General features: G+C 32.8%; 1 protein-coding gene and 3 pseudogenes across 2 annotated transcripts; all 4 read left to right on the forward strand.

Annotated features, from left to right (window-relative positions):
• The first annotated feature begins 31,467 nt into the window (after window positions 1–31,467).
• On the forward strand, window positions 31,468–33,796 carry LOC140861199 (transcription factor bHLH25-like; annotated as a pseudogene).
• A 6,501-nt stretch (window positions 33,797–40,297) lies between these two features.
• LOC140861200 (transcription factor bHLH25-like) lies at window positions 40,298–42,613 on the forward strand (annotated as a pseudogene).
• A 6,514-nt stretch (window positions 42,614–49,127) lies between these two features.
• LOC140861201 (transcription factor bHLH25-like) lies at window positions 49,128–51,445 on the forward strand (annotated as a pseudogene).
• Window positions 51,446–62,792: 11,347 nt separating this feature from the next.
• Window positions 62,793–66,809, forward strand: LOC140866784 (transcription factor bHLH25-like). 2 transcript variants are annotated; one of them, XM_073271831.1, is made up of 4 exons: window positions 62,793–62,930; window positions 63,057–63,566; window positions 63,978–64,322; window positions 66,361–66,809. In XM_073271831.1, exons 1-4 carry the CDS (start codon window positions 62,892–62,894, stop codon window positions 66,436–66,438), a joined length of 972 nt encoding a protein of 323 aa, XP_073127932.1. In that variant the 5' UTR covers window positions 62,793–62,891; the 3' UTR covers window positions 66,439–66,809. The 2 variants fall into 2 exon arrangements, with proteins under 2 accessions (XP_073127932.1, XP_073127931.1); XM_073271830.1 differs by lacking the exon at window positions 66,361–66,809 and having other exon boundaries at window positions 63,978–64,899.
• Window positions 66,810–72,089: the final 5,280 nt, after the last annotated feature.

Genomic DNA, 72,089 nt, shown 5'->3' on the forward strand with positions numbered 1-72,089 from the left:
AGCTTTTGCTTCCTATAAATATTTAGGAGTATGCAATAGCTTAGTTAAGGCTTTTAGAGCACTTTAATGATAGTAGTATCATTTGGCAGTGTAGAGCAGACTATAGGCGTGGACCTAGAGTTGGTAGAGCTTGCACTGTTTTGAGGTACGAAAGTACTGTTCGAGATATCCTGACTGAGTATGCATGTATTATGTGACTGCATGATTTATATGCCATGATATTATGCTGCATTCATTTGCATCTTGCTGTATCTCTTTCGAGATGTCTGTTAGTAGGGTTGTACCCTATCCTGTTAGTGGATGGACTTCCATCGATTTGGGTCCGGCGTATCCACGGTTATCTCGGTATGGGAGCCACCTCCTGAAGCGACGGCACAATGTGCTACATACCAGGGCCCGATCTGTCTCTGTTATCTGATCCTTGACCTCGAGTCTATAGGGAGTTCACTTTGCATGCATTTTTACTCATACTCTCGCACTGAGCGTTTTATGCTCATGTCTCGTACTCTGTATTTTTTGGACACCCTATTTCATGGGGCAGCTTTGCGATTGGACGAGGAGGGTGGATCCAGGAGGGGCTAGTCAGTGGTTGGCCAGCTGGAGCTTCGCTTAAGTTTTATTACTGTTGTTTTGGGTTTATACAGCTATTCGATTTGGTTGTATATTATTGGATAATTACAGATTCCTTTACTTGGGGTTGTAAACTATTTATGGTTTCCACAGTTTTATTCTGATATCTATTTAATTAAGTTAGTTGCATGCATAAGTTCTGTTTAGTAGGTGATCCGGGTAAGGGTCACTACATTTATGGTATCATAGCATGCAAAAGAATTCTTGGGATTTAGTCTCATCTTGAGGTATTTTTGTAGATGTCAAATCGTGACGACCGGAGTTCTCATGGCAGTGTTGGTGGGCATTGGGGTGATGCCGACCGGGAGACTCGTCGAGAACGGCGTCATCGTCATCATGACGACGAGCGTTTCAATGTGCGTCGATTCTTAGCTATGGGTCCTAATCCCTTAGTTGAAGGTGAGTCTCCGGAGGATGCGGAGAACTGGTTAGACCGCATGGAGACGACTTTTCAGACTTTCCAATGCACCGAGGAGCAGAAGGTGGAGACCCGTTGCTATCTTCTGGATGGGCGTGCGCGCAGGTGGTGGAGGTTTACTTCTGCACCTTTTGTTGCGGCGAGAGGAGTGGCCACCTGGGCCGAGTTCCGCACAGCTTTCCAAAAGCGGTATTTTCCTCCTGCACTCCGATAGTCGAAGGCAGGAGAGCTACTGAGTCTGCGACAGGGAGCCATGTCTATCGATGAGTATCAGCAGAGGTTCTTTGATCTGCTATCCTATTGCCCCGAGATTGCTGATAGCTCAGAGAAGAAGTATAATCTGTTCCTTCAGGGCCTTAACCCTGAGATCCATGACCGTGTGGCGGTTGGCGACGACATGTCCTACGAGGGTTTGGTGAGCCGTTGTCACCAGGCGGAGGACAGCATTCGGCGGAACAAGTCTTTCTCTCAATCGAGACCTGCTAGTTCTTTGGGTCCCCGTGCCCAAACTTTCAAGAAGTCTGGATCTTCTTCTTCCTCTGGTTCTGGAGGTGTTGTTCGTTACGGTAAGAAAAACAAGTGTGATCACTATGGGAAGAACCATCCATCCGACAAGTGCCGTAGAGCTTCTGGAGCTTGTTTCCGTTGTGGAGAGACTGGTCATATCCGGAGGGATTGTCCACTGTCTGGGGGAGGCGGTTCTGGTTCTGGTTCAGGATCGGGTTCTCAGGCCACCGTACAGCAGAGGTCGCAGGGACAATCTGCTGGGAGTTCTCATTTGAGGCCACGAGCTTCTGGCCAGGTGTTTTTCCTAAGACATGATCAGGCTGTGGAGGAGAATGAGAAAGTCATCGCAGGTACATTTCTGATTTATGGTATACCTGCTCTTGTACTTATTGACACTGGTGCATCTCATTCCTTCATTTTTGCACGTTTTGTTAAGAGGCATAAGTTACCATGCATTGCACTAGACGTAGTGATGTCTGTTTCTACTCAGACGGGCCAATCTGCTTTGGCTAAGCGTCTAGTGATGGGTTGCCCTTTAGAGTTCGAAGGGAACATTCTGTTAGCGAATCTCATGGTCCTGGCGATGGACGACTTTGATTGCATTCTGGGAATAGATATGTTGACTACCTATCGAGCTTCAGTGGACTGCTATCAGAGATTAGTACGCTTTCATCCGGAGGGGAGTGAGAGCTGGTTTTTCTATGGTGAGGGAGCGCGACCCCCGATGCCTTTGGTATCAGCTTTGAGAGCCTGTCGAGCTCTAGAGTCTGGCGGGGAAGGCTACCTTATCTATGCAGTTGATTTGTCCGCTGAGAGTATTAGGATAGAGAGCATTCCTGTTGTGGATGAATTTCCAGATGTGTTTCCTGATGAGATTCCGGGTTTTTCTCCTGCTAGGGAAGTCGAGTTTGGCATAGAGTTGATGCCGAGTACTTCGCCTATTTCTAGAGCACCGTATCGTCTGGCTCCGTCAAAGATGCGTGAGTTGAAGAATCAGCTACAGGATCTTTTGGACAAGGGGTACATTCGTCCTAGTGTATCTCCTTGGGGAGCTCCTGTTCTCTTCGTGAAGAAGAAGGATGGGTCGATGCGGCTGTGCATTGACTATCGGCAGCTGAATCGAGTCACTGTGAAGAACAAGTATCCGTTGCCTCGTATTGATGACTTGTTTGATCAGCTGCAGGGCACGTCAGTTTACTCCAAGATTGATTTGAGATCTGGGTATCATCAGTTAAGAGTCCGTGATCAGGACGTAGCCAAGACTGCATTCCGTACTCGTTATGGGCATTACGAGTTCCTAGTGATGCCATTTGGTTTGACTAATGCGCCGGCTATATTCATGGATTTGATGAACCGTGTCTTCAGGGAGTACTTGAACAAGTTTGTCGTGGTCTTCATTGACGACATCTTGGTGTATTCACGTAATACGGAAGAGCATGTTTCTCACTTGCGGTTGGTACTGCAAACTCTTCGAGATGAGCAGTTGTACGCCAAGCTGATCAAGTGTGAGTTCTGGATGGATAGAGTGGTCTTTCTTGGCCATATCATATCCAGGGAAGGGATTTCTGTTGATCCAAGCAAGATTGAAGCGGTACTTAATTGGTCGCATCCGACGACAGTTGCTGAGATCCGTAGTTTTCTGGGTCTAGCAGGGTATTATCGTCGCTTCATTCTGAACTTCTCTCAGTTAGCTCGACCGTTGACGCAGCTTACCCGCAAGGGTGTGGATTTCGAGTGGTCCTCCGAGTGCGAGGAGAATTTCCGTGAGCTTCGACGGCGGTTGACTTCTGCGCCGGTGTTGGCATTACCGTCAGGATCTGGAGGGTATGTAGTTTACACGGATGCTTCTCTTCATGGGTTAGGCTGTGTCCTGACTCAGAATGGGCATGTGATCGCATACGCTTCTAGATAGCTGAAGCTTCACGAGGACAAATACCCAGTCCATTATTTGGAGTTAGCAGCCATTGTGTTCGCTTTGAAAATATGGCGTCATTATCTGTATGGCGAGAAATTTGAGATCTTCACCGACCATAAGAGTCTCAAGTATTTGTTCACTCAGGCGGAGTTGAACATGAGGCAGAGACGTTGGATGGACTTGCTTAAGGACTATGATTGCGAGATTAAGTACCATCCGGGAGCTGCTAATCTCACCGCTGATGCTTTGAGTTGCAAGGTGCGACTATTCGCACTTCAGACTTGTTCGATGTCTAGTGCGATCAGTGACTGTTGTACTTCAGGTTATACCTTCAAGCATAAGAAATGTATGCAGAGTATCCAGATGTTTGCGATATTATTTGAGCCAGCCTTGTATTCGCGGATCCGAGATGCTCAGATGTCTGATTCGAAGACCCAGCGTTTAGCTCGTCTAGCTAACGAGGGTAGCTCGTCTGGATTTCATTATCAGTCAGATGGCTTTCTGTGTTTGTCTGGTAGGCTTGTGATTCCGCAGGATGAAGAGTTGCGAGAGGAGATTTTGTCTCAGGCACATCGCACTAAGTTGAGTATTCATCCTGGGAGCAACAAGATGTACAAGGATCTACGTACTCGTTTCTGGTGGAAGGGAATGAAACGCAATGTTTATCAGTTTGTTTCGAGATGTTTGGTGTGTCAACAGATCAAGGCAGAGCACCGATGACCTGGAGGATTGCTTCACAGTCTGCCTATTCCTGAATGGAAATGGGAATTTATCACAATGGACTTTGTGACCCATTTGCCGGTATCCCCGAAGAACTGTGATGCTATCTGGGTTGTGGTGGACCGACTCACCAAGTCAGCGCATTTCATTGCCTATAGCCGAGAGTAATCTGTGGATCGCATGGCATGGATGTACATTCAGGAGATCGTCCGACTTCATGGAGTGCCTGTGAGCATTGTCAGCGATCGGGACCCCAGGTTTACTTCTAGATTCTGGGGGAGTGTTCAGCGTGCGATGGGTACTACTCTCAGTTTGAATACAGCCTATCATCCGGAGACTGATGGTCAGTCAGAGCGCACTATCCGTACCCTAGAGGATATGCTTAGAGCATGCGTCATGGATTTTGGTTCAGCCTGGCAGGATCATTTGCCGTTGATCGAGTTCGCTTACAACAACAACTATCATACTAGTATTGGGATGGCACCTTTTGAGGCTTTGTATGGGCGACGTTGTCGTACTCCACTCTTCTGGGAAGAAGTGGGGGAGAGACAGGCTGAGGGACCGGAGTTTATCCAACAGGCGATAGATATTGTTGATCAAATCAAGAAACGGATTAAGACTGCACAGGATCGTCAGGCCAGCTATGCTAATATCAAGCGTAGGCCCTTGCAGTTCGAGGTCGGGGAGAAAGTGTTTCTGAGAGTGTCACCTTTCCGCAAGATTCTCAGATTTGGCCTTAAGGGCAAGTTGTCTCCCAGATTTATCGGTCCGTTTGAGATCTTGGAGAGCATTGGCGATTTGGCTTATCGACTAGCTTTGCCACCGCATCTATCCAGTATTCAGGTGTTCCACGTATCTCTGTTGCGACGGTATGTGGCGGATGAATCTCATATTTTGCAGCGGTCTGAGGTTCAGGTAGACAAGGATTTGACTTATGTTGAGAAACCTCTTCGTATCCTGGATTATAAGGATAAGGTTTTACGGAACAAAGTCATTCCTTTGGTTTTAGTTCAGTGGCAGCGCCGAGGCACTGAAGAAGCTACTTGGGAGCTTGAGGACAGGATGCGTAAAGACCATCCTGAGTTGTTTTGATTTCATTCTTTAAGTTGTATTCAGTTGCAAACCCTGTAAACGTTTGATTTGAATAAAGAATGTTTCTGATTTCTGTATTTTGCATTCGGTACTTAAGATCTGATTTCGAGGACGAAATATCTTAAGTGGGGGAGAATGTAGTAGCCCGTAACCAAAATCAGTAATTAAGGAATTAATCATAATTACTTGGGTAGAGTTCGGAAGCTCCGAAGGTGAGATCGGAAGTTCCAAACAGGATCGGAAGCTCCGATCATATTACGTCATCCATGACGATTGGCTAGATCGGAAGCTCCGATCACCCCTATCCGGAGTCAACAAGTGATATTTTGACACGTGGCAGATCAAGATCTTCGGAAGCTCCGATAGCAGGATCGGACGTTCCGATCGAGGTTCGGACGTTCCGATCAAGGATCAGAAGTTCCGATCGTTGTCTATAAATAGAAGGTCGAGGCTTCACTTTCATTTGCCAATTCCGAGTTCTCCTTTCCATTCTAGTCCTTTTGGAGCTGTTCTAGTCTTCTTAGGCTTGGTCCGGAGGTCGGCAAGGCGTTCGGTAGTCGTAGCGGAGTTGTGCCCAAGTTCTGGAAGCATCGACATCAAAGGGCTAACGACGGACGAAGGTATAGTTTTTGCTTCCTATAAATATTTAGGAGTATGCAATAGCTTAGTTAAGGCTTTTAGAGCACTTTAATGATAGTAGTATCATTTGGCAGTGTAGAGCAGACTATAGGCGTGGACCTAGAGTTGGTAGAGCTTGCACTGTTTTGATGTACAAAAGTACTGTTCGAGATATCCTGACTGAGTATGCATGTATTATGTGACTGCATGATTTATATGCCATGATATTATGCTGCATTCATTTGCATCTTGCTGTATCTCTTTCGAGATGTCTGTTAGTAGGGTTGTACCCTATCCTGTTAGTGGATGGACTTCCATCGATTTGGGTCCGGCGTATCCACGGTTATCTCGGTATGGGAGCCACCTCCTAAAGCGACGGCACAACGTGCTACATACCAGGGCCCGGTCTGTCTCTGTTATCTGATCCTTGACCTCGAGTCTATAGGGAGTTCACTTTGCATGCATGTATACTCATACTCTCGCACTGAGCGTTTTATGCTCACGTCTCGTACTCTGTATTTTCTGGACACCCTATTCCATGGGGCAGGTTTGCGATTGGACGAGGAGGGTGGATCCAGGAGGGGCTAGTCAGTGGTTGGCCAGCTGGAGCTTCGCTTAAGTTTTATTACTGTTGTTTTGGGTTTATACAGCTATTCGATTTGGTTGTATATTATTGGATAAATTACAGATTCCTTTACTTGGGGTTGTAAACTATTTATGGTTTCCGCAGTTTTATTCTGATATCTGTTTAATTAAGTTAGTTGCATGCATAAGTTCTGTTTAGTAGGTGATCCGGGTAAGGGTCACTACACGTGTAGTATCAGTAGGTGAGGCACCATCATGCAGTTGCAAACAACTACCAACAGCAAGAGGAGTGCTGACGGGTTTGGAGTGCTGCATGTTAAATCGTTCAAGAATATCAAGCATATAATGTTTTTGAGATAAAACGAGGCCACCAGAATGAGAGCCAACTTCAACCCCCAGAAAATAATACAGAGGGCCTAAATCTTTCAGCGAGAAGCGAGAGGCCAGGCGGTGAACAATAGAATCAACCAGAGGGGCATGACTGCCTGTCAGTATCAGATCATCAACATAGAGTAGAAGATATAATAAGTGACCTGAACTCCGCAAAATAAACAAGGAGCTATCGGAACGCGAATTCAAAAACCCAAGATGATGAAGAAAGCTTCGGAGCTCATGAAACCAGGCACGGGGAGCTTGCTTGAGGCCATAGATAGCCTTGTTGAGTTTGCATATATAAGAGGGAAAATTACTATCAGTGAACCCTGGAGGCTGATCCATATACACTTCTTCAGTAAGAGAACCATTTAGAAATGCATTGTTGACATCGAGCTGGCGGAGAGACCAGCCACGGTGTACAACCAAACTGAGAACAGTGCGAACAGTGACTGGTTTAACCACATGACTAAATGTGTCATGAAAATCAATGCCAGGACGTTGATGAAATCATTTGGCAACAAGCCGAGCCTTATATCGTTCAACAAACCCGTCAGCGTGATGTTTCGTGCGGAAAACCCATTTGCAACCAACCAGGTTGTAAGAAGGATGAGGTGGAACAAGATCCCAAGTACCATTACGGAGGAGGGCATCAAATTCTGAAGACATGGCAGATCGCCATCTGGGATCACGAAGAGCTGTAGTTACACAGGTGGGGTCACTGTCATCGGCACCAGAGGTGGCAATAAAGGAGTACTTTTTATTGGGTTTTGTGATTTGATTTTTAGCCTGGGTTACCATGGGGTGTCGGTTGTGCGAACATGATGGAGGTGTGGGTGAAGGTAGAGGCCGTGGAGTGAGTGTCGGGGAAGCAAATGATGAATCCGAACGTGAGTGCTGATGTGGTTCCATGCAAGGTGGTGCAGATGCTGGACGAACTGGGCTGGGGACGGGAATGGCCGAAAGGTCAGGGGAAGGAGATGGTGCGGGTGGGGCGGTGTTGAAGTGCGTGACATAGGGAAAGATTGACTCAATGAAGCGGACATGACGAGAGACAAACATTTTCGAGGAAATGAGATCAAGGCATAGATAGGCACTTTGAGTGAGCGAGTAGCCAAGAAAGACGCACGGAGAGGAGCGATGATCTAACTTGTGTTTGGTATACGGACGCTACCAAGGATAGCATAGACAGCCAAAAACTCGAAGCTTGTCGAGATTTGGGCAACGAAGTAACAGCTTTTCATAGGAAGAGACCATGGACAAATTAGACTTGGGCATGCGATTGATGAGATAGACGGCAGTGGCAAAGGAAAAGGGCCAGAGTGTAGGGGGTAGAGAAGCTTGATGAAGAATGGTGAGACCCGTTTCAACAATATGACGATGGCGTCGTTCAGCAAAGCCATTGTGTTCAAGTGTATGGGGAGGAGTGGTGAGATGAGTGATGCCAGACTGAGTTAGTAGGGGTTTGAGAGCAAGAAACTCACCACCATTATCAGAGTAAAGGCATATGATTTTCCGGGTAAAATATGTTTCAACTAGAGATTTAAAAGCGGAGAAGACATGGAGAACATCAGATTTACGATGCAGGGGATACGGCCAAATATATTTAGAGTAGTGATCGACAATTATTAAGTAATACTTGTAGCCATCGGAAGATAGGACCGGAGAGGTCCAGACATCCGAAAAAAGTAATTCAAGAGGGCCCGAGGAAGTAAGAGTCGTATAAAAAAAAAGTTTATAACTTTTAGAACCTAATTGGGGGGGGGGGGGGATTTAGGTTCTATTGACAACTTTAGCAATTTAAAGCGATTATGCAAGTATGCAAGCGGAAGACTTAAAGCAATAAAAAATAAATGCAGTAAATAAATGCGTAAAAGAAATAAAGCGATAAATGAGATAGGATATGTTTATGGAAGTTCGACGATAAATCGTCTACGTCTCCCCTTCTTGGTTAAGATTGATTAACCAAGGATCCACTAGCACTTCAACTCTTGGTCTTGATGGCTCCAAGGATAGCCGTACAACTCAACACGATCACCGCGTCGATACAACTCGAACACTTGGCCTTGAGGGCTCCAAGGATAGCCTCAACACAACACTTGGCTTCACACTCAATGTCTTACAACGATAGCACAACACACTTGGCTTCACACTCAAGTGTTTACAACAATAGCACAACCAACTCACAAACTATTTTTACAAACACTCTCAAATATATCACACAAACACTTTGATAGTGAGAAATTGCTTGCAAAGGAGAGAAGAGATGAGTTGGGATGTCTCCAAATGAACTTGGATGGCCTCTATTTATAGTTGGCAAAGATTTGAATCTAATTTGAGTGCTTGAAGCGTGTGTTAAGAAGTCAAGGAGAGACAAAAAAGTGTTTGGCGCCGCTGCCATCTTTTTCCTAGCACTGAGCGGATTTTGTGGAAAAATCATATCTTCCAATCTAACCGTTGGATTAATTTGAAATTTGAACTGAAGCTTTAAAACATTCAGATCTTCATTCTGAATGGTGAAGATTTGATTTGAACGGGTCAAACATTTCCAGTAATTTTCTGAAGTCACTTCATTATGTTTTTGAACATGTTCTGTGCAACAAATTTTAAAAATTCATAACTCTTAATCCTTAAGTTGGATTGACCTGAAATTTGGACAGAAGTTTTATAACATCATAATACGAAATCTGATTGGTAGAGATTTTATTTGGATTTTTCAAACATTCCCAGTTATTTTCTAAAGTCGAATCTTCATGGTTTCGTTTCTTGCAGAAGTGGGTACTGTGCAGCACATATGGAAAAATTCATATCTCTCATTCTAGCCGTTGGATTGCTCTCAAATTTGGACAGTACTTGTAAAACTTCTTTATCTAGATTATGATTGGTGGAGATCCGATTTGGAGTCATATAAAAGTTCCAGTAATTTTCGGAAGTTGCTGCTCCATACTTTGGCTTCTTCTTGTCTTTTTCTTCATATCTCTTAACAATGTTCCATCCATTCAATGAGCAATACAAGACTTTATAAATACATGTATAGCTTCAAAATAACTTCCAATAATTTATTTTTCAATAAATCTAATCTGAAAAATCTCACTTTAAATGGTTAGTAACAATTAACCGAGTTTTGTAATCATCAAAACATAATATTATGAGACTTGTTAATGCATTAAAAACATTAATCTCATAACACGAGATTTGTATACATTTAAGGCGTAACAATCTCCCCCTTTTTGATGATCACAAAACTTGGTTAAATAGGAGAAATAAATGTACAATATTAAATAAATAATTTAAATTTGCACAATATAATTGCATGAATAAAACTCCCCCTAAATTAAACAATTAGTGAAGAAGAGTTTGTTTATCAAATAACCGATTTTATTCTTCATGCATTTAACCATACTAACTCTCCCCTTTAGTTAAAGTATTTAACGAAACTAATTCTCCCCCTTTTTGTGATAATCAAAAAGACTGGAAAATTATGCAAAAACATGAGAATTGAAATATGATTTCTAAAATGCAACACATAAATTTCACATAAATAACAAAATATGAACGTATAATATTGAATAAATACAATTAATTTGTATTATCCAAAATCAAGTTGCTCGAATTTTATATTAAGCTCCCCCTTAATATGTCATTATCTTTTGAATATGTCAACAAGTGATTACAACTCAATCATGCCAAGTTCACCACGCAAACGAATAAAAGTATTTTCATCTAGTGGTTTTGTAAAAATATCGGCAATTTGATTTGTCGTGTCAATATATTGAAGTTCAACTTCATTTCGTTCGATGTGGTCACGAATAAAATGATGACGAATGTCAATATGTTTGGTGCGCGAATGTTGAATCGGATTCTTTGTTAGACATATGGCGCTAGTGTTGTCACAGAAAATAGGGATTTTCGAAAAAGAGACGCCATAGTCGAGCAATTGATGCTTCATCCAAAGAATTTGCGCACAACAACTACCAGCAGCCATATATTCGGCTTCGGTCGTTGACAACGCAACACAATTTTGTTTCTTTGAAAACCAAGAAACTAAACAGTTTCCTAAAAAGAAACAAGTTCCACTAGTGCTTTTACGGTCCACCTTATATCCACCAAAGTCGGCATCACAATATGCTTTTAAATCAAAGAAAAAAAAATTCGAATACCACAAGCCAAGATTTGGAGTATTTGAAAGATATTTGAAAATGCGTTTTAAGGCGAACAAATGTGATTCCTTTGGACATGATTGAAATCGTGCACACAGGCAAACACTAAACATAATGTCCGGTCTACTAGCAGTAGCATATAATAAGGAGCCAATCATACTACGAAAGGAAGATTGATCTACAAATTTACCATTTTCATCCTTGTCGAGTCTGATTGTTGTGCTCATCGGTGTAGATTATGATTTTGTGTTCTCCATTCCAAACTTCTTTAGAATCTCCTTGATGTATTTGCTTTGGTTCACAAAGAACCCATCCTTGCACTGTTTGATTTGTAATCCAAGGAAATAGTTAAGTTCCCACATCATACTCATCTCGAAGTGTTCCTGCATCAACTTAGAGAATTCTTGACAAAGAGTTTCATTAGTAGAACCAAAAATTATGTCATCAACATAAATTTGCACAATCAAAAGATCATTTTTGACATTCTTGGTGAATAAAGTAATGTCGATCTTTCCTCTTGAAAAACCATTTGAAAGCAAGAAAGTAGACAATTTATCATACCAAGCTCTAGGAGCTTGTTTCAATCCATACAAAGCTTTGTTTAATCTATACACATGATCAGGCAGTAAAGCATCAACAAAGCCATCAGGTTGTTCAATATAAACTTATTCTTTCAATTCACCATTCAGGAAAGCACTCTTAACATCCATTTGAAATAACTTAAAATTTCTAGAGCAAGCAAAATCAAGTAGCATGCGAATAGATTCTAGTTTAGCAACAGGCGCATAAGTTTCATCATAATCTATGCCTTCTTCTTGACTATATCCTTTAGCTACAAGCCTAGCTTTATTTCTAGTGATAGTACCATGCTCATCAAGTTTATTCCTATAAACCCATTTAGTGTCAATAATAGATCTATCATGCGGCCTAGGAACAAGATTCCAAACATCATTACGTTTAAACTCATTCAATTCATCTTGCATAGCAATAATCCAAGAATCATCTAATAAAGCATCATTAATGCACTTAGGTTCAACATGTGAAACAAAAGCAAGATGATTGCAAATATTATTAAGAGAAGAACGAGTGGTTACATCCTTCGAAGGACTTCCAATAATAAGATCTATAGGATGATCTTTGTGAAGCGTCCAATCCTTCGGAAGTGGTGTTTCCTCAACAGAAACAACTAAATCATTTAGACTTGATGAAGCCAACTCTTCTTCGAGTAATTCTGCATCATCATTGTTAGTGCGAGAGACTATTGACATTGATTCATCAAATACAACATGCATAGATTCTTCAACAAGTAATGTACGTTTATTAAAAACTCTAAAAGCCTTACTTGTTATGGAATACCCAAGAAAAATACATTTGTCGGATTTGGCATCAAATTTGCCAAGGTTGTCCTTACCGTTATTATGTATATAGCATTTGGAACCGAAAGCCCGAAAGTATGAAATGTTAGGCTTTCTCCCTCTCCATAATTCATATGGAGTTTTCTTGAGAATTGACCTTATTGATACACGATTAATGATGTAACAGGCAGTGTTCATTGCTTCAGCCCAAAAATATTTTGGTAGAGAATGCTCAAATATCATGGTCCTCGCAATCTCCACAAGTGTCCTATTTTTCCTCTCAACGACCCCGTTTTGTTGAGGAGTCCTAGGACAAGAAAAATTGTGACCGATGCCTTTCTCTTCACAAAAGTTTGAAAAACTCTCATTTTGAAATTCAGTTCCGTGGTCACTACGGATCTGTTTTATAGAAAGATTTTTCTCATTCTCAACCCGTATGACAAAAGTTTTAAAATAATCAAAGGCATCATTTTTGTGGGCTAAAAACAATGTCTACGTGTAACGTGAAAAATCATCTACAATGACAAATGCATAAAGCTTCCCTCCTAGGCTAGCGTTTCTCGAGGGACCACATAGATCTAGGTGAAAAAGTTCAAGGGGCATAGAAGTAGATATAAAATTTTTGCTTTTAAAAGATTCTCTTGTATGTTTTCCAAGTTAACATGCATCACAAACAGAATCTAATTTTAAATTGAGTTTTGGCATACCAACAACTAAATCAAGTTTAAAAAAAATTTCTATGGTACTAGGACCAACATGACCTAGTCGTCTATGCCAAAGAATGTTGTCATCAACATTCAAAGATACAAGGCTTTTAATATTTGATAAAGATAAATTATTTAAAGAAACCTTGTATACGTTTTCACTTCTATATCCTTTGAAATTTATGGATTTGTCAGATGTGAGTGATATAGTGCAGTGTTGGGGAGTGAATTTGACTTCATAACCTCTATCGCACAATTGACTTATGCTTAGTAGATTATGTTTAAGCCCTTTCACTAGGAGTACATCATCAATCAAGCAAGATTCAGATATACCTATTAAGCCGATTCCTTCAACAACTCCTTTGTTGTTGTCTCCAAAGGTGACAGTTCCCTTCTCCTTTGGTTTGATGGATTGTAGAAGCTCCTTGTTTCCCGTCATATGTCTAGAACATCCACTGTCTAGATACCATATGCTAGGGAGAATATTTTTCCTATTTCCCTACAAAAAATTTATTTTGGTACCCTTTAGTTCTTTTGGGTCCACAGTGTTAGAAAAGAGAGATACAAAATAGACTTCTTAGAGTTCAGTCTCTCATAGCAACATCATCTCCACTTTCTAAGAGTGCTCCTAGTAGTAGGTAGGGCTATGCCTCTTTAAAAACCTATTTTCTTGGACAGAGCAGCGTTCATCAGGAAGACCAGTCGCATCAAGGCAATTTAAACCGGTCTATGATGAACTCTCTTAGATCATGATCTCATAATGCCAACTGATGAGTTGTTAAGTACTCTTAGGCCTCCATTTCATATAGCTCTTTTAATTATATTGAAATCTTAAAGATCTACATTTATGTCTAACATGTCCTATTTTACAACAATAAGAGCATGTAGGGGGTAATCTCATTTTTGCCTTTGCAATTAGGCTAGTAAAATCTATAGATTTCTTACCATACCCTATTCCACCCTTATCAAAACTACATTTTTGCATGCTTAGTAAATTATTCAAGTTATTACTACTTACATTGAATTTATCAAAAGATTTCTCTAAGTGAGCTATGTCATCCTTTAATCTTAGGTTTTCATGCTCCTTAGTTTCTAATTCATGTTTGAGCTTTTTATTTTCTTTTCTAAGAGATTTAGCCATATCAAACATGTTTTTATATGCATGTAGTAGTTCGTCATAGGAAGGTACCTCATCATCGTCGTCGGAGACGATGTCATCACTTTTAGCCATGAGGCAGATGTTGGCTTCCACCTCGTCATCGTCGCTATCGCTCCAAGTGGCTAGAAGTGCTTTCTTCTTTCCCTTGTCAACTTTCTTCTTGAGAGGACACTCATTTGCATAGTGGCCTTGTTGTTGACAGTTGTAGCAAGTAACTTCCTTATCCGGATTCTTTTGGAATTTGTTTCTTCGCATGAATCGTTTGAACTTTCTTGCGAAGAGCGCCATATCATCATCATCATCATCTTCTTTGGATTGGCTAGATAGAGCAATCCCTTTTGCCTTGGTATATTCTTTCTTTAATTCCTTCCTTGTTGATAATTCCAGCTCATGGGTTTTTAGAGTCCCATGTAGTTGATCAAGATCGTAGGATGCGGTGTCGCCTTTGTTTGACTCGATGATGGCCGTCCTCTTGGCATCCCACTCTTTGGGTAAGGCGCGTAGAGCTCTCCTCCACACTTGTTTGGTTGGATATTGTTCCCCGAGTTGGGCTAGCTCATTGATAATTTGAGTAAGCCTTCGGAACATAGTATCTACATCTTCGTTTGATTCCATCTCGAATGTTTCATATTTGAGTTGGAGTAGATCGATCTTCGTCTCTTTGACTTGATTAGTCCCTTCATGGCATATCTCCAACTTGTCCCATATCTCTTTAGCGGATGAGCACATTGAGATCCGGTTGTACTCATTCATATCTAAGGAACAATGAAGAATATTCATGGCTTTAGCATTTTGAGAAATTAATCGCATGTCCTCCTTGGAAAAGTCGTCCATTCCCTTGGGAATTTTGACACCCTCAACCTCTTTAGTAGGTATGTAGGGACCTTTCACAGTAACTTTTCAAAGATCATAATCTACGGATTGGATATATAGGGACATTCGGTTTTTCCAATATCCGTAGTTTATGCCATTGAAAAGAGGAGGACGATTTGTTGATTGCCCTTGAGCATAGTCGCTCGCTAGATTTGCCATAGAGCCTTTTTGAAAATATTTTGTAAAAAAGGTGGCTCTGATACCACTTGTTAGAACCTAATAGGGGGGGGGGGGAGATTTAGGTTCTATTGACAACTTTAGCAATTTAAAGCGATTATGCAAGTATGCAAGCGGAAGACTTAAAGCAATAAAAAATAAATGCGGTAAATAAATGCGTAAAAGAAATAAAGCGATAAATGAGATAGGATATGTTTATGGAAGTTCGACGATAAATCGTCTACGTCTCCCCTTCTTGGTTAAGATTGATTAACCAAGGATCCACTAGCACTTCAACTCTTGGCCTTGATGGCTCAAAGGATAGCCGTACAACTCAACACGATCACCGCGTCGATACAACTCGAACACTTGGCCTTAAGGGCTCCAAGGATAGCCTCAACACAACACTTGACTTCACACTCAAGTGCTTACAACGATAGCACAACACACTTGGCTTCACACTCAAGTGTTTATAACAATAGCACAACCAACTCACAAACTATTTTTACAAACACTCTCAAATATATCACACGAACACTTTGATAGTGAGAAATTGCTTGCAAAGGAGAGAAGAGATGAGTTGAGATGTCTCCAAATGAACTTGGATGGCCTCTATTTATAGTTGGCAAAGATTTGAATCTAATTTGAGTGCTTGGAGCGTGTGTTAAGAAGTCAAGGAGAGACAAAAAAGTATTCGGCGCCGCTGCCATCTTTTTCCCAGCACTGAGCGGATTTTGTGGAAAAATCATATCTTCCAATCTAACCGTTGGATTGATCTGCAATTTGAACTGAAGCTTTAAAGCATCCAGATCTGCATTCTGAACTGTGGAGATGTGATTTTAACGGGTCAAACATTTCCAGTAATTTTTTGAAGTTACTTCATCATGTTTTCGAACCTGTTCTATGCAACAAATTTTAAAAATTCATAACTCTTAATCCTTCTGTTGGATTGACCTGAAATTTGGACAGAAGCTTTATAACATCATAATACGGAATCTGATTGGTAGAGATTTGATTTGGATTTCTCAAACATTCCCAATTATTTTCTAAAGTCGAATCTTCATGGTTTCGTTCCTTGCAGAAGTGGGTACTGTGCAGCATATATGGAAAAATTCATATCTCTCATTATAGCCGTTGGATTGCTCTCAAATTTGGACAGTACTTGTAACACTTCTTTATCTAGATTATGAATGGTGAAGATCCGATTTGGAGTCATATAAAATTTCCAGTAATTTTCGGAAGTTGCTGCTCCATATTTTGGCTTCTTCTTGTCTTTTTCTACATATCTCTTAACAATGTTCCATCCATTCAATGAGCAATACAAGACTTTATAAATACATGTATAGCTTCAAAATAACTTCCAATAATTTATTTTTCAATAAATCTAATCTGCAAAATCTCACTTTAAATGGTTAGTAACAATTAACCGAGTTTTGTAATCATCAAAACATAATATTATGAGACTTGTTAATGCATTAAAAACATTAATCTCATAACACGAGATTTGTATACGTTTAAGGCGTAACAATAACTTTTATTAATATTGCATGAGTTACAATGAAAAGTTGAAAAAGAGCTAGACATGACCGGAATGGCCTTATTAGAAACTAGATGACTGACAACAGCCGAGGTGGAATGACCCAAACGGGAGTGCCAGAGAAACAGAGACTCAGCAGCAGTGGTGAGGGCGACAGGGACAGTAGAGATAGTGGTAGGAGATGGCCAGACATAAACACCATTCTTACATGGACCCGTTTGCAGTAGAGCTCCCGTGTGAAGATCCATCACCTGAAACGACGAGGGAAGGAAGGTAACAGACACATTATTAGTATGACAGAGCTGAGCAACAGAAATAAGATTCTTTTGCATTGAAGGTGAAACATCTACTACTAATAAATGCGGAAAAACTTTTTTTTTAAATAATACTATACATATACGCCCATACATATATGTATATAAAAATAACATACTTTTCTTAAGTAACCTAAAAAAAATATTAAATAAATAAATCCTTAAAAATGTTTCATGCATCAATTTAAAATAATAAACAATACTGCTGAAAAATCTCATACGCGGAAACGATAGTAAAATAAATCATGTTTCAAAACTCAATGCAATAATCTAAATAACTGCGACGGTCACGGGGTCCACTGACATGCTCGCTCATACGTCCTCGCCACCGGTAGGAGCTACATAGACATCATCATACTCACCTGCACCATATAAGCGTAGTGAGCCTAGAGGCTCAACATGTCTAATCCTTGATAACGAGGTTTAAAATAATGCATCACATAATCATACTAATACATATAACTTACGTGGATATGCATGCATGATCTTAAAATAAATGCATCACAAAAATTATTCATCATCAGTCGTACATACATCATAACTAATCATACATAACATAATTGAGCATGTCATAATCATAAAAACTGAGTATGGTCATATCCATGAATGTGACTAATAACTGTGCCGACTGATCAGTCTAAGAACCATCGTACGTGGCGATGGATAAATCCACCTCTATGCTGGTAGTAAACTACCTTTGTGCCAGTGGTAAAACCACTTCTATGCCGGTAGTAAAACTACCTCTGTGCCGGTGGTAAACCACCTCTGTGCTGTCACACCACTTCAATTTCCATAAAAATATTTTTCATGCTCAATTCTTAATCATAAACACATCATAAAATATTTCATGTATGCATGCACTTAAAATATGTCCGTAATATATATTTAATTAATTTTAATAATAAATATACTTATACTTAAAATAAACTTCATGCATAAAAAAAGAATTAAATATATATTCCGGACTTAGTTAATTTTCATGGGTTGGTCCAGACTGCTGACCACTCACTCAAAGCCCATTAAACTTAAATAAAAGCCCTATTATCATATTTTAGCCCAAATAACTTAACTAAACTTAACTGGGCCTAAATAAAAATATTTAAGCCCACTAACTTAATTAAACCCAATAAAACTCTAGACTGGCCCAAAAATCCATTTACTGACCCAAAAATTCCCATGGGCTCCCAACCCATAAAAATCAATGGGCTAACTTAAATAAATATTTAAGGACCAAATAAAATTATTTGGAATCCCAAATAATTTTCTAAACATTAAACTGGCCCAAAAACTAATTAAAACTCTTAATTACTTAAAAATTAAAATACCCGAGCCCGGCCAACCTAACCCGGACCCGGACCCTACTGACCCGATCCATGACAACCCAGACCCGACCCAGACCACCCAGCCCAAGCCCAGCCCGAAATAAAACCCAAAAGTTCAAAACTTAACCCAAGCATATTTCTGCACAGAACCAACTTCGTGCAGCTATACTAATTCCTTTTTTTCTCTCTGATCAGACAATATTTGACCATGAAACCACTTCTAGCACTTAGATAACATCAAGACGTTTCCATCAAGCTAAAAATCAGCCCAAACGGTGGTTTGAGGAAGGAGAACGAAGCCCTGCAACAGGCTGTTCTCCCAGCTCACGTCCAACCCTGAGCGGCTGCCGTAAATCCGATCGTTCTCCCTACTCCGGCCATATTTTTCCGTGAACCCACTTCTCAATCCTAGCCAACATCTATGGGGTTCAAACCCTTCAGACCTCATCCAAAACCATTGCCTTAGGAGTGAGAACGAAGCTCTGCACCAGACGCCTTCCTCCTCCTCGCGTGCAGACTGAGCAGTCGCCAAACTTTCGTTCGTGCGGCTTCCTCCGACAACCAAAGACCGTGAAACCACTTCCAAAACTTAGAAAACATCTAGGAGGTTCTAACCCAACAAGATTTACCCCAAGTCGTGGTCTGAGGAAGGAGGACGAAGCTCTCTTCCCCGAAACCCTAATCTGCGATCCTGGGCAGAAAACTCCATCTTCGATTTTAGCCTACCCCAGCTTCAAATCCCGACTTAGCTCTACCCTAGGGACCCTTAATCACCCTCTGAACCATGGACCAGCAGTTGGTTCGAACCCATACCATAAAAACGTGATGAACATGCATCAAACAAGAGCAAACTCATGAATCAAAGGAAAAACCATTAAATTCTTGCATGAACTCATAAATTCTTATAAAAACGTGAGTAGTAGCTTATATGGTGGTAAAGGAAAGGAATTAAACATGCCTTTTTAATTGATTGACGAAAGTGGATGCGTATACGGGTCCCCGGGACGACGAACGAACCAAAATCTTCAAAACTAGAGCTTGATTGGCTATGGGGGATGAGTTTTCTGCTAAGAGGCGTGAAAAGGGGTTGAAGAAAAGGGTGGAGGCTTCTGATGGGGTTTGGAATAGATTAGGGAGTGTTTTAGGTTTAAATTTTGGGTAGATAATATATTAATAATAGATATTACTCAAAATAAAGATATTATACCTTAAGCAAAATCTTTAAAACTCTTAAAAATAATAATAATCTGATACTAAAAACCATTATCCCGAAATTAAGACTTAAGAGATTTTTAAATATTAATAAAAGTCAATAAAATGACTTATTTTGGCCAAAAATAAATTATTAAATAAATATATAACTAAATACTAAAATTTTCTTGACAAAATACCTTAAAATAATATTTTAAGGCTCATAAAACTCATAAAATATTTTTGGCTCAAAAGTTGGTATATCGTCCGTCCACGGTCCCGTCTACGCGATCAAATAACTTATTTACTCAAAAATATAAAAATACAATAATTACGAGTTAAATGCTAAAATAAATTTTAAATCATGCATATAATTCACATAATAACACATAAATGTCATTTAAACCAAATATAAATTTTTAAATAATTATTTTCCCTAATTATGCATGCGAATTTACGTATTAAAATTTCCGGGTGTTACAGAAGGAACACATAAAGTATCATACAATGATAAGAACGACAAAAATATAGGTAAATTAAGAGTTCCAGTATGTGAGATGGACAAACCAAACCCATTTCCCACAACAATGTTGTCAGGGCCATGGTAGGGCGAGCGCGAGGAGAGATTTGCTAAGTCTGTGGTGACATGATGAGAGGCCCCAGAGTCTAGAATCCATTCGGCAGGAGTTGAATGAGGATAGGGGTGGGATGCGGTATGGGATTGAGGTGGAGCATAGGCAGGACGTGGTTGAGGAGGTGAAGGTTGGTTCGGTTGGGTCCATGGGAGATGTTGATATGTGGTACATCGCCGGGCAGAGTGTCCTGGGGTGCCACAGAGTTGGCAGCGGCCGAGGTAAGGACGTGGAGTGTGGCTGGAGTTGGCGGGGCGTGGCTGCCAAGTGTTTGAGGGACGAGAATCACGACCCCATGGACCACCCGGGGAACGAGTCTGACCAAGGGAGGAGTTGTAGGGCTGCTGGTGTCCGGAACGAGAAGCAGCGAAGGCTGTAGTAGGATGGCCAGAAGGTGGTGCTTTGGCAGAAATTTGAGCCTTGAAGTGGAGAAGCTTTTCGTGCAATTCATCAAATGAAACAGGAACATCACGAGCTTGGATAATTGTCATCAAGACCATGGAGCACTTTCAGGGTGAGGTCTTCAATGTCGATGGGGACATTCATAAGAGCAAGGGTATCAACAGTGGCTTTGATGTCGTGCATATAATCTGTGATAGACTTGGAGCCTTTGACCGGATTAGCAATTTGAGTTTTGAGTTGTAGAATACGACCACGACTAGGGGCCGCATAAGTTTTGGCCAAGGTTTGCCATGCATCATAAGATGTGAGAGAGGTGGCAATAAACGGAATTAAGGTGGGAGTGAGTGCACCAATAATACCGTTGAGCAACAATTGATCTTGGCGAATCCAGAAGGCATGAGCATTATTGGATACCGTAACATCGGCACTGGTGATGGTCCGCGAAGGGCACGGTGTGGAGCCGTCTACATAGCCAAAGAGATCATAACTAATGAGCAAAGATTGAAATTGAAGACGCCATGTCGGGTAGTTTGTAGAGGTGAGTTTCAAAGGAGCTTGAGCCGCCACATTGATGGCAATAAGCGAGGCGGACGGTGGAGGGGAGGTGGTGGTTGTCACAGTGGTGACGGAGGGCGAACTGTCGGCCATGGAAGAAAAAAAAAATTTGGTTTAGTGTCGTTGGCCTAAGGGCTTTGATACCATGTGAAGATTGAGAGAATGATAATATTATTGATTGCATAGAAGCATATTTATACAAACGTAAAACTATCAATCTAGATGGATGGATACAAATCACATCCCAATATAAACTACAATATACAAGGTAACAATATAAATAAGAATATAAGATATAATAAAATCCTAACAACTTATATCTTAACATCTACTGTATGATATAATCTATTTTTATCTTCAATTTAAAATTTAACGTAACTGTTTATCAACTTCCTTTCACTTCATATAGTTTTTAATCTTCCTAAATTTTTTTATTCACGTAGTTTTTATTTATCATGTTGAAAATGTATCGCGTGTGATACGGTGCTTTGACCGTCAGTTATTCTAAAATGTTTGTCTTTAAAATTTTTTAATTCGATTAATGGTTAATTTAAAAATTTTAAAATATAAGACAATTTTTAAAAATAACTTAATCTGAAGCCAAATTTGATTATGATAGTTTGTAAGTGTAATTTGGAAAATATCCCTCAATTTGATTTGTCTTCTCCTGCCCGTTCTCAAAGGTGTCAGAGTTGGTGGAGTAAGTGAGCATCTGGTTAATAATGAAAAGTTCAATTCTTTCTACCAACATATTTTCGAACAAGCCTATTGCACACAACTTGTCAACACGATTTACCTGGATAACGTTATTTACGGACTATTGTGTTAACGTGTGAGTTTACTCTACATGCACCAATAACTATCGAGGATTATAGAAAAAAAATTAGAGTTTTCCTAAATTTAAGCCTTGAAAACGACAAAACTTCTCCATAATGAAAGGGTAAGACATTAATCACGACATTTGATGTTTAATAATTTTTTATTGGTTGGTCTTCCCTCAATGATATTGACATTATTTTATAGCGATAAAATCATGGAAGAAATTCTGTCGTTTATTATTGATATATCATCACAAGTCAGTCGCATTTCATCGTAAATTTTATATTATTAAGGATACATTTCTTTTTTCCTTCTGTTTTTAAAATAATGGTGAATAATTTAAACTATTAATTGTTGAGAACACAAAAGAATTTATTAAATTAAATAGGAAAATTAGTGCAGGTTATTCGGCAAAAAAATTCCGATGAGACGGCGTCACGGGTCAATTTTTGTTAAAAATCTCCTGTTTGGGCCACTAATGAAAATATTATTTATTAAGCTGAAAATATTATTTTTTATTGTAGATATGATCAGGTTGACTCATCTCATAAATAAAAATTCGTAAGACTGTCTCATAAGAGATTTGCTCATTTTTTAGTTATAAGCCATATATGTGTCATTTGATATTTTATTCTTAAAATTTTTTCCGATAGAATCAAATCATTCAATCCAAATACCATCTTAGTAAATTTTTTTCAAGCACAAAATCTTATGTGAAGCGGTATAATGATTAATTTTGTGAGGTGAATCTCCAACTCGACCCGATTAATGAAAAATAATTACTTTTATGTCAATTAATTAATACTTTTAATTATTGATATGAACGAGTTGATACGTCTCACATATATAAATCCATAAAATTGACTCATAGTAAGTGTAACTATTTTATACACTTCCTCCTACAAATTTAAATTATTAAATTAATATGTTATATATATTTACATTTACTCAAATTTACCATTATATCTCTTTCATTATTATCATTTTTTATTTTTATTATTCAATAATATCTAGAATATATGGAGATATTAATTAATATATTATAAAAATTATTTCTTTAGTTAATTTTTTTATTTAAAAACTATTTACACCATAATAATATATATGCTTCTAAAACTATATGTTTATACGTACATACAATATAATAAAAAAGTAAAAAAAAATTGAAATGTTAGATATAAAAAACTACTTTGATATTTGAACTTAATCTTGGAAAAAAATAATAATACAATAAAATATAATAATAATATCTAATTATGGATATCAATATTCCTATTAAGATCATATCATAATAAATTATTAAGCAAAACAAAACAGTATATGCATTTTATTTTCTTCGGTTTACAAAGATCATGTACTTCTTCATCCGTTTTGTTGGGGGTACAATAATTGTCTTTACTGGGCAGAGCGATCGAACCATGACGCTTGGACTACTGTGCGGTTTAAAATATTTGAGTAACACTATTACCACTTAGCTTTTGGTAAAACGACAAGCACTCGGTCTACAATGGGTATCAGAGGCAAGATCACGAGTTCGATTCCCATTGATTGCAACAAGTGCAATTATTGAGAGAAATTGTTGGGGTACAATAATTGTTTTTGCTGGGTAAAACGATCGAACCATGATGTTTGGGATGCTGTGCGATATAAAATATTTAAGTTGAACCATTACCACCATGCGAGAACATCGCCTTCAACCACTCCTCTTTTTTGTTTTTGTTTTTTCTAACGTAAAATCCACATTGCATCAAATAGACATGAAGTCCTTTGTTTCATCACAACAAAACATAGGAATCACATCCAATAACAATAAAGGAGTATTTGCAATCACTAAAAAAAAAGATTGCTAGATTTTACTTAAAAAAATCACTTTTGTGTGTTTCTAGCTTAAACCCAGATTATATGTTATTTTATGCTTAACTTAATTGAAATTCAAAAGCTAGTTATATGGTGATTACGATTATCCAAAAATAATTCTAATAGAAAAGTCAATGTTAAAATAACTCTAATAACTTATTTATCAAACACTATCCAACTTTGATTTTTAGATTTTCATATTTGTTTCCAAACACTACCAACGTTTGATTTTTCTTAACTTTTTTATAATCTATAAATTTAATCCTTCTACAAAAACATAATCTTTTGCAAACACTCACTAAAAGATTTCTCATATGTAAACAATGATGAGCGACCATTCCTCTTAGATAGTGCGCACACATCTTCTATGATTGGAGCATGTTGACCGACCATTCCTCTTAGATAGTGTTTGAGATTGTTTTCAAAAAATGATTTTGAGCTTTTCCTTCACAATTTTTTAAAAAGAAGAAGTAGAAAAGCTCATAAACTGTAGAGACCCGCACCGTGGTCATCTACTAATCAGAAACTTAAGCATACAGTAATCTTAATAAAACAAAATCAGAAGTACTACAGCGGAAACCAACTTAGTTATACAAACCCAAGAAAAAAAATTCGAATACTAAAGTAAATACAACTACATCGAATAAATTCTTAGCATTCACCCACGGAAATACAATAATAAAACCCTTGCTGGGACAGATTCCCCAACTGCTGCCAAACTCTGAGACTAAGTCTGCCCCGATCCTCCTTCTCCATCTAACCTGAGGCCCCACCCACCGAATGGGATGTCCAAGAAACACAAAAACATGGACGTGAGCGAACTATGCTCAGTATGAGAGTATGACTTTACAAATATTATATGAGCATGAATGCAAGTATCCAGAATACCAAGACTCAAGGTCAAGAAACTCTGTTCAGATAGACTCGGTGGCATGGTATGTATCACTCTGTGCCATCGCACCAAGAGGTGGCTCACGCACCGAACAGTGGATATAGGTGACCTGATCATCACGAGTCCATGTGTCCAACCACCTACTAACACATTAGGGTAAACACCCAACTACATGATATCTCAAGGATAAAAACTCAATATGATAATGTATGAAACATAATATCGTGACATAATATATGCAGATAAAATCATGTCATATAAATAATGCAACACATAATACATGCATACTCAGTCAGGATATCTCGAACAGTGCTTCCGTATCTCAATAATATCATAAAAGCTACACCAGCTCAACTGTCCAAGCCTATAATCATAAGATTACTATATTACTAATCAACATCTAAAAGCCTTAACTAAGCTAATAGATAATTCAAAAATATTTATAGGAACTCGGATATACCTCCGTCCGTCTTTAGCCCGTTGATGTTGATGACCTCAGAACTTGGGAACAACTCCGCTAAGACCCAGGAACGCCTAAGGCCCACCCCTCACCAAAGAAGGCTGAAGAAAACCCTTAAAACTACTCAGAAGTCGAGAGAGAAGTTGGTGAATTTGCAAAGAAAATGGGCTCTCGGATGCCCTATTTATAGGCGGAAATCGGACGCTCCGATCTCGAGTTCGGATCGTCCGATGGGGGCATGCGAATCACGTGGCTAAATCCACGCCATCTGTCTCGCCAGCACTTCGGACGCTCCGATCTTGGACTTCGGATGCTCCGATCGTAGCCACGTGTCAATCTCATGTTGACAACACATCGAACACCTAAATGTTAGAGTTCGAATCGTCCGATCTTGGGTTCGGATCGTCCAATTGCACCGTAACCCACTGAACTCCATTCTAGCTTCCGCACACTTCGGATCCTCCGAACTGGGTTCAGACCTTTCGACTCGCCTAAGACAAAAATCCCAAAATTAATATTTTTAATCCAAATTAAGCCCTTAATTTATCTTTAATTATTTTTAACCACTTAATCTTGTTAAATGAGATTGGACTACTACATAAAAAACTTTTTTGGAAGCAATCTCAAACATTACATTATTGTATACGAGATATTTTCGACCACAAAACTTTATTAAAATATAAATTTTCAGTACTGTTATTGAATTTAGTGTTTAAATTAGTTTCAAATAATTTAATTGAATTTGTTTAAATTTTTAGTAATAATTTATTTAATAAAATAATAAGATTTAATTGTGCAATTGTTGAAATTGCGCAACGACGAAATTGATTTTTTTCCCCTGTACCTATACTGGTTACCTTGTCCAATTCAGAAAAAACTAAAGCTTCGAATTTTTTTTTAAACGGAAGAGAAAAAAAGAGGACGTAATTAAAAATAGGCTCTTTAAAACAAATTCAACCTCTCACATTTTCTTGAATCATTAATATGAGCCTCAATTTCCAAGAAACATAATTAAAATCAATGGTCATTAAACATAAATTATTGATTTAGACAAAGATATGTATTTGACTATACTTTGCCAAATTAAAAAGGAACATCCGAAACACTAGTATTAGCGTTTTGTATTTTTTGTTCTGTTTTTTGTTTTGTTTTTTGTTCTGGTGGGAGATGAGTTTGTTATAATTAAATCTCGTTCTTGAAACATAATTTCAAATTTATGATCTTCTTGGTATGAAATGAATAATAAGTCATTGACTATATTGTCAACTTTTGCGTAGTGGAATTATCGAGATGGATTAGATATTATTTCATATATGGGAAGATTATAAAGAGTCAATTCCACGAAGTTTAAACTAAATTCAACAAGAAGCTTCGCATCAACCAATTACAATCCTTGTGAATTCAAAAAACTATACAATTGATCTAGTTCATACATCATCTACTATATTTTGATATTTGATCTTGTGTGTATGTATAGGCATATAATTATGTTATATTCTAAATTAGTCGCAATGCATTGTTACAAGTCGGTAGCTTTATAATGAATTTTATATGGAATTTTTTTCATTTACTTTTATTTGCAATGTAAAGGGAGTTTTTGCAAAATATTTTACTTTTTAAATGAGTAAATTTATAAATTATGAAGAAGTGAGAAAAAAAAATTTAAAAGTGAGTCGTGTTTAAAAATAAAAAGGAAAAGTGAAAAATATTGAGGTCGAGTATTTGGTAAATAATAGATTATAATACCAAATTTTTTTAAAAAAATACAAAAAAATCCCTCATTAGAGATACTTTTTGATTGTGTACTGTAAAATATAAATGAATGTGAAGGTTAATTTTAGATTAGACAAAAACATTTGAGGTAAGAGTTTCTAGAAATATTTTCATGAAATATTGATTAGTTTATGTTGACACAAAACTTTTAGGAGACTATCCAGCCGGTCAAGATTTTGAAATAGATTTCCGATTCGATTCGAGTCATGAAAAATATTATTTCTCATTACATATATATACGAATCGAATCGACTCATTTAAAAAATACAAATCCGCAAGATCGTTTCACAAGATATATATCTACTGTCGACTGTCATTTTTGCAGTGTTTTAAAAATCGGACCGGACCGGACCGGCCGGTTCGATCGGGAACCGGTCGCTGGTCCGGTCCGAAATACCCCTAAAAACCGTTTTAACGGTTCAACCGCTCAGAACCGGTCAAGAACCGGTCAAAATCGGTCGAATCGGCCAAGAACCGGCTAAGAACCGGTCCCAAGAACCGGCCAGAAAACCGGTTGAACCGGTTTTCGAATTTTTTTTAATTTTTTTTTAAAAATTGTTTTTTTAATTTTTAAATCTTAATTTAATATTTTATTATATATATACACATGATTATTTTAAATTTGTACTTCGTTAAAAATATTATTTTTCTATTATTATATTTTTTTAATTAATTTATTTATTTATAAAAATATAGTATATATAACTATAATTAATATTTTGAATATATTTATATAGTTATTTATTTTTTAAACTATGATAAATATATTTTTGTTTATTTATATACATCTTTTAGATTTATAAAATTTAAAAGATATTATTAATTATATTATATTATATAAACGGTTTTCCGGTCCGACCGTTCGGTTAAAACGGTTGAACCGGTTGGACCGTTTTTTTAAGATAGACCGGTTCGATCACCGGTCCGGTTATGAAATCATTGCATTTTTGTGTAATTAACTACATTTTTATTTTCCAAACAATTTAGGGCATGATTGATACGTTGTACAAGAATAATGTAGGAATGAAATCAATTTTGGAATGGAACGAGATTGAGAATGTAATGGTTGTTATATTCTATTCGATTGGTACTGGTTGAAATAAAAATGGAATGTAATGAAATTATTCTTAATTAAAAAATATATTTTAACTACATAGATCAAAATAATAGTTATTCATAGGATTATTATTATTATTATTATTATTATTATTATTATTATTATTATTAAATTTAACATTATATAGTTTAACTAATTTAAATTTATATTTTTACAATAATAATTATTATTTTATTATAATAATAAGATACAATTATAATATTTTTTTAATTTTTATAATAAATAAATAATATTATTTATTATTTTAAAAATTAAATTAATATAATAATAATATTTTTATAATAAATAAATAATAATATTTTTTATTAATACTTTTATGATTAATAATAATAAATAAATCATAATACTAATAATTAATAAATAATATAATTATTTATATATATATATATATTATAATATATTATTATAATTATAAAGATTAATATTAGTTTAAATAATCTAAATATAAAAAAAGATTTGTATATGAACATGAAAGTGGAAGGTGGGAATGACCATTCTCATTCAAAATGGGGTTGTGTCTATGCTGCCCCTATTAAGGCAGTGCCCGAATGAGGATCTAACAACTCATTTTTGTTGCATTTGAGATGTTCACATGAACATTTCAAATGCAAAAAAATATGAGCCGTCAGATGCAGCACATGAGCAGTGCTCATGTGCTAGCATAAACAAGACTGTCCATGTACTAACATAGACAAGACCCCAAAATGGATGTAATGACTATTCTCATGTTCATGAGAATTATTCATTTCAATGTGAATGAACATTCTCATTCTAATATTAAACCAATCATGAGTCCCTCATATCAAGCATGCCCATGATTGGTAGGAGAGAATGAGGTAGGAATGAAATGAGTATTCTAATTTCATTCTCTACAATCATGTTTGGCTTGGATTTAGAATGAGAATGTCCATTCACATTGGAATGATTATTCCCATATTCATGGGAATAGTCATTCCATCCATTTTGGATAGGAATGACCATTCACACTCCTAATTTTTTTCTATTTATAAATCCTTCCCTTATTTAGTTTAATAAAATACCTAAAATAATAATCATAATTATAATAATATTACCAATTAATTCACTATCATTTATAAATATAAAATTATTACTGAGTGATGATGATAATATTATATTAATAACTAAATAAATAAAACAATCACTTAATAATCATGTATATTATAAAAATATATAACATAATATAATAATTTTTAAATAATAAATATCATAATATTTTATTAAAATACACTTATTTTAATAAATAAAATACTAATAATAATAATTACTAAATTAAGATTAATAGTTATATTAATTTTACTATAAAGATAATTTTATAATGATTAATAGACTACAAATAGTTATAATTTTTTTATTGTTTTTAAATAATAATTATAATAAATATTTTTTTTAACCTATAATAAATATTTGTGTGTAGCTATTATTTCGGATTTTAATGAAAACATTATTTCATAATTAAAAATAATTCTATTCTATTCCGATACCAATCATTTGAATGGAACAAACTTATCATTTCATTCATATTTTTATTCCATTTCAAAATTGATTTTATTTTAACTCTATTTCATTCAAGCATATCAATCATGTCCATAAAAATGGATTTTACTAATAAATCGACCCGTTTTCATGGAAATCCACGACTGCCTATGTTTCACCAACCGTAGATATGAAAACCCCGTAAAATATGGGAGTTTTTAGAAGCCAAAAATAAATAATTATAGGTATGTCGCAAAAAGTCTTGGCTTCAAATAAAGTCAGCCAATTAGCTGCACTTTATTAAATTATTAATATATTAATATTAATTAATTATTACTTTAAACACCAGCCACACGGGCCAGCTTACACGCTAAACATTTATTTAATTTGCCGATGCTACACGTTCTTATTATACACCGACCTAAACAAATTTTATAATATAGCATATGTTCATATACGGCACGTTGAGAAATTATGAACCTGAATTTGAACATTTATTATGGCTCATCGATACATTCTAATTTCTTGTGAATTTAAATAATATAATATAAAATAACAAAATTGGTCTTTTTTTCGATGTGAGTAAACGTGTTAGTGCCATATTAGTGCTTTTGAGGAAAAATGAGTAAATTACCACAAAATTGAAAAACTAACGACTAATAAAACTCAACTTTAACATTAAAAAAAAAACTAATTACATAGGCGACGAAAATTAGAAATTTCCTTTAAAATAATTTGAAATGTAAATTATAAATCCCATGTCAAAATTCAAATTCTTATCGTGAAGACAATTTATGTTGTTTTTTTAAATGTGTATATATGGTTGTATACTATTCACTACTAGCTACATTTTGAAATTTGCTATTTTTTGAATTATATGCATGGACTACCACAACAATTTATTTTTTTTATATTTTTTCAATTTTATCCCATCCTCATATTTCGAAATTTAGAATCCATTTCTCAAATTCTAGTAAATTTAACATGAATATTAATTTTATATAAAAAAATCTAACTAGTTAAATCATGTATTCAAAAATCTTTATACCGTAAAAAATCATAACTAAATGAATATGTGGTTTAAATTAAACAATACATAATATTCATATATTATATATGCACAAGCAAGGATATATATATATACACACACATACATATTCATAAAAAAGTGTTTTTTTTAGTTTATAAAGTGTTTGGATGGTCATTTAAGTGCTTAAAAAAACACTTTTTAAAGTCAAATTTATAGTTTTTTTAAAAGCCCAAAATTAAAGCTTAAAAAAGCACATTTTTTTTAAAAAAAAAAGTTTATAAAATGCAAACGAGCTCAAAGACGTACAACCATCCGTATTTAAAATTTCAAAAAGCCAAATAAAAAATTTGCAATTTTTTGAATAAATTATATATGTATGTGGGCAAACATGATCTGGACAATAGTGGGCAACTTGGCCTCGATCAGCTAGCGAGCAACAATAGAAGACTTTCAAAAATAAAATAAAATAGCAATAATTGGACACCATTTGAAACTATAAATCTTGAGCAATATTATATGTCTTTTGTGGGAACTAAAAACATTTCCATAATTTTGTCTATCAGAATCTCCACGTAAATTCTATTGCAGAGTACGGGTCATGATGATGGAGATTTCAAATTTAAGCAACTTTGATGAATTGGTAAGAGATTCATATATCGTATTAATTAATTATTATAAAAAAACTGAACTGTTTATTGAAGACAACCTCGTTTTTCTCAAAGTATTATATTTAATTTAGTTTTCATGAGATAAATATATAGTTTTCATGTAAAATCTCGTAAACATAATATATGCCGAGCAGGGATTAATGGATGATCCGAGTTTCTTCCATCAATGGCCCCTGGTTCCGATCGGAGATCTATGCTCAGTCTCATTCGGCTCCCAAGAAGATCAACAGTACCACCCTTTCTCTCTGCAGCCGGCACCGGCATCATCGACACAACACGAATCCAACAAGCCATTGAAGCTCATCATGATGAGAAGTAGCACTTCTTCCTCTAGTACTAATTTTCACTTCATCGACGATGCAAATCCGGAAGGATTTTCGAGGCCTAAGACAGAATCATGGACTCTGGATTTTCCCTCCGAGTGCGTCGTATCCGAATCTGCATTCGCGAACAAGAATCACGTGGTGAAACCAGCTTGCCAAGGGGCTAAGAGAGTCAGCAGTAGTAACACAAGGCCAAAGGACAATGTTTTAGCTGAGAGGAAAAGGAGAGAAAAACTCACCCAAAGATTCATAGATCTCTCCTCTATTGTCCCTGGCCTCAAAAAGGTAATAACTATTAATTCTCTCTTTGCTTCAAAAAGGTCAAGCAGTTCGATAAATATAGAGATGGACGAGAATATCTTAGATATTTAGCTTTAAACAAAAACCGTCTAGACAACATCTAAATTACCGTCTAGACATTTAGGCACTAGGCGGGAGGTAGTCGATCTTAAGCCAAATAGTGTGTGTATATATATAATGATTAAACCTAGCTAGCTCGCTTTTTTCACAAACAGATGGACAAGGCATCTATCCTTGGCGATGCCATCAAGTACACCAAACAACTCCAAGAAAGGGTGAAGATTCTTGAGCATCAAACCAAGAAAAAAAACCATCGAATCTGTCGTCTTTGTCAAGAAACATTTACATGATTTTTCCCAGAATTCTTCCTCGGAGAGAAGTGTCCCCATCATCGCCGCAGAACCCCTCCCCGAAATCGGAGCGAGATTCTTAGACGGCCATGTCCTAATCAACATTCAATGCGAAAAGAGAAATGGGCTGCTGGAGAAAACAGTGGCTGAAATCGAGAAGCTTCACTTATCGGTAGTGAGCAGCAGTGCTATGTCCTTCGGAGACTCCGCTCTTTATATAGTAGTCATGGCTAAGGTACTGATTCACATCTCAACTAGCTATAGATACATGATCCCAAATTATATATGTTTCAAAACATGAGGTTTTGGAGTTTGGACACAACAATAAATAGTAATAACGATGGTTTGAAATTATACGATGGTAGTGTTTGGGAGAGCTTCTAAGAAGCACTTCTCAAATTTTTTTTCATAAAATTTCACAAAATTTCAAAATTTTGTGAAGGAAAAGCTGAGAATTGCTTTTTAGAAACTCTCCCAAACACTACCTATGCATGTTCTTACGGTAATTTTCACGAGAATTGTTGGAACGATGAACCGACGAGTTAATATCGGAAAAACTGTCCTGTGTTTCATGATCTCTTTGTGATTTTTGTATTCTATATGATCAAATTTCAGTATTGGTCCAGGCTCTTTGTTATTTTTGCAGTTTTAGTCTTTTCAACGACGTGAGGCTACCTGATGGTTTCGACATAGCTCTAACGTGTGTAGTGTCACATTAACACTTTCAATTAAAATGGAGTAACATTGCGAAAAATTGAAATATGCATGACTAAAACTGAAATTTGACTACTTAAATCACCGAAACTGCAGATAAACAAATATATATATATAGAACAAAAATTGTACTTTTTCCTTAATATATATTCAATTGCCTAATTTGTTTTCACAATGTAGACAGGCTTCACACTTTTTTTTACACACGACTATATAAAAAAATCTGGGGCGTTGAATACTCCATCAAAGTACGGACTACATGAGGTAGCACCAAATGAAAAAATGATACACATGGGATGAGATAATGAAAAGAACATTATACTGATAGATTCATATAAGACCTTTATGTAGATTAAATATTTAGGTAGTGTTTGATCAGATTGGTTTTAAGAAACACTTTGAGTTTGTCCTAAACAAAATATGAAAGCTCAAAAATATTTCCTAAAAGCAATCTCAAACGCTATCTTATTTTGAACCACACCAAAATATACACGTTTTCGTGAACTTTCATGTGAGTATATATATATATATATATATATATATATATTTATTTATTTATTTATGCATGCATGCATTTGCTTGTGTCATAGGCTCAATGCATACAACTATGTCAAAATGAATCTATGACCAATATTGAAGGAAATGTGAATCAAATATATATCATTTCAAGAATTAAAGTACTTTGTTGTTTGAATGCTTTGCAGAAGGATGAAGAGTCTACGACGAACACAAAGGAACTAGTACAGAGCCTGTGTACTTCTCTCAAAACACACTTGAAGTGAATTAAGTTGAAGAATCTTGGTTCTTGGCATGCAATGAATATTTTATATATATATATATATATATTAATTTTCACCATTAATTTCAAGGGTGAATTGCCATAAAATACCTTATTTATGTCTTTGAGCTCCCTAAAGCATACCAAATACCATAATACCCTCTTTTATTTTTTTAATCCCCAAAATACCCCTTTTATGAGTTTCTCTTTCTTCCGACTTTCTCTATTTACGAGAAAAAAGAGGTTGGTGCATGATGATGATAAATAAATTGAGAAATTCTTGTAGACTACAATCATTATACATTTTAACCCATTTAATTTAAGGTTATTTTTCTGTTCTTTCTTTCACACGGTAGATTTAAGGTTTTTTGTTTTTTTCTTTCTTTCACACGGTAGAAAACATTTGGTTTGATTTTTTTTATGAAATATAATTTTTTCTGTCAAATTTTTTTATTATTTAATAATATCTATAACATATTCATAATTATGATCCAGTTACACCCAATTTGTTATTATATGTTTGTTGTAGTAGAATGAAAACATGAAATACTTAAATGAGTAGACTAGAAGTATAAAAATTTATTTTCTACTCGATTTAAGCAATTGGAGGTCAAAAATTTTCATTGATGCTATAGAGAATTTCCATGTGATAATGAATTGTATTTATAATTTGCGTAGATGAATTATTTTGTTAAATTGATTAAATGTGTAATTGTGAGATATATTTTCCAATATATATATATATATATATATATATATATATATATGAAGTTCCCGCAAAAAAATAGTATACTATAAAATAAAATATTTATTATTGATGCATTCATCCATCGCATTAAATATTCAAAAATAATTAAAAAAATAAACACATAATAAAATGTGAAGTATTATTTATTTATTTTTAAAAAATAAAATTAAAATTGGACTCTTTTCATTTAATTTCAATTATGATTTTGAGTTTTGTGTTACTTTTGTAAATTTAGTTTTTTATACTTTCTATTGTATTAAATAAAATATACAATTTTAATATAATATTAATTTTTTAAACCTTTTTAAATGAGTTTTTGGTATATTGATTGTTCGTAATTTTTTGTTGTTATTATTATTATTATTATTATTATTATTATTATTATTATTATTATACTTTAATCAATTTTGAATTTTTGAGAATATTTATTGATTGAAAAGTTTAATAGAAAAAATGATATATGGTTTTTTTAAGATTTTTTTTATATTTACTTTATTTATAACAGTTACACCCAACCAAGATAAATAAGTTAATTTAATTTCAAAAGACTTATCTTCTCATTTGAAATTATTTGAAATGGCAGAAATTTTTTTGATATAATAATTTTTATAATATTTAATATTTAAAATTTAAATATATTCATTATATTATGATAGGATCGGTCACGGTGTGTAGAGGGGGTGAATACACACTTTTAAAATATTTTGAGCTACAATAGCTCGGTTCTTGAAATATTGAGCACCGATGAATTAAATCGAGTTTGATTTTCAAATCAAGCGGAAGACACTCGAAATAATTCTTCGTATAAACTAATTTAACATTTTGTAAATCATTTTAAAAGGATGCAAGTTGATAGATGAAAATAGTTTAGTTGAAGCATTTTATCAAATACTTAATGCAATATTTAGGTATTTTATCAAACACATAAAATGCTTCAACAATGCAATCTAAAACAGTAGCAATAAACAAATGCAAGAAATAAAGAGGCAAGGATTTGTTTATGGATGTTCGGAGAATTCAACAACTCTTACGTCACCCCTTCTTCCTCCTCGGAAGGATTAACTAGAAGACTTTGATTTATACAACTCATTTGTACAAACTCAATCCGATTTAGGACTTACCCACTGCCTAAACAAGAACTCTAGCCACTACTCGATTGTAGGCCGCAACCTCATAATCCGCATAATGTTTTATGTCTTTATGTCAAGACTAAAAACACAATCTTTAACGTCTTTGTGTAAAGACTCTCACTCAACTAATCTATGCAATACATCTCTCTTTTATATGTGAGTTAGTTGGGTGTGAAGAACTTGACTTTTCACGCTCAAGAATTCTAATGTGTTCTTCACACCTTGGGCTTTGCTTTCAACTAGCTGATTTCTTCAAGTAGGCTGCCAATGCTTTGAATCTCATTGCAAATCTTGTGTTTGAACTTCAAGATGTTGTATTTATAGGCTCCAAGAGTGATATAGCCGTTAGAAAGAGAAATAGAGCCGTTAAAATACTTTTGTAATGTTTCTGTATCTTTTCTTGAGCTAAACTGATATTGGTAAACTGAATTTGGTGCAAAACTGGTACTGTATCAGTTTCGGCACTGTAGCAGTTGAGCGATCTTCAGTTTGGGTAGGTAAACTACTCTTGGCCAACTTCAGTTTAGGTAGTAGTTTAGCAAGCAGAACTGAGTTGATAAACTGGATGCAGTTTGGCATGATCCATTGATATCTGGGCAACGTGATGAATACAAAAGTTGTAGTCCTTGATCTCAGATTTCCAACTCCATCAAAATCAATCAATTCGGAGTTCATATCCAAACGTTATGCTCGAAATACCAGAGCTGCTCAAAATCGGTTTAACACAAAATCAGTTGAGTGCATATGAGTAGTTTAGTGCTATATCTCTTGATCCGTTGATTTTTGGGCAAAGTAATAAACATAAAAGTTGTAGCCCTTTCTCTTATCTTTCCACGGAATCAAGAATAACTCAATTCGGAGTTCATATGCGAAAATTATGCTTAAAAAACCAGTCTATTCCAGAAATTCTGCTCTGCATAATTTCTGTTTCAAACCAGTAATTTCAACGCAGTTTAGCATCTCCATAGGATCCGATTCAGTCTTCAACTTGTGAAAATGATTTGTAGATCATTGTCTTGCCTTTCCAACGCATGGTGAAGCGTTTCATTCGGATAATTGAGCTGCACAATATAGACAATATACCAGAACTGCTCGATGTAAACTGCTTCTGTATTTCTGCTAAACTGATGCAATTCAGTTTGGTATTGCGACGTCAGTTTGATCTCGATAACATCCGTGTTTGCTCAACTGACGTGAAATACAATATGTTCCAAATTGAGTTTTATTTGTATTATTTTTGGCGGATAATAAATTGCATCTCTGATCTATGAGATATCATCAAAATAGTAGAGCTCGCCAGAGATTCAGTTTTGCTAACTTTGAGTTTTGGCTTCCATCTTTAGTTTAGCAACTTCACACTAGAGTAAATATGTTAGAAACACAATAACAAGTTTTGTTATCATCAAAATCAAGATTGCTTGTGTTACAAAAACCCAACATATTATATCAAAATTTTATATAAATTATTAAAACGTGCACTAATAATTATTAATTTTAATTGTTAACTATACAAATTAATAATCTGTGCATCTCATATATAAAATATTAGTTAGTTATAATGGTGAAGCATCGATTTAAATGTGAATTGAATCAACAGTAGACACGTTCAATTCAAAATATTTTGGTACTATTTTACTAAATCAAAGTACAAAAACATCTAATTTGGGTAATATTTAAAGTATATTGAGCACTAAAACATGTAAATTGAATATTCGAATGGATGAGATCATTTAATGTCAATGTTCAATACAAAATTTTTGGGTATTTTTTTTTGAAATTGAAGCATTAAAATACCTAAATTTGGGTACAAATTAGAATAAATTGAGCACTAAATCTCATAAATTGGATATTAAAATTTATAAGAATATTTGATACCAATATTCAGCCCAATAAGTATGCGCATTGTTATTTGAAAATTAAATAAAAATTTAAGCATTTTTTTGTGCAATCAAAGTGCAAACGGTTTAATTTGGATGATCTAAAATGAAGTGGCCTTATTCAAAAGAATAACATAAATAAATATTATATACTTAAATACACATTAATGATACCCAATATAAAAATCGTTAATGATTATTACCTCTTATTCATTAAGTATACATATTTTTTTATTAAGTATACATATGTGTTTGTATTAAGACACGACGATTCCCTTTAATATTCATATTCAAATTTTTAGGTTATGTACCAAATTTAAAAAAACTAACACTGCATTTGCTTTATTATCCTGAAATTAGCATATCTTGTATCTATTACGATGTTATTAGTGTCTTTAATCGGTAAATTAAAATTATGGTAAGAAGTTGTTTCATATATGTTATTCATTAATAATATATATGAATTTGAATTAAGACGATGACAATTTTTCTCCAAATTTATACTCAAATTTTCAGGTTATGTACCCAATTTATAACAGATAATACTAATTTCGCATTAAATTATCTTGAAATTGACATATTTTGTGTCAATAATGGTGTTAGTATCGTTTAATTGGTTGATGAAAATTATGATAAGAAATTGATTTCCTAAATCTTAATTATTAATTGTACATGAGTTTAGATCAAAACGACGATGGCCTTCCATAGACATTCATGAACCCTACCAAGAAGTTGATCACATGTTTGTTAATCTTAATATATGTTATGTGTCAAATATCATTAACAATTCTATTTAAAATAACTAATCACATTCACATTCGATGGAGACAACAATCTTCGCACCGAATACTCAAATTCGATAACAATGTGCTATATTAACTCCTGTATGTATCATATTTGTACTTGGATGTACCTGGTTTACTTACATATGTACCTTCTTTAACTATTTTATTATTTAGGTATCAATTGACATTAGTGTAGTTTTTTGAGTAAATACTCAAATTGGAGAAATATGTGCTATATTAACCTCGTTATGTACCTTATTTTAATACTATTATACCTTATTTACTTGGAAATGTACCATCTTGAAGTGAGTAATTAAATCTTTAGATTATACTTGACAATTGATATAAGTGAAACTTTTTTGAATAGTTATTATATGGTTTTAGTATCTCAAATATATATATATATCTATACACACCACTAATGGGTGGGAATTGAGATATTGGTAATCTCTAGTTGAAGTCATAGCATATAAACATTCCATAGACATTCATGAATCATTTACCAAGAATTTGATCACATGGTTGCTAATTTTAATATATATTCTTGTGTGAAAATCTCATTTATAATTCAATATTTAAAATAACTAATCACATTTACGTTCGATGGATACAACAATCTTTCCATCGAATACTCAAATTCAATCAATGTGCTCTATTAACTCCTATATGTACCATATTTGTACTTGGATGTACCTGGTTTACTTACATATGTACCTTGTTAGTGCCATATTAGTGCTTTTGAGGAAAAATGAGTAAATTACCACAAAATTGAAAAACTAACGACTAATAAAACTCAACTTTAACATTAAAAAAAAAACTAATTACATAGGCGACGAAAATTAGAAATTTCCTTTAAAATAATTTGAAATGTAAATTATAAATCCCATGTCAAAATTCAAATTCTTATCGTGAAGACAATTTATGTTGTTTTTTTAAATGTGTATATATGGTTGTATACTATTCACTACTAGCTACATTTTGAAATTTGCTATTTTTTGAATTATATGCATGGACTACCACAACAATTTATTTTTTTTATATTTTTTCAATTTTATCCCATCCTCATATTTCGAAATTTAGAATCCATTTCTCAAATTCTAGTAAATTTAACATGAATATTAATTTATATAAAAAAAATCTAACTAGTTAAATCATGTATTCAAAAATCTTTATACCGTAAAAAATCATAACTAAATGAATATGTGGTTTAAATTAAACAATACATAATATTCATATATTATATATGCACAAGCAAGGATATATATATATACACACACATACATATTCATAAAAAAGTGTTTTTTTTAGTTTATAAAGTGTTTGGATGGTCATTTAAGTGCTTAAAAAAACACTTTTTAAAGTCAAATTTATAGTTTTTTAAAAAGCCCAAAATTAAAGCTTAAAAAAGCACATTTTTTTTAAAAAAAAAAGTTTATAAAATGCAAACGAGCTCAAAGACGTACAACCATCCGTATTTAAAATTTCAAAAAGCCAAATAAAAAATTTGCAATTTTTTGAATAAATTATATATGTATGTGGGCAAACATGATCTGGACAATAGTGGGCAACTTGGCCTCGATCAGCTAGCGAGCAACAATAGAAGACTTTCAAAAATAAAATAAAATAGCAATAATTGGACACCATTTGAAACTACAAATCTTGAGCAATATTATATGTCTTTTGTGGGAACTAAAAACATTTCCATAATTTTGTCTATCAGAATCTCCACGTAAATTCTATTGCAGAGTACGGGTCAAGATGATGGAGATTTCAAATTTAAGCAACTTTGATGAATTGGTAAGAGATTCATATATCGTATTAATTAATTATTATAAAAAAACTGAACTGTTTATTGAAGACAACCTCGTTTTTCTCAAAGTATTATATTTAATTTAGTTTTCATGAGATAAATATATAGTTTTCATGTAAAATCTCGTAAACATAATATATGCCGAGCAGGGATTAATGGATGATCCGAGTTTCTTCCATCAATGGCCCCTGGTTCCGATCGGAGATCTATGCTCAGTCTCATTCGGCTCCCAAGAAGATCAACAGTACCACCCTTTCTCTCTGCAGCCGGCACCGGCATCATCGACACAACACGAATCCAACAAGCCATTGAAGCTCATCATGATGAGAAGTAGCACTTCTTCCTCTAGTACTAATTTTCACTTCATCGACGATGCAAATCCGGAAGGATTTTCGAGGCCTAAGACAGAATCATGGACTCTGGATTTTCCCTCCGAGTGCGTCGTATCCGAATCTGCATTCGCGAACAAGAATCACGTGGTGAAACCAGCTTGCCAAGGGGCTAAGAGAGTCAGCAGTAGTAACACAAGGCCAAAGGACAATGTTTTAGCTGAGAGGAAAAGGAGAGAAAAACTCACCCAAAGATTCATAGATCTCTCCTCTATTGTCCCTGGCCTCAAAAAGGTAATAACTATTAATTCTCTCTTTGCTTCAAAAAGGTCAAGCAGTTCGATAAATATAGAGATGGACGAGAATATCTTAGATATTTAGCTTTAAACAAAAACCGTCTAGACAACATCTAAATTACCGTCTAGACATTTAGGCACTAGGCGGGAGGTAGTCGATCTTAAGCCAAATAGTGTGTGTATATATAATGATTAAACCTAGCTAGCTCGCTTTTTTCACAAACAGATGGACAAGGCATCTATCCTTGGCGATGCCATCAAGTACACCAAACAACTCCAAGAAAGGGTGAAGATTCTTGAGCATCAAACCAAGAAAAAAAACCATCGAATCTGTCGTCTTTGTCAAGAAACATTTACATGATTTTTCCCAGAATTCTTCCTCGGAGAGAAGTGTCCCCATCATCGCCGCAGAACCCCTCCCCGAAATCGGAGCGAGATTCTTAGACGGCCATGTCCTAATCAACATTCAATGCGAAAAGAGAAATGGGCTGCTGGAGAAAACAGTGGCTGAAATCGAGAAGCTTCACTTATCGGTAGTGAGCAGCAGTGCTATGTCCTTCGGAGACTCCGCTCTTTATATAGTAGTCATGGCTAAGGTACTGATTCACATCTCAACTAGCTATAGATACATGATCCCAAATTATATATGTTTCAAAACATGAGGTTTTGGAGTTTGGACACAACAATAAATAGTAATAACGATGGTTTGAAATTATACTATGGTAGTGTTTGGGAGAGCTTCTAAGAAGCACTTCTCAAATTTTTTTTCATAAAATTTCACAAAATTTCAAAATTTTGTGAAGGAAAAGCTGAGAATTGCTTTTTAGAAACTCTCCCAAACACTACCTATGCATGTTCTTACGGTAATTTTCACGAGAATTGTTGGAACGATGAACCGACGAGTTAATATCGGAAAAACTGTCCTGTGTTTCATGATCTCTTTGTGATTTTTGTATTCTATATGATCAAATTTCAGTATTGGTCCAGGCTCTTTGTTATTTTTGTAGTTTTAGTCTTTTCAACGACGTGAGGCTACCTGATGGTTTCGACATAGCTCTAACGTGTGTAGTGTCACATTAACACTTTCAATTAAAATGGAGTAACATTGCGAAAAATTGAAATATGCATGACTAAAACTGAAATTTGACTACTTAAATCACCGAAACTGCAGATAAACAAATATATATATATAGAACAAAAATTGTACTTTTTCCTTAATATATATTCAATTGCCTAATTTGTTTTCACAATGTAGACAGGCTTCACACTTTTTTTTACACACGACTATATAAAAAAATCTGGGGCGTTGAATACTCCATCAAAGTACGGACTACATGAGGTAGCACCAAATGAAAAAATGATACACATGGGATGAGATAATGAAAAGAACATTATACTGATAGATTCATATAAGACCTTTATGTAGATTAAATATTTAGGTAGTGTTTGATCAGATTGGTTTTAAGAAACTTTGAGTTTGTCCTAAACAAAATATGAAAGCTCAAAAATATTTCCTAAAAGCAATCTCAAACGCTATCTTATTTTGAACCACACCAAAATATACACGTTTTCGTGAACTTTCATGTATATATATATATATATATATATATATTTATTTATTTATTTATGCATGCATGCATTTGCTTGTGTCATAGGCTCAATGCATACAACTATGTCAAAATGAATCTATGACCAATATTGAAGGAAATGTGAATCAAATATATATCATTTCAAGAATTAAAGTACTTTGTTGTTGAATGCTTTGCAGAAGGATGAAGAGTCTACGACGAACACAAAGGAACTAGTACAGAGCCTGTGTACTTCTCTCAAAACACACTTGAAGTGAATTAAGTTGAAGAATCTTGGTTCTTGGCATGCAATGAATATTTTATATATATATATATATATATTAATTTTCACCATTAATTTCAAGGGTGAATTGCCATAAAATACCTTATTTATGTCTTTGAGCTCCCTAAAGCATACCAAATACCATAATACCCTCTTTTATTTTTTTAATCCCCAAAATACCCCTTTTATGAGTTTCTCTTTCTTCCGACTTTCTCTATTTACGAGAAAAAAGAGGTTGGTGCATGATGATGATAAATAAATTGAGAAATTCTTGTAGACTACAATCATTATACATTTTAACCCATTTAATTTAAGGTTATTTTTCTGTTCTTTCTTTCACACGGTAGATTTAAGGTTTTTTGTTTTTTTCTTTCTTTCACACGGTAGAAAACATTTGGTTTGATTTTTTTTATGAAATATAATTTTTTCTGTCAAATTTTTTTATTATTTAATAATATCTATAACATATTCATAATTATGATCCAGTTACACCCAATTTGTTATTATATGTTTGTTGTAGTAGAATGAAAACATGAAATACTTAAATGAGTAGACTAGAAGTATAAAAATTTATTTTCTACTCGATTTAAGCAATTGGAGGTCACAAATTTTCATTGATGCTATAGAGAATTTCCATGTGATAATGAATTGTATTTATAATTTGCGTAGATGAATTATTTTGTTAAATTGATTAAATGTGTAATTGTGAGATATATTTTCCAATATATATATATATATATATATATATATATATATATATATATGAAGTTCCCGCAAAAAAATAGTATACTATAAAATAAAATATTTATTATTGATGCATTCATCCATCGCATTAAATATTCAAAAATAATTAAAAAAATAAACACATAATAAAATGTGAAGTATTATTTATTTATTTTTAAAAAATAAAATTAAAATTGGACTCTTTTCATTTAATTTCAATTATGATTTTGAGTTTTGTGTTACTTTTGTAAATTTAGTTTTTTATACTTTCTATTGTATTAAATAAAATATACAATTTTAATATAATATTAATTTTTTAAACCTTTTTAAATGAGTTTTTGGTATATTGATTGTTCGTAATTTGTTGTTGTTATTATTATTATTATTATTATTATTATTATTATTGTTATACTTTAATCAATTTTGAATTTTTGAGAATATTTATTGATTGAAAAGTTTAATAGAAAAAATGATATATGGTTTTTTTAAGATTTTTTTTATATTTACTTTATTTATACCAGTTACACCCAACCAAGATAAATAAGTTAATTTAATTTCAAAAGACTTATCTTCTCATTTGAAATTATTTGAAATGGCAGAAATTTTTTTGATATAATAATTTTTATAATATTTAATATTTAAAATTTAAATATATTCATTATATTATGATAGGATCGGTCACGGTGTGTAGAGGGGGTGAATACACACTTTTAAAATATTTTGAGCTACAATAGCTCGGTTCTTGAAATATTGAGCACCGATGAATTAAATCGAGTTTGATTTTCAAATCAAGCGGAAGACACTCGAAATAATTCTTCGTATAAACTAATTTAACATTTTGTAAATCATTTTAAAAGGATGCAAGTTGATAGATGAAAATAGTTTAGTTGAAGCATTTTATCAAATAATTAATGCAACATTTAGGTATTTTATCAAACACATAAAATGCTTCAACAATGCAATCTAAAACAGTAGCAATAAACAAATGCAAGAAATAAAGAGGCAAGGATTTGTTTATGGATGTTCGGAGAATTCAACAACTCTTACGTCACCCCTTCTTCCTCCTCGGAAGGATTAACTAGAAGACTTTGATTTATACAACTCATTTGTACAAACTCAATCCGATTTAGGACTTACCCACTGCCTAAACAAGAACTCTAGCCACTACTCGATTGTAGGCCGCAACCTCATAATCCGCATAATGTTTTATGTCTTTATGTCAAGACTAAAAACACAATCTTTAACGTCTTTGTGTAAAGACTCTCACTCAACTAATCTATGCAATACATCTCTCTTTTATATGTGAGTTAGTTGGGTGTGAAGAACTTGACTTTTCACGCTCAAGAATTCTAATGTGTTCTTCACACCTTGGGCTTTGCTTTCAACTAGCTGATTTCTTCAAGTAGGCTGCCAATGCTTTGAATCTCATTGCAAATCTTGTGTTTGAACTTCAAGATGTTGTATTTATAGGCTCCAAGAGTGATATAGCCGTTAGAAAGAGAAATAGAGCCGTTAAAATACTTTTGTAATGTTTCTGTATCTTTTCTTGAGCTAAACTGAATTTCACTAAACTGATATTGGTAAACTGAATTTGGTGCAAAACTGGTACTGTATCAGTTTCGGCACTGTAGCAGTTGAGCGATCTTCAGTTTGGGTAGGTAAACTACTCTTGGCCAACTTCAGTTTAGGTAGTAGTTTAGCAAGCAGAACTGAGTTGATAAACTGGATGCAGTTTGGCATGATCCATTGATATCTGGGCAACGTGATGAATACAAAAGTTGTAGTCCTTGATCTCAGATTTCCAACTCCATCAAAATCAATCAATTCGGAGTTCATATCCAAACGTTATGCTCGAAATACCAGAGCTGCTCAAAATCGGTTTAACACAAAATCAGTTGAGTGCATATGAGTAGTTTAGTGCTATATCTCTTGATCCGTTGATTTTTGGGCAAAGTAATAAACATAAAAGTTGTAGCCCTTTCTCTTATCTTTCCACGGAATCAAGAATAACTCAATTCGGAGTTCATATGCGAAAATTATGCTTAAAAAACCAGTCTATTCCAGAAATTCTGCTCTGCATAATTTCTGTTTCAAACCAGTAATTTCAACGCAGTTTAGCATCTCCATAGGATCCGATTCAGTCTTCAACTTGTGAAAATGATTTGTAGATCATTGTCTTGCCTTTCCAACGCATGGTGAAGCGTTTCATTCGGATAATTGAGCTGCACAATATAGACAATATACCAGAACTGCTCGATGTAAACTGCTTCTGTATTTCTGCTAAACTGATGCAATTCAGTTTGGTATTGCGACGTCAGTTTGATCTCGATAACATCCGTGTTTGCTCAACTGACGTGAAATACAATATGTTCCAAATTGAGTTTTATTTGTATTATTTTTGGCGGATAATAAATTGCATCTCTGATCTATGAGATATCATCAAAATAGTAGAGCTCGCCAGAGATTCAGTTTTGCTAACTTTGAGTTTTGGCTTCCATCTTTAGTTTAGCAACTTCACACTAGAGTAAATATGTTAGAAACACAATAACAAGTTTTGTTATCATCAAAATCAAGATTGCTTGTGTTACAAAAACCCAACATATTATATCAAAATTTTATATAAATTATTAAAACGTGCACTAATAATTATTAATTTTAATTGTTAACTATACAAATTAATAATCTGTGCATCTCATATATAAAATATTAGTTAGTTATAATGGTGAAGCATCGATTTAAATGTGAATTGAATCAACAGTAGACACGTTCAATTCAAAATATTTTGGTACTATTTTACTAAATCAAAGTACAAAAACATCTAATTTGGGTAATATTTAAAGTATATTGAGCACTAAAACATGTAAATTGAATATTCGAATGGATGAGATCATTTAATGTCAATGTTCAATACAAAATTTTTGGGTATTTTTTTTTGAAATTGAAGCATTAAAATACCTAAATTTGGGTACAAATTAGAATAAATTGAGCACTAAATCTCATAAATTGGATATTAAAATTTATAAGAATATTTGATACCAATATTCAGCCCAATAAGTATGCGCATTGTTATTTGAAAATTAAATAAAAATTTAAGCATTTTTTTGTGCAATCAAAGTGCAAACGGTTTAATTTGGATGATCTAAAATGAAGTGGCCTTATTCAAAAGAATAACATAAATAAATATTATATACTTAAATACACATTAATGATACCCAATATAAAAATCGTTAATGATTATTACCTCTTATTCATTAAGTATACATATTTTTTTATTAAGTATACATATGTGTTTGTATTAAGACACGACGATTCCCTTTAATATTCATATTCAAATTTTTAGGTTATGTACCAAATTTAAAAAAACTAACACTGCATTTGCTTTATTATCCTGAAATTAGCATATCTTGTATCTATTACGATGTTATTAGTGTCTTTAATCGGTAAATTAAAATTATGGTAAGAAGTTGTTTCATATATGTTATTCATTAATAATATATATGAATTTGAATTAAGACGATGACAATTTTTCTCCAAATTTATACTCAAATTTTCAGGTTATGTACCCAATTTATAACAGATAATACTAATTTCGCATTAAATTATCTTGAAATTGACATATTTTGTGTCAATAATGGTGTTAGTATCGTTTAATTGGTTGATGAAAATTATGATAAGAAATTGATTTCCTAAATCTTAATTATTAATTGTACATGAGTTTAGATCAAAACGACGATGGCCTTCCATAGACATTCATGAACCCTACCAAGAAGTTGATCACATGTTTGTTAATCTTAATATATGTTATGTGTCAAATATCATTAACAATTCTATTTAAAATAACTAATCACATTCACATTCGATGGAGACAACAATCTTCGCACCGAATACTCAAATTCGATAACAATGTGCTATATTAACTCCTGTATGTATCATATTTGTACTTGGATGTACCTGGTTTACTTACATATGTACCTTCTTTAACTATTTTATTATTTAGGTATCAATTGACATTAGTGTAGTTTTTTGAGTAAATACTCAAATTGGAGAAATATGTGCTATATTAACCTCGTTATGTACCTTATTTTAATACTATTATACCTTATTTACTTGGAAATGTACCATCTTGAAGTGAGTAATTAAATCTTTAGATTATACTTGACAATTGATATAAGTGAAACTTTTTTGAATAGTTATTATATGGTTTTAGTATCTCAAATATATATATATCTATACACACCACTAATGGGTGGGAATTGAGATATTGGTAATCTCTAGTTGAAGTCATAGCATATAAACATTCCATAGACATTCATGAATCATTTACCAAGAATTTGATCACATGGTTGCTAATTTTAATATATATTCTTGTGTGAAAATCTCATTTATAATTCAATATTTAAAATAACTAATCACATTTACGTTCGATGGATACAACAATCTTTCCATCGAATACTCAAATTCAATCAATGTGCTCTATTAACTCCTATATGTACCATATTTGTACTTGGATGTACCTGGTTTACTTACATATGTACCTTGTTAGTGCCATATTAGTGCTTTTGAGGAAAAATGAGTAAATTACCACAAAATTGAAAAACTAACGACTAATAAAACTCAACTTTAACATTAAAAAAAAAACTAATTACATAGGCGACGAAAATTAGAAATTTCCTTTAAAATAATTTGAAATGTAAATTATAAATCCCATGTCAAAATTCAAATTCTTATCGTGAAGACAATTTATGTTGTTTTTTTAAATGTGTATATATGGTTGTATACTATTCACTACTAGCTACATTTTGAAATTTGCTATTTTTTGAATTATATGCATGGACTACCACAACAATTTATTTTTTTTATATTTTTTCAATTTTATCCCATCCTCATATTTCGAAATTTAGAATCCATTTCTCAAATTCTAGTAAATTTAACATGAATATTAATTTTATATAAAAAAAATCTAACTAGTTAAATCATGTATTCAAAAATCTTTATACCGTAAAAAATCATAACTAAATGAATATGTGGTTTAAATTAAACAATACATAATATTCATATATTATATATGCACAAGCAAGGATATATATATATACACACACATACATATTCATAAAAAAGTGTTTTTTTTAGTTTATAAAGTGTTTGGATGGTCATTTAAGTGCTTAAAAAAACACTTTTTAAAGTCAAATTTATAGTTTTTTAAAAAGCCCAAAATTAAAGCTTAAAAAAGCACATTTTTTTTTAAAAAAAAGTTTATAAAATGCAAACGAGCTCAAAGACGTACAACCATCCGTATTTAAAATTTCAAAAAGCCAAATAAAAAATTTGCAATTTTTTGAATAAATTATATATGTATGTGGGCAAACATGATCTGGACAATAGTGGGCAACTTGGCCTCGATCAGCTAGCGAGCAACAATAGAAGACTTTCAAAAATAAAATAAAATAGCAATAATTGGACACCATTTGAAACTATAAATCTTGAGCAATATTATATGTCTTTTGTGGGAACTAAAAACATTTCCATAATTTTGTCTATCAGAATCTCCACGTAAATTCTATTGCAGAGTACGGGTCAAGATGATGGAGATTTCAAATTTAAGCAACTTTGATGAATTGGTAAGAGATTCATATATCGTATTAATTAATTATTATAAAAAAACTGAACTGTTTATTGAAGACAACCTCGTTTTTCTCAAAGTATTATATTTAATTTAGTTTTCATGAGATAAATATATAGTTTTCATGTAAAATCTCGTAAACATAATATATGCCGAGCAGGGATTAATGGATGATCCGAGTTTCTTCCATCAATGGCCCCTGGTTCCGATCGGAGATCTATGCTCAGTCTCATTCGGCTCCCAAGAAGATCAACAGTACCACCCTTTCTCTCTGCAGCCGGCACCGGCATCATCGACACAACACGAATCCAACAAGCCATTGAAGCTCATCATGATGAGAAGTAGCACTTCTTCCTCTAGTACTAATTTTCACTTCATCGACGATGCAAATCCGGAAGGATTTTCGAGGCCTAAGACAGAATCATGGACTCTGGATTTTCCCTCCGAGTGCGTCGTATCCGAATCTGCATTCGCGAACAAGAATCACGTGGTGAAACCAGCTTGCCAAGGGGCTAAGAGAGTCAGCAGTAGTAACACAAGGCCAAAGGACAATGTTTTAGCTGAGAGGAAAAGGAGAGAAAAACTCACCCAAAGATTCATAGATCTCTCCTCTATTGTCCCTGGCCTCAAAAAGGTAATAACTATTAATTCTCTCTTTGCTTCAAAAAGGTCAAGCAGTTCGATAAATATAGAGATGGACGAGAATATCTTAGATATTTAGCTTTAAACAAAAACCGTCTAGACAACATCTAAATTACCGTCTAGACATTTAGGCACTAGGCGGGAGGTAGTCGATCTTAAGCCAAATAGTGTGTGTATATATATAATGATTAAACCTAGCTAGCTCGCTTTTTTCACAAACAGATGGACAAGGCATCTATCCTTGGCGATGCCATCAAGTACACCAAACAACTCCAAGAAAGGGTGAAGATTCTTGAGCATCAAACCAAGAAAAAAAACCATCGAATCTGTCGTCTTTGTCAAGAAACATTTACATGATTTTTCCCAGAATTCTTCCTCGGAGAGAAGTGTCCCCATCATCGCCGCAGAACCCCTCCCCGAAATCGGAGCGAGATTCTTAGACGGCCATGTCCTAATCAACATTCAATGCGAAAAGAGAAATGGGCTGCTGGAGAAAACAGTGGCTGAAATCGAGAAGCTTCACTTATCGGTAGTGAGCAGCAGTGCTATGTCCTTCGGAGACTCCGCTCTTTATATAGTAGTCATGGCTAAGGTACTGATTCACATCTCAACTAGCTATAGATACATGATCCCAAATTATATATGTTTCAAAACATGAGGTTTTGGAGTTTGGACACAACAATAAATAGTAATAACGATGGTTTGAAATTATACTATGGTAGTGTTTGGGAGAGCTTCTAAGAAGCACTTCTCAAATTTTTTTTCATAAAATTTCACAAAATTTCAAAATTTTGTGAAGGAAAAGCTGAGAATTGCTTTTTAGAAACTCTCCCAAACACTACCTATGCATGTTCTTACGGTAATTTTCACGAGAATTGTTGGAACGATGAACCGACGAGTTAATATCGGAAAAACTGTCCTGTGTTTCATGATCTCTTTGTGATTTTTGTATTCTATATGATCAAATTTCAGTATTGGTCCAGGCTCTTTGTTATTTTTGTAGTTTTAGTCTTTTCAACGACGTGAGGCTACCTGATGGTTTCGACATAGCTCTAACGTGTGTAGTGTCACATTAACACTTTCAATTAAAATGGAGTAACATTGCGAAAAATTGAAATATGCATGACTAAAACTGAAATTTGACTACTTAAATCACCGAAACTGCAGATAAACAAATATATATATATAGAACAAAAATTGTACTTTTTCCTTAATATATATTCAATTGCCTAATTTGTTTTCACAATGTAGACAGGCTTCACACTTTTTTTTACACACGACTATATAAAAAAATCTGGGGCGTTGAATACTCCATCAAAGTACGGACTACATGAGGTAGCACCAAATGAAAAAATGATACACATGGGATGAGATAATGAAAAGAACATTATACTGATAGATTCATATAAGACCTTTATGTAGATTAAATATTTAGGTAGTGTTTGATCAGATTGGTTTTAAGAAACTTTGAGTTTGTCCTAAACAAAATATGAAAGCTCAAAAATATTTCCTAAAAGCAATCTCAAACGCTATCTTATTTTGAACCACACCAAAATATACACGTTTTCGTGAACTTTCATGTATATATATATATATATATATATATATTTATTTATTTATTTATGCATGCATGCATTTGCTTGTGTCATAGGCTCAATGCATACAACTATGTCAAAATGAATCTATGACCAATATTGAAGGAAATGTGAATCAAATATATATCATTTCAAGAATTAAAGTACTTTGTTGTTGAATGCTTTGCAGAAGGATGAAGAGTCTACGACGAACACAAAGGAACTAGTACAGAGCCTGTGTACTTCTCTCAAAACACACTTGAAGTGAATTAAGTTGAAGAATCTTGGTTCTTGGCATGCAATGAATATTTTATATATATATATATATATATTAATTTTCACCATTAATTTCAAGGGTGAATTGCCATAAAATACCTTATTTATGTCTTTGAGCTCCCTAAAGCATACCAAATACCATAATACCCTCTTTTATTTTTTTAATCCCCAAAATACCCCTTTTATGAGTTTCTCTTTCTTCCGACTTTCTCTATTTACGAGAAAAAAGAGGTTGGTGCATGATGATGATAAATAAATTGAGAAATTCTTGTAGACTACAATCATTATACATTTTAACCCATTTAATTTAAGGTTATTTTTCTGTTCTTTCTTTCACACGGTAGATTTAAGGTTTTTTGTTTTTTTCTTTCTTTCACACGGTAGAAAACATTTGGTTTGATTTTTTTTATGAAATATAATTTTTTCTGTCAAATTTTTTTATTATTTAATAATATCTATAACATATTCATAATTATGATCCAGTTACACCCAATTTGTTATTATATGTTTGTTGTAGTAGAATGAAAACATGAAATACTTAAATGAGTAGACTAGAAGTATAAAAATTTATTTTCTACTCGATTTAAGCAATTGGAGGTCACAAATTTTCATTGATGCTATAGAGAATTTCCATGTGATAATGAATTGTATTTATAATTTGCGTAGATGAATTATTTTGTTAAATTGATTAAATGTGTAATTGTGAGATATATTTTCCAATATATATATATATATATATATATATATATATATATATGAAGTTCCCGCAAAAAAATAGTATACTATAAAATAAAATATTTATTATTGATGCATTCATCCATCGCATTAAATATTCAAAAATAATTAAAAAAATAAACACATAATAAAATGTGAAGTATTATTTATTTATTTTTAAAAAATAAAATTAAAATTGGACTCTTTTCATTTAATTTCAATTATGATTTTGAGTTTTGTGTTACTTTTGTAAATTTAGTTTTTTATACTTTCTATTGTATTAAATAAAATATACAATTTTAATATAATATTAATTTTTTAAACCTTTTTAAATGAGTTTTTGGTATATTGATTGTTCGTAATTTGTTGTTGTTATTATTATTATTATTATTATTATTATTATTATTATTATTATTATTATTATTATTATTATTATTGTTATACTTTAATCAATTTTGAATTTTTGAGAATATTTATTGATTGAAAAGTTTAATAGAAAAAATGATATATGGTTTTTTTAAGATTTTTTTTATATTTACTTTATTTATACCAGTTACACCCAACCAAGATAAATAAGTTAATTTAATTTCAAAAGACTTATCTTCTCATTTGAAATTATTTGAAATGGCAGAAATTTTTTTGATATAATAATTTTTATAATATTTAATATTTAAAATTTAAATATATTCATTATATTATGATAGGATCGGTCACGGTGTGTAGAGGGGGTGAATACACACTTTTAAAATATTTTGAGCTACAATAGCTCGGTTCTTGAAATATTGAGCACCGATGAATTAAATCGAGTTTGATTTTCAAATCAAGCGGAAGACACTCGAAATAATTCTTCGTATAAACTAATTTAACATTTTGTAAATCATTTTAAAAGGATGCAAGTTGATAGATGAAAATAGTTTAGTTGAAGCATTTTATCAAATAATTAATGCAACATTTAGGTATTTTATCAAACACATAAAATGCTTCAACAATGCAATCTAAAACAGTAGCAATAAACAAATGCAAGAAATAAAGAGGCAAGGATTTGTTTATGGATGTTCGGAGAATTCAACAACTCTTACGTCACCCCTTCTTCCTCCTCGGAAGGATTAACTAGAAGACTTTGATTTATACAACTCATTTGTACAAACTCAATCCGATTTAGGACTTACCCACTGCCTAAACAAGAACTCTAGCCACTACTCGATTGTAGGCCGCAACCTCATAATCCGCATAATGTTTTATGTCTTTATGTCAAGACTAAAAACACAATCTTTAACGTCTTTGTGTAAAGACTCTCACTCAACTAATCTATGCAATACATCTCTCTTTTATATGTGAGTTAGTTGGGTGTGAAGAACTTGACTTTTCACGCTCAAGAATTCTAATGTGTTCTTCACACCTTGGGCTTTGCTTTCAACTAGCTGATTTCTTCAAGTAGGCTGCCAATGCTTTGAATCTCATTGCAAATCTTGTGTTTGAACTTCAAGATGTTGTATTTATAGGCTCCAAGAGTGATATAGCCGTTAGAAAGAGAAATAGAGCCGTTAAAATACTTTTGTAATGTTTCTGTATCTTTTCTTGAGCTAAACTGAATTTCACTAAACTGATATTGGTAAACTGAATTTGGTGCAAAACTGGTACTGTATCAGTTTCGGCACTGTAGCAGTTGAGCGATCTTCAGTTTGGGTAGGTAAACTACTCTTGGCCAACTTCAGTTTAGGTAGTAGTTTAGCAAGCAGAACTGAGTTGATAAACTGGATGCAGTTTGGCATGATCCATTGATATCTGGGCAACGTGATGAATACAAAAGTTGTAGTCCTTGATCTCAGATTTCCAACTCCATCAAAATCAATCAATTCGGAGTTCATATCCAAACGTTATGCTCGAAATACCAGAGCTGCTCAAAATCGGTTTAACACAAAATCAGTTGAGTGCATATGAGTAGTTTAGTGCTATATCTCTTGATCCGTTGATTTTTGGGCAAAGTAATAAACATAAAAGTTGTAGCCCTTTCTCTTATCTTTCCACGGAATCAAGAATAACTCAATTCGGAGTTCATATGCGAAAATTATGCTTAAAAAACCAGTCTATTCCAGAAATTCTGCTCTGCATAATTTCTGTTTCAAACCAGTAATTTCAACGCAGTTTAGCATCTCCATAGGATCCGATTCAGTCTTCAACTTGTGAAAATGATTTGTAGATCATTGTCTTGCCTTTCCAACGCATGGTGAAGCGTTTCATTCGGATAATTGAGCTGCACAATATAGACAATATACCAGAACTGCTCGATGTAAACTGCTTCTGTATTTCTGCTAAACTGATGCAATTCAGTTTGGTATTGCGACGTCAGTTTGATCTCGATAACATCCGTGTTTGCTCAACTGACGTGAAATACAATATGTTCCAAATTGAGTTTTATTTGTATTATTTTTGGCGGATAATAAATTGCATCTCTGATCTATGAGATATCATCAAAATAGTAGAGCTCGCCAGAGATTCAGTTTTGCTAACTTTGAGTTTTGGCTTCCATCTTTAGTTTAGCAACTTCACACTAGAGTAAATATGTTAGAAACACAATAACAAGTTTTGTTATCATCAAAATCAAGATTGCTTGTGTTACAAAAACCCAACATATTATATCAAAATTTTATATAAATTATTAAAACGTGCACTAATAATTATTAATTTTAATTGTTAACTATACAAATTAATAATCTGTGCATCTCATATATAAAATATTAGTTAGTTATAATGGTGAAGCATCGATTTAAATGTGAATTGAATCAACAGTAGACACGTTCAATTCAAAATATTTTGGTACTATTTTACTAAATCAAAGTACAAAAACATCTAATTTGGGTAATATTTAAAGTATATTGAGCACTAAAACACGTAAATTGAATATTCGAATGGATGAGATCATTTAATGTCAATGTTCAATACAAAATTTTTGGGTATTTTTTTTTGAAATTGAAGCATTAAAATACCTAATTTGGGTACAAATTAGAATAAATTGAGCACTAAATCTCATAAATTGGATATTAAAATTTATAAGAATATTTGATACCAATATTCAGCCCAATAAGTATTCGCATTGTTATTTGAAAATTAAATAAAAATTTAAGCATTTTTTTGTGCAATCAAAGTGCAAACGGTTTAATTTGGATGATCTAAAATGAAGTGGCCTTATTCAAAAGAATAACATAAATAAATATTATATACTTAAATACACATTAATGATACCCAATATAAAAATCGTTAATGATTATTACCTCTTATTCATTAAGTATACATATTTTTTTATTAAGTATACATATGTGTTTGTATTAAGACACGACGATTCCCTTTAATATTCATATTCAAATTTTTAGGTTATGTACCAAATTTAAAAAAACTAACACTGCATTTGCTTTATTATCCTGAAATTAGCATATCTTGTATCTATTACGATGTTGTTAGTGTCTTTAATCGGTAAATTAAAATTATGGTAAGAAGTTGTTTCATATATGTTATTCATTAATAATATATATGAATTTGAATTAAGACGATGACAATTTTTCTCCAAATTTATACTCAAATTTTCAGGTTATGTACCCAATTTATAACAGATAATACTAATTTCGCATTAAATTATCTTGAAATTGACATATTTTGTGTCAATAATGGTGTTAGTATCGTTTAATTGGTTGATGAAAATTATGATAAGAAATTGATTTCCTAAATCTTAATTATTAATTGTACATGAGTTTAGATCAAAACGACGATGGCCTTCCATAGACATTCATGAACCCTACCAAGAAGTTGATCACATGTTTGTTAATCTTAATATATGTTATGTGTCAAATATCATTAACAATTCTATTTAAAATAACTAATCACATTCACATTCGATGGAGACAACAATCTTCGCACCGAATACTCAAATTCGATAACAATGTGCTATATTAACTCCTGTATGTATCATATTTGTACTTGGATGTACCTGGTTTACTTACATATGTACCTTCTTTAACTATTTTATTATTTAGGTATCAATTGACATTAGTGTAGTTTTTTGAGTAAATACTCAAATTGGAGAAATATGTGCTATATTAACCTCGTTATGTACCTTATTTTAATACTATTATACCTTATTTACTTGGAAATGTACCATCTTGAAGTGAGTAATTAAATCTTTAGATTATACTTGACAATTGATATAAGTGAAACTTTTTTGAATAGTTATTATATGGTTTTAGTATCTCAAATATATATATATCTATACACACCACTAATGGGTGGGAATTGAGATATTGGTAATCTCTAGTTGAAGTCATAGCATATAAACATTCCATAGACATTCATGAATCATTTACCAAGAATTTGATCACATGGTTGCTAATTTTAATATATATTCTTGTGTGAAAATCTCATTTATAATTCAATATTTAAAATAACTAATCACATTTACGTTCGATGGATACAACAATCTTTTCATCGAATACTCAAATTCAATCAATGTGCTCTATTAACTCCTATATGTACCATATTTGTACTTGGATGTACCTGGTTTACTTACATATGTACCTTGTTTAACTATTTTATTATTTACTTATCAATTGACATTAGTGTAGTTTTTTTGTGTAAATACTCAAATTGGAGAAATATGTGTTATATTCGCCTTGTTATGTACCTTATTTCAATACTATTGTACCTTATTTACTTGGATCTGTACTTGATAGAATGGATATATTGATAGAATCTTTACAGTAAGAAAATCACGAAAAATGTCAATTTCACCATGAAATTTACCCAACTAATTTAAGTGATTACATAAAAGGGTAATTACCTTCGTTGAATCTATGGATGATGTGCTCGATTGACTCTTATACGTACCCAATTGTAAATTTAATGTACCATATTTTATTTGAATGTGCATCAAGATGTGTACACTTCCTAGGTTGGGCAAAAAATTCTCAGCACTCATATTTGATACGTATGCATGTACTTTATTGTCCTCAATATGTACCTTATTTTAACATGTTTGTACTGGATATACTTCAAGTTGTACTTGATTTCAAGTAATTGATTATTTATTTCTCATTTTATCAATTTGACATTAGTATATCTTGTGTGAGTGACTACTCATATTTGATACATATGTGCTCTAATGTTCCCAATGTGTATCCTATTGTAACATTTGTATATTTGATGTACTTAAGTATATACGTGATTTCAAGTATTTAATTTAATTGATAAAATGAGTAATAAGGGAGATTTACAAAAAATATTTTTTAACAATTTTATTTTGATATCAAATCTAAGAGTTTTACAAAAATATAATATTTTCGGATTTTTAGACTTCAATCTTAAACATTATTTATATAAAAACACTTTAAAAATATAAATACATTACATTTATTTCATATATAATATTTGTTTATTATATTAAACATGCAATGCGTGTGCCTCAAATACTAGTCAAATTAATGCATAAGACTTGGAAAAAAAATAATTTTTTATCATAATTTTTATCTATTAAGAACAAAAATTGTCAACTTAATTATTGACACAAAATAGCTTATTTTTTGTACAGAATAATCTGAATTCGGTATAAATAGTACTTAAATAAGTACAAAACATAGCAAACTGGACATATAAACTTCGGAGAACAATGCAATCTTTTTTTGAAATAATTTATCAAATTAATGCGTAAGAATATTTTGTATCATTCAAGAACAAAACACTCTAAACTTAATATTTGATACAAAATAACTCATTTTCGTCATCATTCATATAAAACAATATTTATATTTTGAATCGATCCCTGAAATCAAATTAAATGGAATCAATCATTCATTCCAATACCCACATTTTTTATGTTATTTAACGCTCAATTTATTTTAATTAATTCCCAAATTAGTTACCAGTTTGTAGTACTTCGATTTCATGAAACATTAATATTCAATAATTTTGAATTTAACATTGACATTAAATGATCTCATCCATTAGAATGCTCAATTTAATTGTTTTAGTGTTCAATTTTATTTAATTAATAATTAAATTGCATACTTTTGTACCTTGATTTCACAAAACTGTACCAACATTTTTTAATTGAATCTGTCTAATATTGATTCATTTTTCAAAAAAGTTTTTTTTTTTTAAAAAAAACAAACCTCCGCATAATTCGTATAACACACAAAGAATTTAATAATTATTGATTGAAATCACAACTGATTTAATTTTGAAATGTGTATTAAGGGCATTGAAATCAATTGTTATTAATTGATCCGAATTATCTCATATGGTCTGTAATTGCATCAAAAGATCCAATAAATATATGTTATTGATTATTGTACATTTTGAATAGCAGAAGAGAAGATCTTATGAATTTTAAGAATTTTCAAAGAACTATAGAAAAATATTTCACAATTGATTTACTAAAATGAGGTTTTTAATTTGTACAATTCATAAGAGATTCAGAATTAATTGACAACATTACAAATATTTGAATTGGTTTATAACATAATGAAACTTATGCACACTAATGTCCATATGTCATTGTAGACACTTTAATCATTCAAATGTTATCTCTTATAAACATCAATACAAACAATTGATAGGCATACAATTTGACACCCCATTATAACTAATTCATTAGATTATTTTTAATTGATAAATAATTTTCCCTAGCATTAAATTCAATAATTCGTGACATTTGAAAATCTACCACATAATTAAAAAACTTACTTCTTTAAATAAATAATTAATCTTAACAAATTATAAATCCAAATCATTATCACTATGAAATTCTCCGTATAGTATTAATCAAATTTTTTTGACGTTCAATTACTTAAATAGAGAATCGAAACTTAATTAATTTTTATACTTTAAGCCTACTTATTCAAATATTTCAAATATTCATTTTATTTTAATTTCTAACAAATTGGGCATAACTTGAACACGATTATGGATATATTTAAGGATATTATTAAACACTATTTTTAAAGAAAAAAAATATATTTTCATAAAACAAAATCAAACTAAATGGTTTCAACAATGTGAAAAAAGAAAAAAAATAACGAGATAAAAATGTACAATAATAGTATCTACGAAAATCATGTGAGTTTGATTAAAAAAAAAAAAAGAGGGTAATATTGGTTTAGGTAAATGCAGTGAAGAAGAATAAAGATAAAATAATGGAAAAGAAAAGGGTATTATGGGGTTTAATAAAACAAAAGAGGGTATTATGGTAGTTTGATAGGCTTTAGGGAGTTTAAATTAATAAAAGAGTTGTGTCAGGTAGTTTGAACTTAAAAATTCTGACCAAGGTACTAAGGAATAATTTAACTTTTGATTTAGGCATTTTATGATAATTTACCGTAATTTGAAACCATTAATCATCTTGTTTTTCTTTTTCCCATAAATGGCTTCTTCCACACCTTTTTTCATGGCCTCAATTAGCTTATTGACCATGTTTCGATCTTTATTCGGCCTTCTGTTTGTATAGTGACTGAATCATTCATTCGCTCACAGAATTTATTGGGCCGGTTTTGACGTAGAAGAAGGTCTTTATAATTTTGGTGAGATTCAGAGATTTGTACAAGAATTAATTTTTTTAATTCTTAATTTTAGGTCACTCTATATATATATTATTGCAGAAATTCATTATTTTCCTGATGTTCTTCAATCTTCCTAGTTCTATCTTTGATATGGACACCATTTATGGTCATTACAAATGGACTCGTTTAATTTTCTTGCAGCCTTATTCATCAAAATATATATGTGATAATTGATAAATATTAATAGATTAATGGATACCACCATTTGGACTATAAAATTAAATGATATATAATATATTATAAAGGATGGATACATGATATAGTAAATGATTTATATATTGAGAAAAATAAAATGAAAGACATGGATAAAAGAATTAAGGAAATGTAACTCAAGTCAAATAATAGATGAAACAAAGAAGCAAAAATAATAAGGCTCACTTGATTTAAATTATGAAATAATAACTTGACATATATAATAACAAAATTATTTTTAATTAACCCTAATTTTCATACATCCTGAGCTGCACATACAATAAGTAAAAAAGTAACCCAAATTTAACATTTTGTGTGCATATGTATACGACACAGACATTTAGAAAGTGTTTGCAACATCCAGTGAAAAGTAATCTTCTAAAAACTAATTAAGCGTAAAACGCGAGGAAGAAGCTTCGCTTCAAGCAAAACTGTGATAAAGCACTCAACTTTATCATTTTTATATATAATTTATGTTTTTGTAAATTAAATTTATACATTTTAAGTTTTATTTTAAATAATAAACATGCAATGATAATATATATTTTTTTCTAAAAAAAGTAAAGACATCGAAATAACTTTGTCTCAAACCGTTCCTTTCTTGGTGATTAAGAAACTACGCAACACTTTGACCCAACAACAATCAACAAAATTTACTAAACACAATTTATAATTTTGAAATTTAGGTTTTTACTAACTTGAAATGTTATGTATTTATTCTTAAAATTTGTAGGTTTATGAGTTTTTTAATATATTAATTGACTTCATATAATTAAAGTTATATATAATAAAAACTATGAATGTTTTTCGCGCTTCATTTTATACCAAAATTGCTTAAATTTGTAAATCTTGAAATTTGATCATGTTGATTTTTTTTTTTTTTTTAATATCACAATTCACGTTTTTCAAAACTTCTGGACCATTTTGGAAGAGAACTCACTGGAATAATTGGCCAATAATATCGAGGGCCACGTGTTGGACTGTGCTGAAATGAACAATGTGGAAGTTGTACTCGACCATAGAGATCTCTCATATACTTTCACTTGAAAGAAAGTCTTTGAGGCTCATTATTGCTCAGAAGAAGAAGAATTTTGATGAAACCAGCAGAACAATTCTTGTTGATTTTGTTGTGATCTCCAAGCTCGATCTTGATGCTCTCACAATAGCATCAAAGATTCAAGAAAAGAGGATGGAGTTTGAGATGCCAAATTAATCGATTCCTAGCTAAAACCATTGAACTTGCATGATAAGGAGGCTCTCGCCATATTGTTCAATCATCAATGAACTAGGAATAGAAGAGAAAGATGGAGAAGAACAAGCCTCAAAACCAAAGGATGTGATCTAATTATGTCCATTTTCGTGAACCCGCTTATGAACCCGCTTTGGCGGGTTTGATGCGCGCCCCATTGCCATCCCTACCAAATACCCTCAAGTGAAAAGTGATTCTTTAGAGTTTGCAACATTTCCTAAATTCATGAGTTGATTAGTTTATTTTGCCTCAAAAACTCTTATGAGACTTTGTGACAGGTTAAATTGTGAAATAGATATCTAATCTAAATCAGCTCATTAAAAAATATTACTTTTAAGTTGAAAATATTATTTTTTTTAACACACTGTAACTAACTAATTGATCTGTCTCAAAACAGTTAGAATGTTTCACGAGATCCAATCATGTTTTAATTTAACTATAATTTTTTCTTCTCCAATCGTCATTAAGTTTTGTCTTGTTGAATTTTATTAATAATTCTACCATTTTCGTGGAAATCCACGATTGCCTACGTTTCACCAACCGTAGATATCAAAAAACCGCAAAATATGGGAGCCAAACATAAATAATTATAGGTATGTTGCAAAAAGTTAAAAGTCTTCGTTTTGAATAAAATTAGCCAATTACCTGCAAAATTTTAATTAATTAATTATTATGATTATAATATACTATGTGATTAATTTAAACATCAGCCAGCTTATACACTAAACATTTATTTGCCGAAGTTACACGTTCTTATTATAGACCGACCTTAACAAATTTTATAATATATGTTCATATTCGGCACGTTGAGAAATTATGAGACTAATTCTTATATTATAGCTCATCGATCAATTCTAATTTCTCGTGAATTTAAATAAGAAAAACTCACGATTTTGCTTCTTTTTTTTTTTTCTTTCGAAAGTGATGTTAACGTAGCGTTAATATATGAATGTTATATCAACATTTTTAGGAAAAAAATGACTAAAATTACCATAAAATGTAAATATATATTACTAAAACTTAATTTTAACATGACCCAAATCGTGAGAGACTAACATAAAAGATGAAAATAGAAAATTTTGATTTGATTTGCCTTTTACAAAACTATTCCTTATTTTACAACTTAGTTGTTTTGTTTTTTCAAACTATTCCTTATTTTACAACTTAGTTACAAAAATTGATGAAATATTTAACATAAATTAGAAGTTTAAAATTTTGATTATACAAATACACAATATGTGCTCCGAAGTTTTAATATTTTATTATTATACATAAACATGCAACATATGTGCGCTCGTGCTAATACATACGTATAAACACATTAAGACTACACCTATTCAATATATATTCATATTTCAAAAGGCAAATAAAAAATTTGTAAAAGTTAACAATTTTTTGAATTAAGTACATATATATGTTTGTTTGTACGTAGTTGTATCTAGAAGCAATATTCGTGTTTTGGAAATAGTGGGCAACTTGGCCTCGATCAGCTAGCGATCGAGCAACAATAGAAGACTTCAGAAAATAAAATAAAACAGCAATTATTAATGGACACCAAACTAGTAATTCGTTTGAAACTATAAATCTCGAGCAAATATGTTTAATTTGTGTGGGAGAAAACATTACGATATAAAATTTTCAATCAGAAATATTAAGAATTCTCTTGCAGATCAGTAGTGGTGATGATGGAGATTTCAAATTTAAGCAGCTTTGCTGAATTGGTAAGAGATTAGAAATATTCTTGAAAACAACCTCGTTTTTTTTTCTTCTCAAACTATATAATTTAGTTTCCATGTAAACATTAAAAAGGAACTGTAGTAACATATGCCTTTCTCCCTATCGAGCAGGGATTAATGGATATTGATCAGAGTAATTTCTTCCATCAATGGCCCCTGGTTTCGATCCCAGATCCCGGCTCAGTCTCGTTCGGTTCCCCATTCTTTCGCGAAGAACATCATCAACATCACCCTATCTCTCTGCACCCGATACCGGACCATGAAGGAGCACCCGAATCATCGACACAACACGAATCCAACAAGCCATTGAAGCTCATCATGATGAGAAGTAGCACTTCTTCCTCTAGTACTAATTTTCACTTCATCGACGATGCAAATCCGGAAGGATTTTCGAGGCCTAAGACAGAATCATGGACTCTGGATTTTCCCTCCGAGTGCGTCGTATCCGAATCTGCATTCGCGAACAAGAATCACGTGGTGAAACCAGCTTGCCAAGGGGCTAAGAGAGTCAGCAGTAGTAACACAAGGCCAAAGGACAATGTTTTAGCTGAGAGGAAAAGGAGAGAAAAACTCACCCAAAGATTCATAGATCTCTCCGCTATTGTCCCTGGTCTCAAAAAGGTACGTAATAATTATTAATTCTATCTTTACTTCAATCTATACTTATAATCTACTGAAATCGGCCAACTACCTAGGGGACGAGCAGGTCAAGCTGTTCGAGAAATATAGAGATGGACAAAAATATCTTAGATATTTAGCTTTAAATGCAAAAATCGTCTAGGAAACATCTAAATTACCGTCTACACGTTTAGGCACTAGGCGGCAGGTAGTCGATCTTAAGCCATATAGTGTGTGTGTGTATATATAATGATTAAACCTAGCTATAAACAAAAACAGTCTAGGCAACATCTAAATTACCATCTAGACGTTTAGGCACTACGCGGCAAACACTAGACAGTCGATCTTGATTAAGCCAAATAGTGTGTGTATATATAATGATTAAACCTATGTAGCTCGCCTTTTCACGAACAGATGGACAAGGCATCTATCCTTGGCGATGCCATAAAGTACACCAAACAACTCCAAGAAAGGATGAAGATTCTCGAGCATCAAACCAAGAAGAAAACCATCGAATCTGTTGTCTTTGTCAAGAAACATTTACATGAATGTTCCGAGATTAATTCTTCCTCAGAACCCCTCCCCGAAATCGAAGCAAGATTCTTAGACGACCATGTCCTAATCAACATTCAATGCGAAAAGAGAAATGGGCTGCTGGAGAAAACAGTGGCTAAAATCGAGAAGCTTCACTTATCGGTAGTGAGCTGCAGTGCTATGACCTTCGGAGACTCCGCTCGTCATATAGTAGTGATGGCTAAGGTACTAGTTCACATTCCACCTAGCTATATATATATATATAGATACATGATACATCTCAAATTACATATGTTTCAAAACATGCATGAGTTTTAATTATGGGAGGTTTTCGAGTTTGAACACAACAATAAGTAGTAATATTAACGATGGTTTGAGATTATATTATGCAAGTTCTTAACTAGGGTAATTTTCATAAGAAATATTGTTGGAACGATGAGCCAAGAAGTTAATATCAGGAAAACTGTAATATGATCAGTAGTGTGTTATTGTTGATGTGTACGATGTCAAATTTACGCTTTCAATTAAAATAGACTAACATTGCGAAAAATTGAAATATGCCTGACTAAGACTGTAATTTGACAATATAAATAACCAAAATCGCAAAAAAACAAACATATAAAACAAAAATTGTAATTTTTTCTTAATATTCAATTGCCTAATTTGTTTTTACAATGTAGGCTTCACAATTTTTCTTATACACGACTATATAAAAAAAATCTGAGTCGTTGTATACTCCATGAAACTACGTACTACATGTGAGGTAGCACCAAATGAAAAATGATACAAATTGGCTAAGAGGATGAAAAGAACATTGATATAAGACCTTTATGTAGTGTAATATTAGGGATGAAAATTTTTCCCACGGGTTCGGGTACCCGCAGAAAAAACCTGAAACGGAACGGGTTTGGGGAAGCATTTTTGGGTATGAGTTCGGGTTCGGGGATTTTTAAAAATCCCCGAAACATATTGGGGCGGGTACGGGGATGCTATTCTCATCCCCAAACCCACCCCGATAATAATAATAATAATAATAATAATAATAATAATAATAATAATAATAATAATAATAATATTTTAATTATCAAATTTTATTAAATCTAAAATATTATTAAAAAATAAAAATGAAAATTATTATTATTATTTCGTTTATATATATTTTTATACATTATATATAATACATTCGTTTATGATAGCGTAATTTTTTATAACATAAAAATATTATTTGAATTTCATTCATGTTACGTACACATATAAAGTATTTATATTAGTCTATATATATATATATATATATATATATATATATATATATATATTTGATAAATTTGGAAACAATATATAATCTTAATAAATTTTTGATACATAGTATTTTCTTTAAAATATTAATTTTGATTTATAGAAATATTTTGTATTTAAAATATTTTTATTAATTTTAAAAGTTAATATTATAATAAATATAGATAAATATATATTTTCGGGTATGGGTATGGGGATGGGGACTTGATCCCCACGGGGATGGGTATGGGAAATCCCCGATAAGAATTAATGGGGATTGGGGCGGGTATGGGGATCAGATTTGAATTCGGGGACGGGGATGAGGAAGGCATCCCTGTCCCCGACCCGCCCCATTGTCATCCCTATGTAATATCTTTGATCTGTTAGTTGATATATATATATAGATTTTTGATCTCACGCACCCTAGAGTGTGTGGGGTTCCACGTGCACCCGTGCCCAAAACAACTTCGATTGTTTTGAAATTTTCACGGTAGGATCGTCTCGAAAATGCAAATCAAAAAATATATCATATGATACAAATTTCAATCTCGGTAGTCGAAAATGGAAAGATGAACAAAAATTAGGTGAAATATGCAATTTCCGGTCATCTTCCTATTTTCGAACACTGAGGTTGAACTTTTTATCATATGATATATCGATGGATTCACATTTTCGAGACGATCTTATCGTGAAAATTTCTAGACAATCGGAGTTGTTTTGGGCACGGGTGCACGTGGAACCCCACGCACCCTAGGGTGTGTAAGATCAAAACTATATATATATATATATATATATATATATATATATATATATTGGTGCATGCATGATTAATGATTGTCCTTGTATATCAATATAGGCTCCATGCATGCATACAACTAGACAACTGTGATCAGTCTATATATGACCATTAATATTTAATATTGAAGGAAATGCAAATCAATTATCATTTCAAGAATTAAAGTACTTTCTTGTTGAATGTTTTTTGCAGAAGGATGAAGAGTCCAACACGAACATGAAGGAACTAGTACAGAGCCTGTGTACTTCTCTCAAAACACACTTGAAGTGAATTAAGTTGAAGATTATTAATCTTGGTTCTATATGCCTCCCATTTCTTGGCATGCAATGAATATTATATATATTAATTTTCACCATTAATTAATTTCAACCCAATAATCATCTTGTTTTTATTTTTCCCAAAAATGGCTTCTTCCATGCACGCCTTTTTCATCGCCTCAATTAGGTTATTGACCATGTTTCTTTACTCGGTCTTCTGTTTGTATAGTGAGTGAATCATATATTCATTCGATCAAAGAATTTATAGTGCTGGGTCGTTTTGAGTAATGTAGAAAAAGGTCTTTATTTTGGTTGATATTTGAAATTCATGAGAGATTTGTACAAGGATTAATGTTTTTCTTAGGTCCCAGCTCTATTATTATATTGCAGCAATTCTTTAATTTCCTGATGTTCTTCAATCTTCTTAGTTTTGTCTTTGATATGGACATCATTTGGTCATTACAATGAATAGGTGACTAGAGGTGAATTTTTGGGCCAAATTTTTGTTTAAAACAAAAAAAAATGAGGTGTCGCCGACTGGGCCGGTGCCCACTGTATGGGATAACATTTATGATATATGTGTGTGTGTGTGATAATTATTGATAAATATTAGATTAATGGATATCACCATTTGGACTGTAAAATATTGGTATGATAAAGGATGGATGGATAGTATCATGAGAATATGATATAATAAATGTATATATATAAGAAACATAAACTGAAATACATGCATGGATAAAAGAATTCAGGAATTAAAAATGTAACTCAAGTCAAATACTATAGCCTATATGAAACAATTAAAGATGTAAAAATAATAAGACATCGCTTGATTTTAATTGTGATGAAATAATAAATTGAAATAGGGATAATTGCTTTTTTGATCCTGTATGTTTGTCACTTTGCGATTTCAGTCCTTTATATTTTCAGATTTTAGTTTTAGTCCGCTATCTTTTTTTTTTGTGGAAATTTTAATCCTTTTTTCGACGTGACACTGATGTGACACCAATTCAGTGATGATGTGGAGCTGACGTGTACAGTGCCACATAAGCATTTTTGAATAAAAAAGATCGAAAAATTGCCAAAAATCGGAACATGCAGGACTAAAACTGAAATATGAAAACATAGAAGACCAAAATCGCAAAATGACAAACATACAGGACCAAATTTGCAGTTTTCCAAATTGAAATATATGAATAACAAATTTATTTTCAAACCTAATTTTTATAGATATCCTGAGCTGCACAAACGATAATTAAAAATGTAACTCAAACTGAACATTTTGTTGCATATGTGTCGACAAAGATATTTAGAAAGTGTTTGCAACTTTTAGTGAAAATGATGTTCTAAAAAGCGCAATTTAAGTGTAAAGTGTGAGAAAGAAATTCGCTTCAAGCAAAACTGTGATAAAGCACTCAACTTTTCATTTTATATATAATTTATGTTTTTTTAAATTAAATTTATACATTTTAAGTTTTATTTTAAATAATAAATATTTGAAAATATACTTTTTTTCAAAAAAAACTAAAAACCATAAAGACATATCCAAATAAGTTTGTCTCAAACCCTTCCTTTCTTGGTGATTAAGAAACAACACTCCGACCCAACAACAATCAACAAAAATTTACTCAACACAATTTATGATTTTGAATTTAGGTTTTTGCTAACTTGAAATTTTATATATTATATATTTATATTCTTAAAATTTGTATATATGTTTATGTGGTTTTTAGTATACTAGTAAAAGTTACGTGCCATACACGCAGAAATACTTTTTATTATCAATAAGCGTTGTTAAATAAATGAGTACTGAGATGAGATTAACGTGCAATTAATTAATTATTTTCATGTTATAATGAATGTTGTTCATATTATATTACATTAAATTTTATTGTAGACTAATTAATTATTTTCATATTATTTTAATCAAATATTAAAATTCAATGTCATGTAATATGAACAGCATTCATTATAAAATGAGTGCGAACAATCTTTTTTAAAAGATGTTATGTGTTACAAATCTAATTGAATCTACAGTTGTCGAAAACCATGGTTGTAATAAATATATATATTATAGTTTTGTATAAATTATAAATTGAGAAAAATATTGAATTTGATGTCATGACATAATTAATAAAATAAAATTTAAGAAGATAATACATTCTAAACCTTAAATTAAATTACTGCGTTTTTTCTTTCTTTATATAACCATTTTTCTTTCTTTCACGATTTTTTCGTTTTCCATCCGTTTTTATATTCTTTATAAAAAAAATCAATTTTCTCATCATCTTCATAACAATTCTTGTGATGTTATCTTCATCAATTATTTTCATTTTTATATCTTTATTATTTTATTCTCTTCTTTAATTGGCGTCCATTTTTTTATTTTTATTTTTTTAATGCTGAAAATAGTTCTTTGCAAGAGCAGAAATAATTGCATTATCTCCAATCTTCATTCTGGTGTTACTGTCTTCAAATACTTGTAAGTTTATATCGTTGATGATCAATGATGTTATTGAACATTATTTTTTATTTTTAATTTCATATTAAGTTGTTCGAAATCTAATATTGCAATGATTTTGTCGCTAAAATTTTTGCTTGATTTTTGAATGATTTCGATTAAAAATGCTAACATATTGTCTTTTATTTAAACCGTCTAGTCCATTTTGAGAAGAAATATATATTCTTATTTATTTGGTGTCTCTAAAAGCTTGTAGTATATTGAAATCTTGTTGTCCTATAGACAAAATAGATTTTATTAATAATTGGTAATAATATATACTATTTGAAATAAAAAAAATTAATTGTCTTATTGATAAAGTAAATATAATTTTCAACGTTGCACTGTAGCAGTTGACCCCTTAATCTTCAAGATAGAGTTCAGTTGAGGTTGGTCAACTGAATCCTTTCCTCCTCGTGTGTCTATTTTAATCAATCAACTTGAAAAATGCAGAATGAGATTGACTAACAGATTAGAACAGAGATAAAAAATAGAATCGTTAATGAGTGAGAGTGATAGACTGAAAGTAAGAAACTCAATGGTTTGTTTATGGATGTTCGAAGATTTTAAATACTCAAACGTCACACCCCTTCTTCCACCTCGGAAGGACTCACTCTAGAAGACTTTGACTATTACAACACTTTGCAACAGCCCACTCCAAGAAAGACTAGGACTTACACACAATTTCCTATCCCAAAACTCCTAGACACTCAAAAACTCATCTCACGACTGATTCTTGTTGTAAGGAATAATTGGTTGCACATAAAATTAGATTTAGATGTTGTCACTAAGTGTTGACAACATCTTCAATAACATGCACCAAAATTTATGAAAAACATGATTAAAATAAACAATCAACCAAACAAACAGACTCAAATATTTAAGCAAGAGTATAAAATACTCTTGCAACGCCTCAGGACAAAACTTTCACTAGAAAATAAATCAAAGAGTTTACAAAATCATAAAACTAGTGAATTATTGTAAAAGTCAATTTTCTAAAAACATGTGAGAAAATAAAGAATAAAACATCTCCTAAAAATTATTTACAAAACAGAATAAATAAAACAAAGTAAGGAGATGAATCCTTGATGCCAAAAACTCGATGAGAGCAACAACGCTTTCAATCACAAATCTTTAAGTGCTCTCCAAACCTTCAAGGCAATCAAGTAAACACGAACAACATGTGCTCCAGAAAATCTATAGAATTCTCTTTAGTTGCACGCACAGAAATTTCTCAGAAAAACTCTTTTGGTCGTCTTTTTTTTTTCTTCAATGGACACGTCTCTTATATATACAAAAGAGTCTTCAATCCTTTGTTTCCTTGTAGGCGTGTGATCCTTATCAACAGAAAAATTTGATCAATATTTCCTTTGATCAGAGATTGTATCTACAAAGATAAGGTAACAAAATATTAAGATATGATAAATATAAGATAATATCATAAGTATACAATATATCATATCTTATCAACTAAGAAAATAATTCTATTAAAACTTTGAAGTCCAAGAAAGGAAAAATACTTTAAATAAATCTTTTTAACACTTAAGGAATTTTAGGAAATAAATATTCCCTTCAATCTCCCTTTTTTTGCCTTTCTGAACAAAATTCATACAATCAGTTTAGCTCATATCAAGACTCCCCCTAAATTTCAAATCTCCCCTTGAATTTAATAACATCTCCCCCTTTGTCTAAGCTGAGGTGTTAGCGGAGATGTTGGCAACATCTTTTCACAACACTTAAGACCATAATTATCAGAGAAGAGAAAACAGAACAAATAATGAAAAACACAGCAGAGAGAATCAAAATAAGCATTGATTATAATGAGAGAAAACAAACTAAAAATAACTCAGAGCAAAGAAACTTAAAACATTTGGAGCCAACACACAACTAAAATTGATTGCTATCAGATGAGCCATCAGCATCTTCAGCTTCAACTTCTTCTTCTACACCTTCTCCCCCTTTTTTGTCCAGAAGAGGTTCGACTCCAAGCAAAATTTCATAATGAGCTTTCAATGCCTTATAATAGGCAATGTCTACCTTAGCTTGAATGATCTTCTGCTCAGCATGGAGTAATTGAGCTTGAATGAAGGTGGTGACCACTGTCTGAGTTGAGGAGGGAGGAACAAACAGAGCAGTAGCAGGGGTGGTGTTGGAAACATCTACCACAACACCTTCAACAACATTTGTTGCGGACCAGGGGAGATCTATATTCCTGTTTCCCAAAGTAGAGCAGGGGCAATCTTCAATTCTTCTCCAGCATCAGTCAGAACTTCATCATCATCCTTTTCAAACCCTTGACTGACCAACATGGCATAAATCAGATAGGGATATGGGAGCTTGAAAGTGACCTGGATACAGTCAGCAAAGGCCATGACTGTGTCAAACACTAGTCGGCCAAAATTAAAAGCTGATCCTGTGCCAATAGCAAATAATACCGGTGCCTGATGCTTGGTGACAATAGTAGAATTGTCTGAGGGAGTCCAATTCTTCACAGCGGTCTTGTGAAAAACAGAGTAGAGAGATGTAAGCTTGGCCGCTGACAACTTCTGTGGATGAGCTGGAAACTTGGTAACAATCCACCAGTGATGACAGAAGTCGTCACATTTAGTGTAGGCAGCTCAGCAGCATCGACACTTGGAGACTGAAAGAACCCATTGATCACAACAAGGATAAATTCAAAAATTTGTCTCCTCACATACACCTTTTCGTACTTATCATACCTTGGATCCTTGTAAGGAATAATTAATTGCACATAAAATCAGATTCAAATTGCAGTAAAATTCCAAAACCAGAGGTCTACAGTAAGGAATAACATATGTCACATCAGCAAGCATATTTCTCATTTTGAAAAAGTTTACCATATTTTGCTCTTCATATGCCGTTAAATCAATGTTGTGGTCTTCATAGAAGTCATGATTGGCATAGTTTTGCCAATTGTTTGCAGCATTCTCAGAATAAAATAAATAAGAGTAGGAGCATTTTATCTTGTAATTTTCAGCCAAAGCAGCATCCAGTGTACCAGAGGTCTCTCCCTCTAGATCTTTTTTTGCATCAGAAGCTTCACTTGATTCAGATATGGAACTATCAGATTGATGAGGACGATTATCAGCATACTCCTGCATCATTTATTCATCGGGTTCATCTTCTGAAGTAGGAGGAGTAAC

Source organism: Henckelia pumila, chromosome 4 (assembly GCF_033568475.1).
Source record: "Henckelia pumila isolate YLH828 chromosome 4, ASM3356847v2, whole genome shotgun sequence".
NCBI lineage: Eukaryota > Viridiplantae > Streptophyta > Magnoliopsida > Lamiales > Gesneriaceae > Henckelia > Henckelia pumila.

What these genes read in the sequence shown, in the direction of transcription:
- LOC140866784 (XM_073271830.1), top strand. Translation starts at nt 62,892, where the DNA reads ATGATGGAGATTTCAAATTTAAGCAGCTTTGCTGAATTG. An exon ending in TAAGCAGCTTTGCTGAATTG is followed by an intron (nt 62,931 to 63,056) that starts GTAAGAGATTAG and finishes CCTATCGAGCAG; the next exon opens with GGATTAATGGATATTGATCA. An exon ending in TTGTCCCTGGTCTCAAAAAG is followed by an intron (nt 63,567 to 63,977) that starts GTACGTAATAAT and finishes TTTCACGAACAG; the next exon opens with ATGGACAAGGCATCTATCCT.